Genomic DNA, 72089 nt, shown 5'->3' with positions numbered 1-72089 from the left:
ATTTCTTCGAAGCTGTGATGTGTAAACGCTCAAGATGGATGAATGATGATATAAAGTCGTATGTTGGCATTTTGAAATCCGAGAGTTTGTGGCTCTTGTCGAGCGGCGTGCAAAGCCGAGGAGCTCAAGATGGAGAAAAGAAAAGTGAAGTGGAAGCAAGAGAGTTTCAGAAGAGGTCTTGGGAAGCCCTTCCCACAATCATCAAAGAAATTTAGAGATGGCTTAGGCGGTCTAGAGACACTTCGGGCTTTTCTAGACGAGACCGCGATCGACCCCCTATGGGCACGCTGAGTCACTTGATCGCCGGTGTTGGCAATGATCGTCGAGACGAACGGAGTGCCAATATTGTGGCAAATGGCATTCGGGAGTTGTAGATTCCGTGACCGCTCTGTTACAAGTGCAGATCATCGATCATTTTATTAAGGATTGCCCGAGTTTATCCGAACAAAACGTAAATCAAAGTGGGAACCCGGGTGCTACCACAACTCGAGGTAGGCCACCTAGAAATATGGGCAATGCTAGTGGCGGTCAGAGAGGATCTAGAGATGCTACCATCAGATCCGAGGCTCGTGCTCCTGCTAGGACTTATGCCATACGCCGCACGTGAGGATGCTTCCTCGTCAGATGTTATTACCGGTACTTTTACTCTCCTTTACACTAATGTGATTGCTTTGATTGACCCTGGTCCTACTCATTCTTATATATGCGAAACCTTAGCATCCAAGAAGACTTTGCCCATTGAGTCTCTCGAGTTTGTAATTCGGTGTCAAACCCTTGGGTCATTACGTGCTTGTCAACAAAGTGTGTAAGAAAAGTCCCTAGTATTCCGAGGTTCTTATTTTCCGCGGACTTGATGCTTTTGCCGTTCGATTTAATTCGACGTTATTCTTGGTTTGGATTGGTTGACCATGCATGATGCGGTTGTAAATTGCAAAAGCAAGACTATTGATCCGAGTGCGCAAATAACGAGATAATTCGGGATGAGTCTACGGGCTTAAAGGGGTTGCCAGCTGTAATATCAGCAATGTTGGCCCGAAATACGAAGAAAGGGTGCGAAGCATACCTTGCGTATGTTCTAGATGACAAGGAGTTAGAAAAGAAACCCGAATCTGTGCGCTGGTTTGTGAATACCGGATGTTTTCCCGAAGGATTGCCGGGTTTACCACTGTTCGGGAAATAGAGTTTGGCATCGATTGGTACCGGTACCACTCCAATTTCGATAGCTCTATATCGTATGGCACCAATGTAATTAAAGGAGTTGAAAGCTCGGTTGCAAGAATTGGTGGATAAAGGTTTTGCTCGCCGAGTTTTTCACCTTGGGGTGCACGGTGTTGTTTGTGAAAAGAAGGATGGAACCATGAGGTCGCAGATCGACTATCGTCGACTAAAGCGACGATAAAGAACAAATATCCGTATCTGCGATCGATGATTTGTTCGATCAACTGAAGGAGCCTCGGTGTTCTCGAAAATAGATTTGAGATCGGGCTATTATCAGTTGCGAATTCGAGATTCGGACGTACCCAAAACGGCCTTGAGCGAGATATGGTTACTACGAGTTCCTAGTGATGCCGTTCGGCTTACTAATGCCCTGCGGTATTTATGGATTTGATGAATCGAATCTTCGACCATATTTGGATCGGTTCGTAGTCGTGTTCATTGATGACATCTTGGTCTATTCAAGAAATGAGACCGAACATCTTTGAACACCGAGGTTAGTCTTTGCGAATCTTACGGGATAAGCAATTATATGCTAAGTTCAACAAGTGTGAGTTCGGTTAAGAGAGGTTAGCTTCTTGGGGCATGTGGTATCGCATGATCGGGTATTCGAGTCGACCGAACAAAATTTCAGCCATACTTAACTGGAAGCCTCAGAAATATTACCGAGGCTCGGAGCTATTTGGGGCTTGCCGATTATTACCGACGATTTGTAAAGGTTTCTCGACGATAGCCACGCCAATGACGGCTTACTCCAAAAGGATGTTAAGTTGAATGGACGGAGAAATGTCGAAAAGTTTCGATCAACTGAAAACTTATTTGTTGAAGCCCCAATTCCATTGCAACCCGAATCGGGCAAAGAGTTTGTCATTTATAGTGACGCATCCCTACTTGGGTTGGGTTGCGTATTGATACAAGAAGGGCGAGTTGTGGCCTATGCGTTGAGACAATTAAAGCCACATGAGAAAAATTATCCGACCCATGATCTCGAATTGGCTGCCATCGTATTCGCCTTAAAGATATGGCGACATTACTTATTTGGTGAGAAGTGCCATGTGTATTCGGATCACAAAAGTCTCAAATATTTGATGACTCAAAGAGACTTAAATCTGCGACAAAGACGTTGGCTCGAGTGTTAAAGGATTATGAGCTGGTCATTGACTATCACCGGGAAAGGCAAATGTGGTTGCGGATGCCTTAAGTCGTAAATCATTATTCGCTTTATTTAGTGATGAATGTACACTTGTGCATTCTACCCGACAATGTGTTAGTAGCTGAATTGAAAGCCAAACCATTATTGATACGTCAAATTCGTGAAGCTCGTAAAGTCGACGATGAGTTGGTTGCAAAAGCGAAATGAGTGTGTTCGAACAAGGACTCGGAATTTCAAATCGATGATGACGATTGTTTGAGGTTCAAAAGTCGTCTGTGTGTTCCAAAGAATTGAACTTATTTCGATAATTCGAACGAAGCCCATTGTAGCCGAATGGCAATCCACCCGGAGTACGAAGATGTACAACGATTTGAAACGTCGGTTTTGGTGACATGGTATGAAACGAGACATCTCCGACTTTGTTTTGAGATGTTTAATATGTCAACAAGTGAAAGCGGAACATCAAGTGCCTTCGTGGATTACTTCACCGATCACGATACCCGAGTGGAAATGGGATCGAGTCACAATAGACTTTGTATCCGGACTGCCATTGTCAGCAAGTAAGAAGGATGCGATTTGGGTCGTTGTAGATAGATTGACTAAGTCGGCTCACTTTGTCCCCGTACGTACGGGTTTTTCAATGGACAAACTAGCCAAATTGTACGTTTCTCAGATTGTGAGATTACACGGGGTGCCTACTTCCATCGTGTCGGATAGAGATCCGAGATTTACCTCGCGATTTTAGAAGAAGTTGCAAGAAGCTTTGGGTACCAAGTTGCATTTCAGCACCGCCTTTCACCCCCAAACCGATGGTCAATCCGAGCAGATAATTCAGATACTTGAGGATATGTTAAGATGTTGCATCCTCGAGTTCAGTGGTTCATGGGAACTGTATTTGCCTTTGATTGAATTCGCTTACAACAATAGTTTTCAATCAAGTATTAAGATGGCACCCTACGAGGCTTTGTACGGTCGTAAATGTCGACGCCATTGTTTTGGACCGAGCTCGGTGAAAGCAAAATTTTCGGTGGATTTGATTAGAGATCTTTGAGCAGAAAGTGAAAGTAATCCGTAAAAGTTCAAGATAGCCTCCGATCGTCGAAGTCGACGCAGGTCTCGAAACGAAAAGACATTGAGTATCGTGGGAGATAAAGTGTTTCTCAAGGTTTCGCTTTGAAAAAGATACTCAGATTCGCCGTAAGGGCAAGTTGAGCCCGAGGTTCATTGGGCCATATGAGATATCCGAGCGAGTCGGTCCGATTGCATATCATTTGATTTTGCCTCCCGAACTCGAAAAGATTCACGATGTCTTTCATGTTTCGATGCTTGACGCTATAGATTTGATCCATCGCACGTGATTAGTCCATCAGAGGTTGAAATTCAAGCCAATATGAGTTATGAGGAAGAACCGATTCGTATCCTATCACGTGAAGTGAAAGAGTTGCGAAACAAGCGGGTTCCGCTAGTGAAAGTGTTATGGCTCAAACACGGGATAGAAGAAGCTACTTGGGAAACCGAGAACTCTATGAAAGAGCGATACCCAACCCTATTTACAGTAAGATTTTCGGGACGAAAATTTCTTAAGTGGGGAGAGTTGTGACACCCAAAATTGACCCTAGTCGGGATGTGGTTTCGGGACCACAAAACCGAGGCATAAAAATAATTTAAAATCTATTTTGATGCCTATGATATGTGTTAATTTGTGTGTGACATTTTGATGTTTCGATTTAGTGTTATAAATGTGAATTTCACTAGAAAGGACCTAATAGTGAACTTTGAAAGTATGATGGGGAAATGTGTGATGACTAGTTGATCATGCATGCAAAAATAAGAGATTTGCATGTCAAATTTCCCCCAACATGAAGTGGCCGGCCATGGCAAGAGAGGATGGGCAAAACATGTCATGAAACATGTTTTGTTGGTGCATTAGGGAGAAATAATAAACAAAGGTGTATGGGTAAGAAAAGAATGAAAAAAAAAATGTGTGTGAGTGTGGTATTCCCCCCCCATTGCCGTGAGTTGTAGAGAAAGAAAGAAAAAAATTTTTGTTCATCCTTTCTTTGAGCCAAAACTAAGGAAGAAGGAGGGATTTTTGCTCCATTTTTTGGTTTGGAAGAGATCTAGAAGGAGATTTTGGCTATACTTGCATCAAGATTAAGCTCAAGAGCAAAGGGGAACCAAATCCGATAAAGGGAAGGAAAAAGTAGTCGAATAGCCATCCATTCGAGGTAAGTTTTCGAGTATCGAAACTTAGATTTTGATTCGATTGGACAAAGTAATAAGCAATCGAAATTGTGCCCTTGTATGTGGCCATTGAGCCGAAATGATATTCTTGATTAAGTAAATTGTGCATAAAAGTTTGTTATGAAATTGAAACAAAGATGTGTATGGATGTGCGATTGTGATATCGGGCTAAGCCCAAGGCAATTGTGCGAGTTGTGATATCGGGCTAAGCCGAAGGTAATGGTGCGAGCTATGATATCGGGCTAAGCCCGAAGGTAATTGTGCGAGTTGTGATATCCGGGTTAAGTCCCAAGGCATTTGTGCGGGTTACCATAACCGGGCTATGTCCCGGCGTTTGAAGCAGTAGCTATATCCGGTTAAACTCGAAGGTATGTGATTTGAAAATTATAAGCTTGCTGGAAAATTTTCAGTTAATGCACTTGTGAAATTCCCAACAACAAGGTATGTGTTGTGTGTGCTTTGCACACTAGGAGTAAGTGCGTATGAATATTTGCTCCAATGATAAACGAGCTATCGGCCTTAACTAAGCCGTTATTTGTGTATGAATATAAGAGTTGGGATTGTGAAGTAAGCATGTCTTTGAGAAATTGTACATATGAATTATTGTTTAGCTACTTGAATGCTATGCTTTGGTTGTGTGTATATTATGGCTCAAACTTACTAAGCATAAATTGCTTACTCCGTTTTTTTGTTTCTCTGTTTATAGATTTTGCTCGTTAGCGATCGGATTCGGGATCATAGAAGTTGAAGTCAACCACACTATTAAAGCCCTTTTTGGTACTCCTTTAGTTGAGTTTTGGATATGTCATGTATAGGACTACCCTCGGTTGTTTTAAGTACTTTGTGATGTATATGTGTGTGCCATGCGAAAATGGTTCGTAAAAGTGGAGTATGGAATTTGACCACATGTGGTTTGTAATTATATTTGGTTTCATGATGTGATTATGGTTTGGAATGAGAGAGTTGGTCACATGATCAGCCATTGGAATGGCTAGATATGATCATATGTTGGACCTAAGTATGACTAGACTATAGTTGGTCCATGGGAACTACATTATAGGTAAAGCCTACCTTAAAAACAGATGCTGCCAGCTGCAGTGACGTGGATGTGGAAAATTACCAAAATTTGTAGGAATGGTGTTAAATAGTGAATAAATTATGCGATCGAACCTTGATGAGTCTATTTTCATATGAAAGTAATGAAACAATCATATGAACAGTATACCGAGAGATATTAAAGTTCTCGTGAGACAGGACCAGAACGGTTTCTGGGTCCCCTGTCGCAACTTTGAAAATTTACCATAAATTATCCAGAATGAATTAGAAGTCATGCCTTATATGTGCGGATTCCTTTTTGAGTCTAGTTTCATTAGAAACAAACGGTATCAGTATTGAAACCCTGTACAGAGAGATATTCAAGTTGTAACGCATGAAGGTCAGTGTAGTCGACCCCTGTAACATGGGTGACTTTAACTAATAAACTGTACCAATTGGCCCGACCAAAAATTCTAGAAATAAATCCATGGATGGATATATGAGTCTAAATTCAGGGAAAATTTACGGAATCAGTTTCCGAGTTGTGAAACTCGAGATATGCTTTTTAAGGCGATAGCGACGCAGTTTTCCAGCTTGCCTGGGAATGTCAAATTGGTCGGTGCCATAAGTGGTTTTGGCTTGTTAACCCCTCGTGTCCGACACCGGCAACGGTCTCGGGTTCGGGGTGTTACAGAAAAATATATTTGAAATCAGAGGTTTTCTAAAACTAGTCGGTTATTACAGAAAGATATGGAATTGGAATGATTTGATAGACGTTAGCAAGGTTCTGATTAGTTGAAAGCTCAGTTAACTGAAGCACTAGTTCTGGTTCAATCTGAAATCCGATAAAGAAACTTGTGATTTACAGGATAGCAGTGTTTTGATGCAAAAAAAAAAAAAGTGAAGTAATGGTTTATGTTACAAAATGTTAGAATCACATGGGAAGAATTATTTGATACCTGATTCGGAAGTGGTTGTTATTGTTCTTGCAGTAAAAGATCAAGATATGATAATTAATTATCATCCGAAAAAGACAAATGAATGTATGTATATTCAAATTGAAAGCTTTGTTTTGTGTTATGAGCTATGAACATCTGACTGTTATCATTTGAAGATGGATCAATTTTGGTAGAGATAAAAAAAAAATTAAATCGACTTCTTTACAAAGAAGTCTGCAAGCTCGGAAATGTAGTAATGAGTTATCGGTTAAATGGATATAGTATCTGATGATTTACGATTAAACATTTCGGATTGGATATGATGGTTGTTTGCTATTTAGAAATAAAAGTGAACAGAGGATTCGAACTTATACAGGAGAATTTGCATGAAATTATAGTAGTACTATATCTATGCATTCGGAAGAATAAGATGTCTGATGATTTGAGACAGATGTATTGAAGGTGGGAAAAGAAAAGTAATACTTTGAATTTGCATATAAATGTTTATATTAGGTATGATAGATATCTTGAGCTGTTACAACCAAGTGGTGATATCAAAATGGAAATGGGATATAATTTCTATGAGTTTGAATTGGAATTATCTCTATTTTTGAAAAAGAATATGCGATTTGTTTGATTCGTGAAATTGAAGAAAAGTGCAAGTAATTCAAAAGCAATTGAAAGCAACTTTTGATAGACGAAATTGTATGTAGATTTAAAATGTCGGGATTTCAAGCATTACGCGGTGATGCGGTATTTCTTAAAGTTTCACATCAGAAGAAAACTTTGAGATTGGGATGAAAAAGGGAAATTGAATTCTCGTTCTGTTGGGCCATGTAAAATTTCGAGAAAAAAAAAAGTCAGACTGGTAATATATTATTGAGTTTTACTTCCAAAATTACAAGAAATTTATGGGGATTATCAGGATTTGGTGCTCAAAAGATGTAAATCAGATCTTTTACATGTTATATCGACAAAGGATATTGAGATTTGACGCAATCTATTGTATGAGAAAGAGCCGATTGAGATACTAGCCTGAGCGGTAATGTCATAATATTGAGGAAACAATACGGGAACCGAAAGAAACAGTGAGATCACTGAACCCCCACCTCTCTTTTAGGCAAATTTCGAGGACGAAATTTCTTAAGGGGGAGAGAATTGTAATGACCCGAATTTTATTGTTACCGAAAAAGTGTATTTTCGGGTCTCCGTTTCTGAAAAATGGATTCGTAAATATTTATTAAAAATATTTACGAAGTAAAATGAGTGGTTAATTAGAGTTTAATTAAGTGAATTTAATTTAATTAAGAGTAATTAAGTAAAAATACCAAATTGAATAAAGTGTGAAAGTTAAATTATAGATTAAAAGAAAATAAAAAGGACTAAAAGGGCAATTATACAAAAAGTATAAATTGAGGCGGTTTATCGTGAAGAAAATCTAAGATTTTTTTATGTTTAGTATATTATTATATTATTATATTATATTATATTATATATATAAACTAAAGAAGCAAATGAAAGGAAATAGAAACAGAATGAAACGAAACAGAGAGCAGGGGAGAAAAAGAAAGAAAGAAGGGGAGAAAAGGGAAAATTCAAGGTTTGAAACTTTAAACTTTAATAGGTAAGTCAATCAAGCCCTTTTTACTTAATTTTGATGTTTTAGAAGTTTTAGAACAAAGTTTTGATGAAATTAAGTTGATATTTTGATAGTTATTAGATTTCTAGATATTGTCCATGTTAAATAAAATGATGAATTAAGGGCTAAATTGATAGAAATTCAAGTTAAAAATGATACAAGGATTGAATTGTAAAGTGATTCATAAGTTTTATGCTTTAAGGACTAAATTGAAAGAATTTCTAAATTATGGTTTTATGATGAAAAATAGATAATTATGTCTAAGTTTGGTTAAAAATTGAGTAGAAATAAAGTATGAATTAAGATAGAAAAGTAAGTGAATTTAGTTAGAATTAAATTGAAATTAAAGTAAATCAACATTTTGTACTAAGACTATTTTGGACAAAAAGCAGTAGTCTAAGTTTGAAAAATCACCAAAAATTGAAGAAATTGAATTAGAGGATGAATAAAATATGGAATTAAAGATTATTGAGTCTAGTTTCTTATAGAAGAAACGATATAGCAATTGAATTGTAAATTATGAGATATAATAAATTTTGTGAGACAAGGTTAGAATGAATTCGGGTTCCCCTGTTCTGACTTTGGAAAATCACTATTATTTAAATATTTTTAATAAAAATAAAATAATAATATTTTATTTAAAAATATTTTAACATAAAAATGTATTATATTTGTCAGATAAACGCGACCCAAAAAATATAATTTTCAGTATATAATTCAACAAACAAACTATTTCAGTATTTAATTTTTTTTAAAATTTATTTAGGTAAAAAACCGGCATAATAAAAAGAGAAAAACTAAAATTTAACCGCTTAAAAATTTAAAAAAGAACATAATGGCGGGATCTGATACGGACTATATACCTGGGTTTACAAAGTCGGCATAATAACGGATATGTTGATAATTCCAGTAAAAAGTTTCTATTGCAGTTTCTTTCTTGATAGAATTCTAATTCTAGTGCAATTAATATGAGCTTAATGTGCTTGAAGATGAAGCAAGATATCTGTGAAAAAGAGATCATCACTCCTAGGGATTTTCCCTCCGCTTATCCGTCGCTACTTTCGTAATCTTCATCTTTGACAGCTTCGCATCGGATTTGAACTCTCGTACAAAAGCCGAAGGACCTGTTTAATTGCAGGTCTAGCCTGCCCTTCTCTTTGGCTGCACCATCTCACGATGGGCACAACCTTCGACTAGAAAAGAGAAGTTGGTGGTGACATTTTTAACATCCTCCATCCAGGAAACCTTCCGACTCCGACTATGCCGATCAATCGCATGATCAACTCCAACTACAACAACTCTCCGTCGCGCACAATTTACTCTGATAGGTTTATCCCCAGCAGATCCGGCTCAAATTTCGCACTTTTCGACTTCTCCAATTCTCCCGCGTCAGACCAAGGAAAAGCAGATCGTTCTATTACTTATCAAAGCCTTTTACGCGCCACGTTGTTTGGGCCCGATAAGCCGGGTACTCCGGCTTCCCGCAATATTTTCCGGTACAAAACTGAAACTAAACGGTCTTTACATTCGCTTCGACCTTTAGGGTATGACGAGTCGGGCCCTGGCATTAGCCATAGTCCTGTTAAAGCTCCCAGGAAATTTCCCACCTCACCTTACAAGGTGAGGTCTTTATGCGTTTTATGGTAAACTGGGTTGAAATTAGAAAATTAGTAGGGTCTTTGTAATAAAAAAATTTTCGGGTTAACATTTATTCCTATGCGTTGTAGGTTTTGGATGCACCTGGATTGGAAGATGATTTCTATTTGAATTTGGTGGACTGGTCACCCAACAATGTCTTGGCTGTGGGGTTGGAAAGTTGTATTTATTTGTGGAATGCTTGTGGTAACAAGGTTTCCAAGTTGTGTGATTTCGGGATAAGTGATGGTATTTGTTCAGTTGGTTGGGCTCAATGTGGAACTCACCTTGCTGTTGGAACTAACAATGGCCAAGTTCAGGTTTGGTTATAGGATTTTTTTTTCTTAAAAGATTATTCTTGCTCCACTATCGCCTTTGCTTGGAGTCTTCTAACCTCTGTCTATATTTCACTTCCAGTCTTTTGCTCATAGGATAATGCAGTGAGTTAATATCTATCACTTTCTTTGTAGATATGGGATGCATCTAACTGCCGCAGGGTAAGAACAATGGAAGGGCATCGATCACGTGTTGGGGTGTTAGCTTGGAGCTCTTCTCTATTATCTTCTGGTAGTCATGACAACAGCATTCTTCAAATAGATATACGTGCTCGGGATGATTTTGCCAGTAAGCTTGTTGGACACAAGAATGAGGTGAGACTCTTACTCATCTTCAGTTTGATTTAGCATGCTCAGCAGTATATATATTTTTTACCCTGACAGTTGTGTATATATGCATTTATACAAATACATACAAATACTATTACAACTGGATATTTGTTATTTTTTCAAACGCTCAGATTTTTCTGACATGCATCTCCTTTTATTTCATAATTGCCACTTCTTTCTCTTGTTTGTCATGAATTCATCGTCCAATGTTTGTCATTAGTTATTTTGGGAATGGTAGTGCTACTTTTTTTGTGTTCATTCATTTTTATGTGCTTATTCCCGAACTCTCGAGTCTGAATCTCCGGTGGCTATTTGTAGGTTTGTGGACTGAAGTGGTCTTACGATGACCGTGAACTAGCATCAGGCGGTAATGAGAACAGAGTATGTAATACATGTTTTTTTCCCTGTCTAATTTATTCCTATATAGACTTATTATATTGTTCAATTTTTGAACTGATTGAATGGGGAATCTCTCAACCATATGCAGCTTCTTGTTTGGAATCAACATTCGGCTCAACCTGTCCTGAAACATTGTGAGCATACCGCTGCTGTAAAAGCAATTGCATGGTCTCCCCATCGGCATGGCCTTCTTGCATCTGGAGGTGGTGCAACTGATCGTTGTATTCGATTCTGGGATACAACCACTAACACACACTTGAGCTGCTTGGACACTGGCAGTCAGGTGATCATTTCTTTTTTGGTCTCTATCATTTCATGCCCCTTTAATTTGTCCTTACACGTGCATGGAATGAGAAAAAACACCGAACAGATATTCCGCTAGTTTATTTTTGTGCCTAAGTGCTTAATACTGGAGTTTACAGTTATAATGTCCATTTTATGCATGACAGATAAGCAATCTTGTGTGGTCTAAGAATATCAATGAACTTGTCAGTACTCATGGATCTTCCCAGGACCATATAATTGTTTAGAAATACCCTACCATGTCAAAGGTATGCGAAGTTTAAAAATAGTGTATATTTGATAATAGTTGCTCATCATCTACTTTTGTTCCTTTCTAAAATTTTATTGTAATGATGCAGTTGGCTACTCTCACGGGCCACACAACTCGAGTTCTTTGTCTCGCAATCTCTCCGGATGGACAGGTAGGTTGCTTTCCCACGCTTCATGGTTTCCCTCACCTTCTACTCTATAGTTGAGCTTTATTTGTGCGTACATGTTTTTCCTATGGTGAAATGACCTTCTCTTTTTTTTTTCCTTGCAGAAAATAGTTACGGGATCTGGGGATGAGACACTTTGCTTTTGGAGGTTGTTCCCTGCCTCTAAATCTCAGGTAATGGCAAACATTTTTGCTCAACAAAGCTTATTTCTATTCAGTACTGTTGAATGCTTACTTTTTTCTGTTTTGTATGCGAACTGTATGCTAGCCAAAAGTTTATAAAGCAACTAATTTATTTGTCGACATGATGTTTTTAAACAGAGCACTGATAGCAAAATAGGATCATCATCTTTTGGACGAACCACAATTCGTTGATTCTAAATCGTGCTATGAATTATCAGATTTCATGAAGAGATGGTGGAAGCATTCCTCATGCTCTGAAATACCGAACTTGTCAGCCTGAACCAACCCACAAAATGTAGTCAAGTGTAGAAATGTGGAGCAGGTTCAAGAAGTAATTTGTGGCTAGATTATGAATCCCAATATTCTTTTATTTTTGATTAAAAATAGAGAATTTTTTGGTTCAATGATTATGTGAAAAAATAAATAGAATAAAATAAATAAAAATAAAGAATACATAAATTTTACGTGGAAACCCTTTCGGGAAAAAAATCACGGGCAGAGGAGAAAAAAATTCACTATGTCGAAAATTTTTTTTACTCAAATACAAGAGGAATAGACTATGTCTATTTATAGGCTTGCAAAGCCATATTCTAGTAGGATTGAAACACCTTATCTAATCAATATAAAATAGATGGAGTTTAATAAGGTTTAAAACCTTATTCTAAAATAAAATAAAAGAAGTCTAGTTCTATATGGATTTTATTTTTATTTTATTTTCCATCGTATTTTATTTAAATAAGAATTTGGGTCACTTAATTCTAACAATCTCCACCTTGACACAAATTCTCAATGAACAAGTTCTTCATCGCGAACTTTCAATAAACAAGTTCTTCACCTCTTCCAAAAAACCCTTAAGGGTTTAACTTCAACAATGAACATCAACCAAGTCTAAGCAATGCTCAAACTTGGTTATAGGAAGTGACTTAGTCATCATATCTGCAGGATTTTCATGAGTGCTAATTTTGCTCACAACAATATCACCACGAGCAATAATATCACGAACAAAATGATACCGAATATCAATGTGTTTTGTTCTCTCATGAAACATTTGATCTTTTGTAAGAAAGATGGCACTGATTGTCACAAAATCTTGTTTGATTTGAAGGTCTTCATTGAGTTCACTAAATAGTCCCTTCAACCAAATAGCTTCTTTACAAGCCTCAAGAATCGCCATGTACTCGACTTTTGGTAGACAAAGCGATCGTAGTTTGCAAAGTGGCTTTCCAACTAATTGCACAACCTCCGATTGTAAAGACGTAACTTGTGAGAGATCTTCTTCTATCAAGGTCTCCAGCAAAATCAGCATCAACATACCCTATAACTCCATCTTTAGTTCTTCCAAAGCGTAAGCAAACATTAGTAGTGCCTCGTAAGTATCTTAAAATCCTTTGAATCGCTTTCCGGTGTTCTTTACGAGGATTCGCCATGTATCCGCTAACCGCACTAATCGCATATGATAAATCGGGACGTGAACAAACCATAGCATACATGAGAGATCCTCTCGCACTAGAGTATGGAACATGTGACATGTACTCAATCTCATTATCGATTGAGGAGATAAGGCCGATGAAAGTCGAAATGGGTCGCTAAAGGAGTACTAATGAGCTTAGCACTCTGCATATTGAACTCGCAAAGAACTTTCTCAATGTACCCTTCCGACTTAGGTACAATTTACTTGCTTTTCTATCTCGAGAATCTCCATACCAAGTATCTTCTTTTTGGTCCTAAATCTTTCATCTCAAATTCTTCACTTAGTTGGGCTTTAACCTTTCTTATCTCTCTTTATCTTTTCTTTGCTATCAACATGTCATCAACATAAAGAAGTAGATACACAAAAGAACCATCACTTTTTTCTTAAAGTAGACACAACTGTCAAAACTACTTCTTTTGAAATCATGAGAAGTCATAAAGGAATCAAACCTCTTGTACCCTTGTCTTGGTGATTGTTTCAAACCGTAAAGGGACTTTTTCACAAGCAAACATAGTCCTCTTTTTCGAGACTATAAAACCCTCTCGGTTGTTGCATGTAAATATCTTCCTCAAGTTCTCCATGCAAAATGCGCTTTTACATCTAACGCTCAAGCTCCAAATCATGCATGGCAACAATACCAAGCAAAGCTCGAATCGAACTATGCTTAACAACCTGGAGAGAACACATCTGTGAAGTCCACTCGGAATTTGATCTGTAACCCTTTGCAACAAGCCTTGCTTTATATCCGGGTTCTTCAACTCCCGAGTCCCTTCTTTCTTTTAAACACCCATTTACAACGAATGCCTTTTTATCTTTAGGAAGTTTTACAAGATCCCATGTTCTGCTTTTTGTGGAGTGATTCCATCTCCTCTTGCATAGCAAACATCCACTTTTTCGAGTCTTCACGACTAATCGCCTCGAATAATTAAATGGCTCTTGATTCGCATCTATATCTTCACCACATTTAAAGCATAAGCAACTAGATCAACCTCGGCATACTTCTTTGGAGGTTTAATTTCTCTTCTTGTCCTGTTTTTGGCGATAGAGTATTGCGGTGAAGAAGCAACTCTATTCTCAATTTTTATCTTGGCTTGAGGAGTTGATTACGTATTAATCGATGCTCCACCGCTTTTGGTTTTCTTTATTGGAAGAGTCTTTAAGAGATAAGTTAGGTAGCATAGCGGTTTCATCAAAAACAACATCTCTGCTAATCACAACTTTTCTATTTTCAGGACACCATAACTTATAGCCTTTTATACCAACTTTATAACCAAGAAAACGCATTTAATGGATCTCGATTCCAATTTTCCATTATCAACATGAGCATACGCAGGACACCCAAAAATCTTTAAATCGAATAATTAGCGGGATTACGGACCATACCTCTTGTGGAGTCTTTTTTCAATGGCAGCGGATGGAGATCCGTTGATCAAAAACATGCAGAGAGGTCGCTTCGCCCAAAATGACTTGGTAAGTTGGCATTTGACAACATACATCGAACCTTCTCCATGATCGTTCGTTCATTCGCTCGCAACGCCGTTTTCTTTGTGGAGTATGACGAATGTCAAGTGTCTCATGATCCTTCCGACTTGCACAATCTATTAAACTCATCGAGCGTAACTCTAAGCCATTGTGCAGACGGAGGTATTTTATCTGCTTTTCCGTCTGCTTTTTCAATCATAATTTTCCAAGACTTAAATGTGGAAAACACATCGCTTTTCGCTTCGGAAGAACGCCCAAACTTTTCGAAAAATCATCAATAAAGGTTAGCATATAATTAGCTCCACCTCTCGAAGGCACTCGGACGGCCCCACGATCGAATGGATATACTCTAACGTTTCCTTCGTGTTATGGATTCCTCTAGTGAATCGAACTCTCTTTGCTTCCCAAAACACAGTGCTCACAGAAATTCGGTTTGCAAATTCCTTGCCCATTAAGAAGTCCTCTTTGCTTAATTCGCCATGCCATTCTCACTCATATGCCCTAGGCGCATATGCCAAAGTTTAGTAATATCATCATCGACAAGGAAGAGGAAGCGACAATTGCATCACCGAGAATGAAGAGAACCTCAGAAACATATAACTTGGCAATCTTTCTTTGCCCTTTCATCACAACAAGGACCCTTTGAAATCTTTAAAACCCCACTTTCATTGTGTATCATGCCCTTTTGAATCAAGAGTACTCAACGAAATTAAATTTCTTTTCAATTCGGAACATGCCGACGTCACTAAGTGTTCGACAACTCCATCAAACATCTTAACTTTAATTGTTCCAACACTGCGATTTTACATGAAGCATTATTTCCCATCAAAACAACACCTTGAGACATTGTTTCATAAGTTGTAAATCAATCCCGATTGGGACTCATGTGGAAGGTGCAGCACTGAATCAAGTATCCACTCCTCGCTTACTTTAGAATCATTGATGAAGCAACTAGAAGTTCACCATCATTGTAGTCTTCTACAACATCGACTTCACCGGAATTTTTCATTTGTTTTCCTTTTGATTCGCACCCTCCTTTTAATCTTATTTTGTAGCTTATAGCACTCGATTTAATGTGCCCTTTCTTCTTGCGAAGTTGCAAGTTTTACCTCTGTTTGAAGATTTCGATCTACCCTTAGATTTACCACGAGGATTCCGTTCTCGTGTTCTACCACGATCATCATCAACATTCCGGTCTTGTCTCCCACGAACAATGAGACCCTCTCCCGAGAGTTGGGTTTAACCACAAGATGCTTCATCTTATCATACGAGGTTAAAGAATCATAAACCTCATCAACTGTGAGAGACTCGCGACTATATAAAATCGTGTCTCTAAAGGTTGAATAAGACGGGCAACGAACAAAGTAGAATCAACCCTAGATCTTCCTTATCATATGAACCTCCATGGCCTCCAAGTTTGAGAGAATTTCTTTAAACACATTAAGTGTTCGTGTACGACGCACCTTCCTCCAAACGATGAGCATAAAGACGACGCTTCATATGCAACTTGCTTGTTAGAGTTTTCGACATACATATTTGTTCTAGCCTCTTCCATAATGCGTGGCGGTTTTCTCTTTCATCACATCCTGCAAAATTTCGTTGGACAAATGCGAGATGTAATTGTGTTAATGCCTTCGATCCTTATGCTTCTTCTCTTCATCGTTAATGTCAAGGCATCTTATCTATCCTAGCAGGGCATCCTCTAGATCCATCTGCAAGAAGCGCTTGCATCTTAATTTGCCACAACGCAAATCGGTGTTGCGATCCAACAATGAATTTCATACTTTAAAGACGCCATTACCGTGATCGAGATGAATAACCCGGAAGCTCGATACCAATTTGTGAAAAATAAATAGAATAAAATAAATAAAAATAAAGAACACATAAATTTTACGTGGAAACCCTTTCGGAAAAAAACCACGAGAGAGGAGAAGAAAATTCACTATGTCGAAAAAATTTTTACTCAAATACAAGAGGAATAGACTATGTCTATTTATAGGCTTGCAAAGCCATATTCTAGTAGGATTGAAACACCTTATCTTAATCAATATAAAATAGATGGAGTTTAATAAGGTTTAAAACCTTATTCTAAAATAAAATAAAAGAAGTCTAGTTCTATATGGATTTTACTTTTATTTTATTTTCCATCGTATTTTATTTAAATAAGAATTTGGGTCACTTAATTCTAACAGATTAAAATAGAGAGTTATTGATATGTAGAGAGGGAGGTGGTATTACCTGTGCTTAGCACGATTCTTTTTGTAATTCATCTTAAGGTGCACAATTTCCATATTGTTTTTTTTTATGTAGATAATATAAAAAATTAATTACAAAAATGTGATAAGTGATAGATTAATTATAAAAATGGTATGTTCTTTCACTAATGTGTCAAACACTATCTTAACAAGCATCTTATCATTTGACAATTATTTTAGCTGAAATTTTTTTAAAGTGACGCTATCAAATAGTCAAACAACATAAAAAGATGAATATGTGTAAGAAAAAAAATATTTTTTAAAGTGGTATTATCTAACACATTGACAGCATTGGACGGGAATTTAAAAAAAAAATTGAACAGAAAAAAGAGTAAGAGAGAAAAGAATTGTTTGTGTTATTTGTGTTGAAGTTTTAGGAAAAGATTATGATAAGGTATGACTTTTTTGTTTGTAATAATAGTTTGTATATTATATGTTTATATTTTATTTTTAATATTTAAGATTATATTATTATATTTTTTATATTTTATTTGTTAGTGTTTTGTGTCAACTTGTGAAACCGTTTCTAGTTATGTGTATGATTGAAGTTATTGGTTCGTTATTATTTTTTATGTTTGTAATTTATATTTTACTAGATTAGTTATGTTTATATATATATATATATATATATATATATATATTAATAAAGATACTTATGTTTTAATGTTATTTTGCATAGAATAGAATATTTCAATTGCAAGCAATCAAGTTAAGGTAATTTATTTTAATAACTTTTTGTTTAGTTGGTGATAAATATTATTATGTGGAAACATTATTGTTTTAAAATGATATGTTTTGTAACACCCCTTAGTTCGTCAAGAAGATATGACATGTATCAAATAACCAGATAGACCCTCCAATAGACTAGGGCGTTACAAACGGATTCAAATCTTTTGGCTTAACTTAAATTTTTGAGAAAACAGTTATGAAGGTTTCCCTTTTAGTTTAAAACTATTATTCTTCTTTCGTCCAGTATCACGTCTTTAAAGAAAGTATTAAGAATTATACAAGAGAAGTCTCATTATCCAACCATTGCCCAGCTGAGGCATATGCATAAAAAAGATAAGTTCATAAAATACAAATCAAGGGAGTTTGGAATACCCTTCCATAGTGAGGAGCAATTCTCCTTTTAAGATAGAATAATACAAACGACAAAGATAATTTCAAAAGTTAGGTGCAAAACGTATGTATACATCATTCGCCAAATAGCCATACAAGATACAAAAACAAACAAGTGGCTCACTCGCAACCACAGGTCTGGCGTAATCCCCTTCAACTGATTCCTCTTCTACTAGAAATACGCTTGAAAAAAGATAAGTAACGAAGTAAGAATTAAACTTAGTGAGTTCCAAAAATAGATGCAATAATTTATAGAAATACCGTTATTCAACACGTATCAATACCCATAAGAAAAACAAACTTATACGTGAGATTCTATCGTATAGACACAATACCTCAATAATGTTATCTACAGTTTACTGGCGGAATCACTTTGTCAACACAGTACATGGACATTTACTGTTTGTCAACTCATGCGTTGTAACACCCCTAACTCGTATCCATCGCCAGAATAGGGTTTTGAAGCATTACCAAAATTTACAAATCAAAAAGAAAGAAATTTCATAACATATAATATTCAGGTTAGAAACCAGTCAAATTCATACATATTGAAACCAGTCAAATTCATACATATTGTCCCTTATTTGAGCCCTCAAGGCCCAAAGTACATGTTAGAAAAAAGTTGGGGCTAATTCGAAACTTCAGAGAATTTTTCGGAATATATTAAAAATTTTCAAATCTACAGGGTTCACATGACTGTGTGGCCAAGCTGTGTGACTCACATGGCCAAGAGACATACCTGTGTCTTAGGTCGTGTGGGCATTCGAAATAGGGACACATGGCCGTGTCCCAACCCTTGTCTATGCCTGTCTAACTCTCTGACTTGGGTTATACGGCCAAGCCACACGCCTATGTGCCAGGTCGTGTACCCTTTAGAAATGGCCTTACACGTCCGTGTGCTAGCCGTGTGTCTCACATGGTCAAGTCACATGCCCATGTGGACTTAAAATGTGTCTTAAACAATAAATTTGCCATTCCCTACATGCTTGGACATTAATCAACTCAAAAATCATTAGTTTAACCAGTTCAAAACACGATCAAATACATTCAAAACATGTCAAAACAATCATCCTAGGTGCCTAACCAATGTACCATCATTGGTACCACATTTATATCATCTATTCATATCATCAAAGCATCATTCAAATCCAATTTATAAACATACCAATTTCAATCCATTTTGCCTAGTTCATAAGCACTTAAACACCAACTTAATTTCACATGCACATATCTAGATTTGGTTCAATTTACCATGCCATAATATGGCTTCAAAACAAACACAAGGTTATATATATACCAAACCAATATTAAACTTATAACCTCATTTACAATCAATCCAAAAAATAACTATTATTTAGACACCCTAGGTACATGCCGACACAAAAGATAGACATGACCACATTTATTTAAAATCGAGATCATTGTTGGATGTTGAATCAGCGATAAAAAATTAAGTACCTAACCTGCGCACGGTAAACAAAATCGTACGCTGAGTAAAACTCAGCGGTATTTCTATAATCTGAATATTTAAAGACATAATAATATAATATACACATATAAATTATAAGCACAATTGAATATCTAAAACCAAATTTATTCATACAATGGCATTAGCCGTTTAATACTCAATTCAAAAATACCATACCCAATTCTCATCACTTGCTATACAATAGCTTTTCACATTCTATTATCAATTCACTATGTCACTTCCATTTCTTATACTATGTCATATCAATTTCAGTTATAGAATTTTATTATTTATTTACCCTTATTAACACGACTCGGACTCGGATGGATACACGGATCCAACCAACACACCAGTTTGGCACCTAGTGCCTCATCGGATAAATCCGAAGTAGTAACTGCGCCCAACGCTATATAAATTGACACCCAGTGTCTTATCGGTTAAACCGAAGTAAATTGGCACCTAGTGCCTTATCAACTCGAAGTCAAAGAAATTCGTGAACTCTTCTTATTCTATGGCATGCCAATATCCAATATTAAATTTTTATATAAACACATGAATTCAATTCAATTTACATAAATTCAATAAATTCATCACATACCGAATCAATCCATTTCAATTGTAAATCACAATAGTTCTCACCTCCAATACTTACTATATGCAAGAAATCAAAATGCAATAATTTTACAACTTAGTTCAGATTATAGAAATACAAATCAAGAATTCTGAGTTATTCGATGTTGACTTTATCTTTCCCCTTTTTAGTCAAGGATTTGGTATGACGTTAGCTACGGAATTAAAACAATTAAAATTCATCAATATAACACAATTCAATTTCATATTGAAATTTCAATTTTTACTCAATATTTGCCTAAATTTTAATTTAATCCCGAAACCGAGACTAATTTTTATTCTTCACAATTAATTTTATATTTTACACAAATTTCACTTTAAATTAAATTTAACTCCCTATTTTCACTTAAATTCTTAAATTTCAAAAATTTTACAATTTAGTCTCTATTACTCAAAATTTACAATTTATTCTACAATTTAATCCTTTTTTACTTCTAGCTTAAAAATCTATCAATACTAAAATTATTCAACATTAATAACCGATAAGCCATAAAAGTAACATGTTTTTAATCCCATTCTTGATGCGTTTTTGGATGATTTATTATATGAATTAGTGAATTTGATGCTCCTAATCTTCTAAATTCATGTTTCTATACTAAGGTGAGCATAAGGGGGCGAAAGGAGCGAAAAAAGAGCCAAAATCGGGCAAAAAGAGTTATTTCCAAGATCTACATGGCCTGGGCATTTCTACACTAGCTGGCCACACGCCCATGTGAGCCACATGGGCTGGCCACATGCCCATGTGCCAATCTGTATCGATTTCGCACCCTGCTTCCCTGTTACGTGAAAAAAACCAAATTTTTAGGGTTTTTGAGCATTCTAAAATCTATAAATACACACTAGAAGAGGACCTAAAGGGGCACGCAGAGTAGAACGCAGAAATTACTCGAATAATGTCGACGGACTCAACTCAGAAGCAGGATCTCCTTCAAGACTGAATACATCCATTCAATTTCTTTAGAAGTTTTTTGGGTTTTTTTTTTATATTTTGTTGTTTTCCTATTTTTGAGATGTTTTCCTTTCCAAGTATGAACTAAATTCCCTAAATACCTAGGGAAGATGAAACCTATGACAAATCTTATTATTTGATTTTTCTGAATTACATGATAAATATTTGTTCTTGATCTCAATTAAGTTTACTTACCTTCATGTTTAATGTTTTCAGGATATTAATATATGATTGATGTGCTTATTCAGTGGAGCAAAAGTCCATGTTTACGAGTAGATCTGGCATAATTTAGTGGAGTTGCATGCAATCCTAGAAATAAGACGACATAAATCTATCGGATTAGAGTCAAATCTAATAGGGGAATCCATAAATCGAGTTAATGTAACGATAGGGGTTTTAATTAGAAAGATATTTCAATTAATCAACCTAGAGTCGGTTTTTTTATTCTCAAATGAGATATTATTATAATTTATAGATTTCTACGGATCAAGTAAAATGACTAAATCATTTAATTCAAATGTAGAATAATAGGTGAAGTCTATGTGAATTCTTTCCTGGTATTGTCTCTCTCATAAGTTTTTCTTCGATTATTTTCTCAATTCGTTCTCTGTCACTTAGTAATTAGTTTAGTTAAAATTAGATTTTAAAACAAATCCTTTAATTTATTCGGCTAAATAATAAAAAAGATAGTAACTACTAGTACTTTTAGTCCTCATGGATACGATATTCCCGACTCACTATAGCTATACTACCATTCGATAGGTGCGCTTGCCTTTGTCATATTTTAGTTAGTTTGTGACGTCATCAAGTTTTTGGCGCCGTTACTAAAATATTAGGAACACTTAATTTTTATTACCTTAGCCATTTTTTTTATTTTTATTACACTTTATTTTTGTTTTTACTTTTATTTACTAACTTTTATTTTATTTTCTTTTGGCAGGTTCCTTTCATTTATGACTAGAAGAAACCCGTCAGGACCTCTAGTATTCGACAGTGAGATCAAAAGTACAGCTCGCAAAAATAGTAGAGAAGCGAGGCAAAGTCGACTGAGTATAATATAAGAGCAAGAGGATGTTGTTATTAATACTGAGGAGATGACAGAAAATCATAATAATCAGCTACCTCATGTGGTTGCTGTAAATCCTGTAAATCTGAATCCTGCTCATCGTACTATGTACGATTATGCCAAGCCCAATTTAACTAGGGCTGAATCGAGTATTGTTAGACCTGCTGTTGCTACAAATAATTTTGAACTGAAACCTAACACTATTCAAATGATTCAACAGTTTGTTCAGTTTGATGGTTTGCAGGACGAAGACCCAAATGCTCATTTGGCTAATTTCTTGGAATTCTGCGACACTTTTAAAATTAATGGCGTTTTTGACGATGGCATTCTATTTACCTTTTTGTTGAGGAATAAGTCTAAATAGTGGTTGAACTCCCTACCACAAGGTTCTATCACTACATGGGAACAACTGACCGAAAAATTCTTATTGAAGTACCTTCCACTGGCTAAGACAGCCAAGCTGAGGAATGATATCTCTTCCTTCGTGCAAATAGATCTAGAGACTCTATATGATGCATGAGAGAGGTATAAGAATTTATTAAGAAGGTGACCTCACCATAGGTTACCTCTATGGCTACAGGTTCAAACTTTCTACAACAGTTTGAACCCCTCAACTAGGCAATTGATCAATGCATCCGTCGGTGGGACTCTAAATGATAAAACACCTGAGGAGGCTTATGAGTTTATAGATGAGATGTCACTAAATAATTATCAGTGGTAAGTCATAAAGACAAAGTCGATGAAAGCAGCCGGTGTTTTTAACATTGATGAGGTCACCATGTTGTCAAATCAGGCAGAACTTTTGAATAAAAAGATTGATTTTTTATATGGTTCTATGCAGTTACATCTGGTGATGCAATACAACGCAAATGGATGAGGGAACCATTTAGAAAATCGATCCTACAACCTAAGCACAGAAGACGAACAAGTCAACTATATGGGTAATAATTCTAGACCTCAGAATAATCCCTATAGTAACACTTATAATGCAGGTTGGAGGAACCATCCAAACTTCTCTTGGGGTGGTCAAGGAAATCAAAGACAACAACCCCCTCCAGGCTTTCAACCACTTTACCAGCAGGAGAAGAAGCCGAACCTTGAGGAGATGTTGACGAAGTTTATTTCGTTGTCAGAAACTCGTTTCCAAAACACCGAAACATCACTCAAAAATCAATAAGCGTCGATTCAAGGGCTTGAGAATCAAATCAGTCAATTGGCAAAGATGATTTCAGAATGACCACAGGGTAACATGCCAAGAAACACCGAAACTAACCCAAGAGAATATCTTCATGCGATTACTGTTCGAGATGAAGAAGGGTTAACTAAATTTGAATCTGAACCGAGCTAAGAAACTGTGGTAAGCAATGGTAAGGTTGAGGTAAGCCAAAATAAGCAAGATTCGATCGGTAAGGAATATAAACCTCGTTTGCCATATCCAAATGCGACAAGGAAAGACCAGACAAACGAACAATTCGGTAAATTCCTTAAATTTTTGAAAAAATTACATATTAACTTACCGTTTATTAAAGCTCTTTTGCAGATGTCAAATTTTGTTAAATTTTTAAAGGAACTTTTAGCAAATAAGCAGAAGTTAGATGATTTGTCGCACGTGGAACTAAATGCAGTATGCTCAGCCATTTTGCAGAATAAACTACCCAACAAATTGAAAGATCCAGGGAGTTTTACTATTCTTTGTTTAATTGGTAGTTTAAGTGTTAATAATGCTTTGGTTGATTTAGTGGATAGTATTAATGTCATGCCCTACAAAATGTTTAAGTAACTAGGTCTTGGGAAACCTAAACAAACTAGGATGAGCATTCAATTGGCAGATAGAACAATTAGATTTCCTAGGGGTATTGTTGAAGAGGTACTCGTCAAAATTGACAAATTTTTTTTCCCATTTGATTTTGTTGTTCTAGACATGGATGAGGATAGTGACGTACCATTGATTTTAGGATGACCCTTTTTAGCAACTGCTAGAACTATCATAGATGTTGGTACAGGTGAGTTAATACTTCGTGTAGGTGATGACACGATTAAACTCCAAGCTCGTGATTTTATTAGGATATCTAATGATCGAGATGATATTTCGAGTTCTACTAATGTTAATAACCTTGTAGCTCAACATTCTTTGCAGAAAACACCTCGAAAAAACGTGACAGAGCCGCAGTCTAGTTTACATGACACAAATCGATGAACTAGATGAATGGCAGACACATGTCAGGGAGAACCTAGAATACACGATGAACCAAAGCGACTCCATGACAAGCTTAAGGATGGGACGAACCAATTTAAAATTGGCGATCAGGTATTATTGGATAAAACGGACCCTCGAATCGCCACTTCAGAGCTTAATTCAAATGGAGCAACTCCTTTTACTGTACTGAATATTTTCCCATACGATACAGTCGAGGTAAATCATTCTAAATTTGGCACTTTTAAGGTAAATATTACTCGACTAAAACCTTATGTTGATAATAGAATTGACAGTGAGAAAGAGGAGTTTCGACTCCGTGAACCACCGTAACCGTGCGAATACGAGGTTAGTCGAGCTTAGACTTTAAATAAGTACTTCTCGGGAGGCAACCCGAGTGTTAACATTGTGAATTTTTAAAATTAATTAATTTTTAAAATCTAAAAAAAATGTGTGTTTTTGACCCATACGGCCTGGTTACATGGGTGTTTGGAGCACACGGCCTGGCCACATGGGCGTGTGGGATCTCACATGGGCGTGGGAGAAGTGAAGGAAAACACACACGACCTAGCGACATGGCCATGTGACCGACAAGGCCTGGACACATGGGCGTGTCCTAGCCCGTGCCCGTGTGAAACCTGGAGCTAATATTTTTTCAAAGTTAGAGAGTTACATGGGTAAGGCACACGGCCCTGTGATCCACACAGCCTAGCCACACTGGCATGTGGGATCTCATATGGGCGTGGGAGAAGCGAAGGAAAACACACATGGCCTGGCACATGGCCGTGTGATCCACACGGCCTGGACACACTGGCATGTCCATGACCATGTGAAAACTGGGTTAATTACCTCAACTTTATTTTATTTTATTTATTATTAATTGTTATATTATTTTTTATTTTACTAATTAATTAATTTATTATTCTTATTCTTATTCTTATATTTTAATTTTTTATATTTTTATTATTTTTATTTTACTATTTCTATTTTATTTTTTCATTTTTACTATTATCATTACAATTATCTTTAAGTTTATTGATATCCTTGAGTTTATTATTATTATTATTATTATTATTATTATTATTATTATTATTATTATTATTAATATTTATCTTTCTTTTAAATTTTGTTTTAGTTGTTTTATTTTTATTTTCTTCAACTTATTTTCATTATTATCTTTTGAAATATTTATGGTTGTTTCTAATCGAGTTATAACCCTTAATCTTCCTTATTATTTGTGTTTATTTTCTTGTTAGTTTGCTCGGAATCATAAGTTACATTTAGATTTGACTGCAATTTCGCATTTCACTATTCTGAAGATTTCATCCAATATACAGGGTAGTTTCAGTTTTCTCCTTTTCTTATGATATTCTGTTTATATTGTAATTATATATGTTTGTACATTTAGGACAATGTACATCTTAAGTGTAGGAAGGTTATCTATAGAATTATTAGAAAATCCCTGAATTATGTCTTGAGTTTAAGTAATTTTCTCACATTACTATTAATTCTTATTGATTTATGATTATCATTGATGTGTTTTAGATTAAATTCATAGATAATTGTGAATTGATTATTTGAACTTTAAGACACTAGAGAATCAAGCATGATAAGTCTATTTTCAGAATTAAAAATTTTAGGTTGTTTCCCTAAATTGAAGTATTACCTTGAAGTTTGAGATTTGCAAGATTAACATCAAAAACCATAATTTTTGTGAGATTTTAAGCCTTTAGAGCATACACTTTTCTTGTTAACTCTATTATTGGTTATGAGTGTGTCAATATTGATTGGTTATTCTAGAACTTGCTTCGATTATACATGTCGAGACCACACCTTTGATTTGATATAGTGAGATGATATAGGCATCTAGGTTTTAACCCACTTATCCCATAAGCCTACCTTTATGATTAACCCTTAATAAACCCTCTTTAAGCTTAACAAGCCATTTCTTGATTTACCCATTAATATTAACCCATAACTCATTTTTGATTCATTGAGAATTGTTTCCCATTTTATTAACTCCCTTTTTGTCGAGATTTGATTTGATTAGTTGCTTAATTATGTTATTTTGTTTCAGTTGTTAAATTTCCTCTTATTATCCATTGTTCTCAAAAAAAAATGAAAAAAAAAATGAAAAAAAATAAATTTATGTTGATTATTACTAGTTCTATGTTTTTGAGCTTAAGTAGTTAATTTTATATTCTGAGAAGAAGCTCGCGTTATTCTTTAATAATTTCGATTGATGTAATTATTCAGTATTAGTTTATTTTTCTAGTTAGGGAATTTATCAATTCAATCTCGATTCTAATCTTCTTTTTTAGCCTTTATCCACACCTTTAACCCAAGCCCCGTTACAACCCTTTAAAGACCTTTTGATTTGTGTATCATATCATTTTATAGTGGTGGAGATTTGATTGTCATACAAGCCTATGGTAATGACTTTTCATAATTGACTATTGAGTGCTTAATTTTTAAACCTTAAATACTTTTAGTGATTTGAGTGAATCTTTAGTGAGGATGTAAAATCTTGTCGATTTTGAATTAAAGGTAATTACTTGGATGATTTATCATATGAATTAGTGAACTTGATGCTCCTAATCTTTTAAATTCATGTTTCTATACTTAGGTGAGCATAGGGGGCGAAAAGAGTAAAAAACGAGCTAAAATCGGGCAAAAAGAGCTGTTTCTAGGATCTACACGGCCTGGGCATTTCCATATGGGCTGACCACACGCCCATGTGCCAGTCTGTGTCGATTACGTACCCTGCTTCCCTGTTACATGGAAAAACTCAATTTTTAGGGTTTCTGAGCATTCTAAAGTCTATAAATACACACTAGAAGAGGAGCTAAAGGGGTACGCAGAGTAGAACGCAGAAATTACTCGAAGAACGTCGACGGACTCAACTTAGAAGCAGGATCTCCTTCAAGACTGAATATCTCCATTCAATTTCTTTAGAAGTTTTTGGGTTTCTTTATGTTTTGTTGTTTTCCTATTTTTGAGATGTTTTCCTTTCCAAGTATGAACTAAATTCCCTAAATACCTAGGGAAGATGAAGCCTATGACAAATCTTATTATTTGATTTTTCTGAATTACATGATAAATATTTGTTCTTGATCTCAATTATGTTTACTTACCTTCATGTTTAATGTTTTCAGGATATTAATTCATGATTGATGTGCTTATTTAGTGGAGCAAAAGTCCCTGTTTAAGAGTAGATCTGGCATAATTGAGTGGAGTTGCATGCAATCCTAGAAATAGGACGATATAAATCTATCGAATTAGAGTCAAATCTAATAGGAGAATCCATAAATCGAGTTAATGTAACGATAAGGGTTTTAATTAGAAAGAGATTTTAATTAATCAACCTAGAGTTAGTTTTTTTTTATTCTCGAAAGAGATATTAATATAATTTAGGGATTTCTACGGATTAAGTAAAATGAATAAATCGTTTAATTCAAATGTAGAATAATAAGTGAAGTTTAGGTGGATTCTTTCTTGGGTATTGTCTCTCTCATAAGTTTTTTTTCGATTATTTTCCCAATTCGCTCTCTGTCATTTTGTAATTAGTTTAGTTAAAATTAGATTTTAAAACAAATCCTTCAATTTATTCGGCTAAATAATAAAAAAAATAGTAACTACTAGTACTTTTAGTCCTTGTGGATACGATATTCTCGACTCACTATAGCTATACTACCATTTGATAGGTGCGCTTGCCATTTTCGTATTTTAGTTAGTTCGTGACGTCATCAATAACACTTAAAAAGTTAATAATTGCTAAAATTTCGATATGGGTCGGGCAATACTTAACCCCAAGGTTTCAAAAACATACAAATTACAAGAAAATGGGACTAAATTGACTAACTAATTGAACTTGGAAACTTTAAAGCCCCCAAGGCCGTGCGTGTAACACCCCTAACCCGTATCCGTCACCGGACTAGGGTTAAAGGCGTTACCTAACAAATCGGAACATTTCATAAATAATTCACAAACATCATTCACACATAATCATACATCATTACAGAGTCCCTTACATAGGTCAACAAGACCTTAAACATGCTTTAGAAAGGGGTCGGGACTGAACCGAGTTCATACAAAAGTTTTCAAAATTTAAACAATTTTCAAAGTTGTACAAGTCACATGCCCGTGTGAACAGACTGTGTGCCTTACACGGCTTTAGACACTCCCGTGTGTCTAGGTCGTGTCAAAATAGGGCCTACATACTGACTTGTCCACACGGCCACAAGACACGCCTGTGTGTCAGGCCGTGTGAAAATTAGGGAGGCTACTGACTTGGGTCACACGGCTGTGTGTCTAGGCCGTGTTAGAAACTGACTTGGCCACACGGCCTAGCACACGCCGGTGTGCACGACCTTGTGATCTGCCCAGGCTCATTTCGAAATGGCCCTCGAGCAACATGGCTGAGACACATACCCGTGTCTCTGCCCATGTGGGCAAAAAAATAGGCCATTTATAAGGCCAAAATGCCACCCATTAAGGGTCCTCCCTACAAGCATCAAAATTACAACATTTTATACCAAATTCTCAACCATTTCATAACCAAATCATAAACCAATTAAGCCATAACATTATCAACCAATTTCATGCCTAATAGCCATACCAAATTATGCCAAAACATAAGACAAAATCATATTTAAACATTTGTTTCATGAACTTATTTTACTTCATTCAATCACATGTTATAAACTTACCAATTTCTCAAATATGCACATACCAAAACTTACCAAAATTGACCATTTCATTTGGTCATTCATATACACATCAAATAAGTATATTTTGCATCATATATCATATTCCAAAATCAAACCATAAGTTCAACCATAATTATACACTTCACAAAACATATTCAACTATCTCTAGCCTATGCATGCCATACTTCAATATTTACACTTACAAAATGTACCAAAATAGAGTTTGATAGTGTGGTGATGATCCTCGACAATCCCCGAGCTCTCAGTAGTTTCGATATCTATAAAACAGTTGAAAAACACACAGAGTAAGCTTTCAAAAGCTTAGTAAGCCATATACAAATAAACTTAACATTCAAAACATGGAAGCATCATTAAATTAAATACACTCCATGGCCAAATACCATCTCAAACCATATAGTTCATATAAATTTAGCATATTCCCAATTCATTTACACATATAGCATACTTTCTCATATTTATAACATATATCATCACTTGTACATATACTTACCGTTTATTTTCAACATAGTATACATTTCGAACGTACCTGAATCGGATATACATCACATATAATCATTCGTTTCTCAGAATGTCGTTGAACTGTTCGGAATCATAAGGATACGTGGATAACTTAGAAGCTCGTACAATGCCAACGTCCCAGATGTGGTTTTACATGTAATCAAATATCGATGCCACTGTCCCAGACATGGTCTTACACGAAATCAAATATGATGCCAACGTCCTAGACATGGTCTTACACATAAATCATAAGTTGATGCCAACGTCCCAGACGTGGTCTTACACGATAACACATATCGGATCCTATGTCATGACAGATGTATCCTAAATATTCCTATGGTTCGTACGAAGCTTTTCGGACGTCAGAACTTTGTCGATACTTTCTCGGATATCTCAGATTCAATTCAATAAGCCATTTATCATTGTTCAATAGCATTTAAACATAAGTAAACCATTACAAACACATTTATTTGTATATAGACTTACCTCGTACGGATTCGGATAGATGGAATCAGCTACTCGACAATTTTCGACTTTCCCCGATCTAATTTTTTTTTTTTAATTCTTGATCTATATAAATTCAAATTTAACTCTTTTATTCACAAAATCATTCAAATCAATCCACAAACACACATTTAGGGCATTTTAAAAATTAGCCCTTATATTTTCATATTTTAACAATTTAGTCCCTAATCACAAAAATTACAAAATACACAAAATTTGCATATACTTATGCTTAGCCGAATATTCATAGCACTCATACAAGTCCACATATTTCATTTATTTCACATTTTAGTCCCTCAATTTACAAATTTCATAATTTAGTCCAAATTACTCAAATTCATCAAAAATTCAAATATAAAATATATCAACCTAACACATATCTTTCAATTTCTATCAACTAACTTCACAAAGCTCACAATTTCATCAATGGAATAATTCAAAATCATCATCAAAATCATAAATTTAGGCATGGGCTTGATAGAACACTAAGCAATGATCACAAAAATGTAAAAATTATCAAAAACTGAGTCAAAACCATACCTTAATCAAGTATTGTGAATGCCAAATGCTTGAACCATAGAAATGGTGTTCTTATTCTCTTATTTTAGGTGGAAGAAGACTTAAAATGAACTAATTTAAGCTTTTCTTTTATTTAATATATCATTTATAACTAGTTTACCATTTTGCCATTGCATCATATCATTAATAAACCATTATCTAATGCCCATTTAAGTCATTTAATGCATGCCATGGTTAAATAACCACATAAGGACCTCATATTTAAAGAGACACCTCAAATAGGCACTTGAACAAACAGCAGGCAACTTTTATGCTTTTCGCGATTAGGTCCTTTTATCAAATTGAGCACACAAATGATTAAATTTTCATACAAAACTTTCACATATGCTAATTCACATATCATAAGCACGGAAAATGATATTAAATATTTTTCTGACTCAGATTTATGGTTCCAAAACCACTATTCTGTCTAGGGTCTAAACCGGACTGTTACAGTGCACCTATTCTTTCTTCTATTCTTTCTTTTTTTCTTTCTTTTTCTTTCTTAATTTTGATTTGGCCTTCTTTTTCTTTATTTCTTTTGTTACTTATTTTTTTATTACAATTATATAATATATATACTTAATACTTAAGATTTCATATTATAATATATATATATAAAATAAATTTACAAATATCTTACCTAATACCATCCTACTAAAGAGACAATGGTATAATTGCCTCTTTAGTCCTTTTAATTATTCTTTAATCTATAATTCAACTTTCACCCGATTTATACCTAATTACTTTTAATTCAAGTAATTTCACTTAACTGAAACCTAATTAACCACACAACTAGCTTCGTAAATATTTTTATAAATATTTACGAGTCTAATTTACGGGAACGGAGTCCCGAAAATGCACTTTTTGACACCCATGACTATTGGGTCGTTACATGCGCAACTCTCACAATTATGCAAGTTTACAAATGACTCTTCCTTATGCCAGCCTCGGACCCATAATTTAGAATTCAGAATCACAATTCAGTTATATTCATATTCATATCATCCTTGTTAAGTTGAACACGTATTCTATCGCAAGGCTGAGCCATGGTCTATTGGTCTAATTTGCAATATAATTTCTTTACTCGAGGCATTACAAACAGGTTTCTATTCTATATTTTCACATATCACAATTTTTCTGGTACTGGGTTCGTGCAACAAAGAGGGTGTTCTTACCTTGAAAATGACCATACTCACACATACAACGTTGGTTTATTACACATGCGTCCAAACACAGCACAATGACTCATTTATAGTAGAGACAACTTACTGTACACAACTTACATATCATGGAAGTATCATAACCCAAAGGAAGTAAGAAGGAACTCACAAACAAACTTTAGAATAGAATCTACTCTACTTGTCTTTTGCTTCGATTGCACAGACCTTCACTAGCTTCTTGAGCTAAATAAGAAACAATTATAACTATCAGACCGTTTATCTAATTTAATCATACATACACTAATGCAAAAACATAAATCCCTTCGACAACAACCTAAGGGCTTTCCAAAAATTACTGGTAAGTTGGTACTTAAAAATGGTGTTTTGACTAACTACTGGAACCATTTTTGTCTTCTCTGATGAAGATAACTTAAAAATTTCCAGAGACTCAGAAAAAGATGTAGAGAAAAAACAAAGGTGAAACATGTTGACTATCGGCATCCATATATAGCACGAATAGCGGGGACAAAGCTTAGTGGGAGGGTCAGAAAATCCCACTATAACCTTTGAAACCCGAGAAAAGACTTGTCTAAAATTTTAAAACCTAATTATCTACCAAACGTAACTACTACCACTAATCAGCTTAGTGAGCAGTAAAACGTTGCTTGCACACTAAAATAAGTCAACTAAACAAATTATTTAGCTACCTAAACATATCAAACTGTCATCTACAGTACTCTAGTTCAATCTAACTAGGTCTCAACTAAACTCTAACGATACTCACCAAGTCATGTTTTCACACTAAAGTACAGAAAACAAAACTATCGATTCGCGAACTAATAAGTTCACCCTAAAGTATCTAGGGTTAGTTAATTGTCTCCCAAAAGAGTCCACCAAATGGCAAATTCCAGCGAGACATTTAGCAAAATAGGCGTACTATCAAACCCATGCAATTCGCCACCCAGACACTTAACAGAGAATTTACCAACCTCATCCTTTTTCTACCCTGGCTTTTTCAACTATGTGCCAAACAACATATCGATACAGTCTATGTGGGGTGGGCTGTTACATTTTTATTCAATTTTTTTGTGCAGATATTGAAATGAGTTTATTGATTAAAGCAACCAATTATACTGTCATGATGATTAATGTGTCGATAAAAAAAATTGCTATTTTCTATTCACGAGTATTTTATAAATTTGCAAGTCATTGTTTTTTTAATTGACATATTTAACTAATATGGTAATTTGTTATGGCTAGGGTGAGTACTACATCTTGAGAGTGTGTGTCCATGGTCTGAGCTACCTACTAGACGAATGTATTTTCCCATATTTGGATGCCGCAAGATTTGAAATAGTGGCATTGATTAGGACGTTTGAGCTTAAGGCTGACTTGATATCGGCCTTGGTTGAGAGGTGGCGCTTAAAAACCCACACATTTTATTTGTTATGTGGGGAGTGCACCATTTCCTTAAAATATGTTGCATTGCAACTTGGGCTCCCAGTTTACTATGCTACAACCACGGGTTCAAGTAAGGTGATCAAACCTGCGTCATTTTGCTATCAGTTACTTGGATGATCATCAGGTGATGGTGTTGCTAAATTTACCAATTTAAAATTTTCTTAACTCAATCAAAATTTCAAAACTTTACTGAGTATTGTCTCTAAGTGTGGGAAGATGTGCACTATTTGGGTGTATATAATGGAGTTGATAGGGAGTACTCACGTTAGACTCATGTAATAATAAAGTCCACATGATGTACTTGTCTATGTTGGCTGATTTTTCCAGTTGTCCGTTCGTATAGTTGGAGTTCAACAGTATTAGCAATGTTGAACTGTGAGCTTTGTCAGGCGACAAAGCACGATACACAAGATAAAGGTAAAATGACATTTTTGGCAATATTGAGTCACTAAAAATATGATTTCTCACTTGTAAATAGGTGAAAAAAAATTAAAACATTGATTAAAAATTGTTTTTCATGAAAATGTTATCTATCAATTTTGTTTTCTTTTAGATGGTGTAATTGTTCGGGGATTGGGAAGTCAAAAACCCTTGTTGTGTATAGACAAATGATTGAAGCATGTACTGGAGATGTGGTAAAATTTTTTCAAAATAAAATTACATTTATGTCATTTATTATTTTAGTTATGTTATTTTATTCATGTCATTATAATCATGATATTAATTGTGCAGTTCTTATGGATGTAATATGTTGCGAGTGTAATTGCCCAGTCGACTTACCACCATTCATATGTGTGGTGCATTAAAACACTAACCCTAAAATTTTCAATCGTTGAATGGTACAACAGAGACCGGGTTCTGCGACAATTCAGGTGTAAGCAAGATATTCTAGATGTTCTAATTAACTTTGACAATGTCCACGGCATTAATAAGAGGGGAAAAGATGTAAAGAATTGAAAATTGGAGAATCGATAATGGATTATAATATGGAATACTTGGTTGGATAGGAGGCCTCAAATAAACTCTTGTGTGGGGGATTTCACACCCTCGGTCCATTACTAACAATGGTATATGGAAAATAGGTTGTCGTATTTAATTGGTGGTTGATGATAGTTCCTGGACACATACACTGACGAGGACATCAACAAAGTGTACCGAGTCGCTCCTATCCTCACTGAAAACACTCTCCTCTTGCTCTCGGGCCTAAACCTATAGCTGTCGAAGAAAATGTAAAGGATAATGAGTATTCGGTTCATACACAAACATAATCGCAACTTGTGTATGAGTTTTTGGGTACATCAATATCCAGACTAGTTCTTACCATCTGGAGTTGCGTAGTGACAGTTTTGCGTCAGAGCTCTAAGGCTACTCATATCATACGTAGATGTTCGGTTCCAGTTCTCATTATCAACAATTGGGGTCATCAATGATGGATGATATGTTTAGCTCTGCATTCTAGTACTTCACACCTACCTGTCAAAACCTTTAGGACATCAATTTTTTGGGTTACTTTGATACACCCTAAGGTTCGTCAATGGATAATAAGAATGCAGGTTCAGGGGAGGAAAACATTAAACTCCTAATAAACCGTCACGAACAACCCAGAAGTCAACGAAGGGCACCATAATGTTTTATCCTGCAAGCAACTCCATCTAACCATCAGTTTTGATTAATGAAAATTGTTAAGTGAATTTATACAAATTCAAATAAGGTTTCATTTTTTTCCCTTTATCTTAAACATGACAACGTTGGTGTTATATCAATCAATTTTGATTAACGTTTTATTTTTCCAACTTCAACATCAGTTTCCATTATAATTATCTGTATACTGATAAACCATAATTTATACATATTTTTATCCCATGCTTAGCATATTTTTGGATGAATTATCTTTAGATTTGGTGAATTCGATACTCCTAATCCTTTAATTTCATGTTTTATACTTAGGTGAGCATAGGAGAGTAAGAAGAGCGAGAAACGGGCCAAAAACGGAGAAAATGGGTCAATGTGGGAAATCAGCACGGCCTGGACTTCCTCACACGGGTAGTTCACATGCCCGTGTAGTTTTAGCAGACTCTAACACGGCCTAGACTTCCTTACACGAGTAAACCACACGCCCGTGTCTATTCAACAAACTCGAACACGGGTTGAAGCACTTGCACACGGGCGTGTCCCTGTCGAGCCCAAGTCTAGTCCTATTCAGAAAAGGTCACTCTTGAGATTTTTGAAGCATTCAAAAGCCTATATAAACACTCCAAGAGGTACCTAAGAGACACACAGAGGGTAGGAAGCAAAGAATTACTCGAAGAAAGTCGATTGATCTATCTCAGAAGCCGCATTCTCCTTCAAGACTAAAGATCTCCCTTCAATTCCCTTCAAGAGTTTTTGGGTTTTCTTTATGTTTTGTTATCATTATTCTTTTGAGATGTTTTCCTTCACACTTATGAACTAAACCCCCTAAATACCTAAGGGGAATGAAACCTAAGATGGATCTTGTTATTATTTTCTGAATTATATGATAAATATTTGGTTTGTTCTTAACTCTTGTTTTAATATTTCAAAATATTGATTCAAGTATTGATGTGCTTATTTAGAGGAGCAAAAGTCCCTGTCTAAGAGTAGATCTAGCATAATTGAGCGGATTTGATTGCACGCCTAGACATAGGGTGACATAATTTTATCAGATTAGGGTGAAACCTAATAAAGGAATCCATAGATCGAGTTAATGCAACACTAGGGGTTTTAATTAGAAAGAGATTTCAATTAATCAACCTAGGGTTAGGCGTTATTAGTCTCGAGAGAGATAATAATATAAATTAGGAATTTCTACAGATCAAGTCAAATGAATAAATCGTCTAATTCAGAGTCAATAACAAGTGAAGTCTAGGTGGATTTTTCCCTTGGGTATTGTCCAAATCATTCAGTTTTCCCACAAGATATTTCCTCAATTTACTTTCTGTGCATTCTTAGTTAGTAATTAGTTTAGATAAAACAAACCCCTTTATTTTTAGGCTAGATAATAAAGAGAAATTTAATACTAGTACTTTTAGTTCCTTTGGGTTCGACATCCCAGTCTTGCCATAAGCTATACTACTGTTCGATAAGGTGAGCTTGCCTTTGTCGTGATAATAATTAGTTTTCAAGAACGGACATTCATAAATTATAAAACTTATCACGATTCACATCAATCAAGTTTTTGGCGCCGTTGCCGGGGAACTAATATATTAGGAACACTTACTTTTTATTACTTTAGCCATTTATTTTATTGCAATTTAAATTTTATTTTGATTTTTGTTACTAAATTTTCTTTTTCCTTCTGGAATGTTTTTATAGTTTAGAAGAAACCCGTCGGGACCATTACTTTTTGATAGTTAGATCGATCGCACAGCTCACAGAAACCGAAGAGAAATAAGACGAAGCCTAAGATACACAGAGGAAGAGCAAGAAGACGATACTTTCTCCACAACCGAGGAGATGGCTGAAAATCAGGAAAATCTGCTGCCTCCTGCAATTGCTGCTGATCAAGTAAATCAGAATCCTGCTCCGCGTACTATGTATGATTATGCTAAACCTACTTTAACAGGCACTGAATCGAGAATAGTTAGACCTACTGTTGCTGCAAATAATTTTGAACTAAAACTTAACATAATTTAAATGATACAATAGTTTGTTCAGTTTGATGGTTTGCAAGATGAGGATCCAAATACTCATTTGGCGAATTTTCTAGAGTTTTGTTACACATTTAAAATCAATGGCATTTCTGATGATGCCATTCGCCTTCGGTTATTTCCCTTTTCAATGGTTGAACTCATTACCATGAAGGTCAATCACTATTTGGGAATAAATGACGGAAAAATTCTTACTTAAATATTTTTCGCTGGCTAAAACAGCTAAGTTGAGGAATGACATCTCTTCTTTTATGCAGATGGATCTCGAAACACTCTATGATGCATGGGAGAGATACAAGGATCTTTTGAGAAGGTGCCCTCACCATGGATTACCACTCTAGCTACAAGTTCAAACTTTTCACGATGGCCTGAATCCTTTGACTAGACAGATGATTGATGCAGCTGTTGGTGGGACTATCAATAATAAGACACCTGAGGAGGCTTACGAATTTATGGAAGAGATGTCACTGAATAACTATCAGTGGCAAGTCATGAGAATAAAGTTGACAAAAGTAGTCGGTGTTTTCAACCTCGATTCGGTCACCATGCTCTCTAATCAGGTAGAACTTTTAAACAAAAAATTTGACAGTTTGTGTGGTCTTACTAAGGTAAATCTAGTGATGAGGTGCGATTCAAATAGAGGAGGAGTGCACACAGAATATGAACCCTTCAACCCCAACACCGAGGAGGAACAAATTCAATATATGTGTAACAATAATTTTAGACCTCAAAATAACCCATACAGTAACACATATAATGCAAGTTGGAGGAACCATCCCAATTTCTCGTGGGGTGGTCAAGGGAATCAGAAGCCACAACATCCTCCGGGTTTTCAATAACCACCTTACCAACAGGAAAAGAAGCCGAACCTTAAGGAGATGCTAACAAAGTTTATCTCAGTGTCAGAAACTTGCTTTCAAAATACCGAAATAGCACTTAAGAATAAACAAGCATCGATCCAAGGGCTTGAAACTCAGATAGGACAGCTCGCTAAACTAATTTCTGAACAACCACAAGGTAGCCTGCCAAGTAACACTGAATCTAACCCAAGGGAACAACTCAATGCGATTACCATTCAAGAGGAGGAAGGGTTAGTTGAACCTGAACCAGAACCGAGGCAAGAAATTGTGGTAAGTAAAGGTAAAGATGAGGTAGTCTACAGTGAGCAAAAATCAGTAAGTAAAAAGTACAAACTACGGGTACCATACCCTAGTGCGACAAGGAAAGACCACACGGATGAACAATCTGATAAATTCCTTAAATTATTAAAGAAATTACATATTAACTTACCGTTTATTGAAGCTCTTTCGCAGATGCCAAATGCAGTTAGATTTTTAAAGGAGCTTTTAGCAAATAAGTGGAAGTTGGATGAGGCGTCGCATGTGGAGATGAATGCAGTTTGCTCAGCCATTCTGCTGAATAAGCTATCCAACAAATTGAAAGATCTAGGGAGTTTTACGATTCCTTGTTTAATTGGTAGCTTAGATGTTAGTAATGCTTTGGCTGATTTAGGGGCTAGTATTAATGTCATGCCCTATAAAATGTTTAAACAACTAGGTCTTGGGAAACCTAAACAAACTAGGATGAGCATTTAGTTAGCAGATAAAACAATTAAATTTCCTAGGGGCATTATTGAAGATGTACTCGTTAAAATTGACAAATTTATATTCCCAATTGATTTTGTTGTTCTAGACATAGAAGAGGATAGTGACGTGCCTTTAATTTTAGGAAGGCCTTTATTAGCAACTGCTAGAACTATAATTGATATTGGTACAGGTGAACTCACACTTCGTGTGGGTGATGAAACAATCACTCTTCAAACTCGAAATTCTACTAATACTGATCATGTGGTGCAATCTTTTTTGTAGGAAACACGTTCGAAAAGCATACATGAGCCTTATTCAAGTAACAACAAATGACTCATCTATGAAGAACGAAGGCTACAAATCGAGAAACTAGATGAATGGCAGACACAAATCGAGAGCACACGATAGACCAAAACTGTAACGCCCCTTACCCGAGACCGTTGCCGGAGTCGAGCACAAGGCACTACTAAACTTATTTGAGCACTTAACCAAATTTAGATAATTTATATAATACTTTTCAGACAAGCTGTCCAACTGTGTCATAGTTTCTAAATAATTCATATCTCGAGTTATAAAACTAGAAATCCAAATCCGTAAATTTTCTCTGAATTTATACTCATATATCTACTTACCAATTTTTTTCTAGAATTTTTGGTCAAGCCAATTAGTACAGTTTATTATTTAAAATCTCCCCTGTTTCAGGGTTTGACTACTCTGACCTTTGTGTATTACGAATCAGTTATCTCTCTGTACAGAGCTTCAATGACTATGCCGTTTGTCTCTAATAAAACTAGACTCAATAAGGAATCTGAAAATATAAAGTATGACTTCTAATTATCTTTGTAAAATTTATGGTGAATTTCCAAAGTCAGAACAGGGGATCCAGAAATCGCTCTGGCCCTGTTTCACAAAAATTTAAACATCTCATAAAATATAGCTCATATACCTGTTTTGCTTCTTCCATATGAAAATAGACTCATCAAGATTCGATTCCATAATTTATTCATTATTTAATTCCATTTCTACTATTTTAGTGATTTTTCAAAGTCAAACTACTGCTACTTACCGAAAACTGTTTTAGTACAAATATTGTTAACTAGTTTATAACATCTTTACTTCAATTCATTCAAACTCTATACATGCCATATAAATCTTTAAACATAAAAAAAACTACCGAATTGATCTGAATAGTGTGCCCTGTTGTGTTGATCCGATCTACCCACTTCACTTCAAGTCAATCTACATAAAAATATTAAACACACACAAGTAAGCTTATTGAAGCTTAGTAAGCTCATAGGCATATAAACACAAATCATATCAAATATCGTACACAATCATATATCTATTAGTTTAACTATTTCATCCTCCAAATCACAATTTCATTAATAACTCATTGGAATAATTTCCATATGGCAACTCACAATTTAACTCCCTTAGGCCCATTTCTCATTTACTTCATTGTCAAATTAGGGAACAATAAGGAATTGAGTGCTTCATTATCACATTGCCATAGTAAACCATGGACTTTCACATTGATACGCATCACACACGAAGCCATAGCCTTGCCATGGTCTTACATGGTTCACATATCATACCGAAGCCATATCCTGCACATGGTCTTATATGGAATCACATTATCACATTATACCGATGCCATAGCCCACTATGGTCTTATCTGAGTCACATTATCACATTGCACCGATGCCATAGCCCAGCTATGGTCTTAAACTGCACACTTGTCACATATGTTTCATCAACTCATCAGGGTCACAGAATAGAAGCACTCAAATCCATTGTTCCTACTAATTTGTACTTTTAGTTACACATTATTCATTAGTTAATGCAAATTGATAGTATTCATCAACAATAAAATACTTTAACAATCATAATATTTTCATATCAAAACATTGAACTTTGCCATATGAACTTACGGACTAATTTGTAAAAGTCGTAGAAATTCAGGGACTATTCTTGAATTTTCTCCTTTCCACGATTCAGTTCGTTTTCTTGATCTATAATTATAAAATCATTCCTTCATTAGCATCCATTTCAATTCTATTTCACTTCACAATTTATGCTGTTCAAATTTCGAAATTGCACTTTTACCCCAAAATTTACAATTTTCACAATTTAGTCCTTCTTAATTCACCCATCAATTGAACTAATTTTTCTCAATTAACACTTTATTTTATCATTATAAACTATTTCAAAACCTTTTATATTCTTAATTTCAACAGAAACCTTCAATTCACAACTTTTTCACAATTAGGTCCTAAATATCATTTCCTATCAAAATCACTTAATAAAACCACCTTAATATAAAATTATAACTTAAATTTCATAATAATTCATCATAAAATTCCCTTATCCATCCAGGGTAACTTCCAATTTCACCCATAAAATCAAAAACTAATGAATTCTACAAGTGGACCTAATTGTAAAAGTCATAAAAACATAAAATTATCAAGAAAAGTAAGAATTAAACTCACATGATGTAAAATATGAAAACAAGCTTTCTCCAGACCTTCTATGGCGTTTTAGCTGAGAAAATATGAAGAAATGTCTAGATTTTTCAATTACATCATTATTTAACTATTAACTTTTATGCTATTTCCAATTTTGCCCCTTGTTCACATTGTTTTCTTGCTTATTTCATACCCAAACCGTCCAGCCATTAACCTTTGGGTCTAATTGCTCTTTAAATCCATCTTTTTAAATACTTAATCTATTTACTCACAATTTAACAAATTTTGCGCTATTTTCAATTTAGTCCTTTTAATTAATTAGCCATCCAAACGTTAAAATTTTCTAACGAAACTTTAATACTAACTCAATGACACTCCATAAATATTTATAAAAATATTTATAGCTCGATTTTCAACTTTGAGGTCTCGATACCTCATTTTTGACCCGTTTGACCTAATAAATTCTTTTAATTCACTAATTTCACCATTTCACAAATTCTTCTAAATTCTTACTTGACTCATAAATATTAAATTACTATCTTGTTCAATCTTATTTGTCGAATTTAGTGATCTCAAATCACCATTTCCGACACCACTGAAAATTAGGCCGTTACAAAAACCATGCCATAATGAGCTCAATGTTTCACCAAATCAACTTAAGGTTGGAGACAAAGTACTACTAAATGTAGTAGACCCTCGTATTGTCACTTCTAAACCTAATGGAGCAATCCCTCTTACGGTACTCAGCATTTTTCCATATGGGACAGTCGAGGTAATTCATCCTAAATTCGGCACCTTTAAGGTAAATCCTACCCTTCTAAAACCTTATTTTGAGTTTGATAGCAGGAATGAGGAGTGTAAACTCCTTGCACCACCATGACCACACAACAGAGAGGTAAGTCGAGCTTAGACTATAAATAAGCGCTCTTCGAGAGGCAACCCGAGCACTAACGGTGTTAACTTCTTTAAATTTTAGTTTTTAACATTTAAATCACTAACTGAGTACTTGAACACAGGATTTCCAAAAATTACACGGCTAGACACACGGGCGTGCCTTAGGCCGTACTCATACCACAGACGGCGACATGGCCGTGAGATACGGCCTGTGAAAACAGAGTGAAAGTTTTTCCCAACACGGGATTCGATACATTGCCATGGCAGTGCGACATGGCCATGAACGAAACTGTCAAAACAACACGAGCGTGCAACACGCCTGTGTCTAGAAACCATGGTTGAAACTGAAAAATTAACATGGGCGTGCAACACACCCATGCTCACTACCCGTGGTTGAGACTGTCAAAACAACACGGGCATGCGCATACATACACGGATGTGGGAGAAGTGAACAAAGAAGAACACGACTGTGGGACACAGCCATGTGCATCAACACGCCTAAAAAACACGGGCGTGGGCCGAATTTCAAACGAGCCCAAATTTGAAAATCATGAAACACACGGGCTAAAATAAGGGCACACGAGTGTGCCTCACGGCCATGTTCCCCAGTATCTATATAAACTCCTCACTATTCATCATCCCCTTCCTCAAAAAAACCCTAACCTTAGCAGCCAAAATCCCCTCTCCCACCACCGACCGGCCACTCCTTTCTCTTTTTTCTTCTATTTTTCTCCTCTCTCCCTCTCCTTTATCCCCTCTTCTCACCCTTGCACACCACACAGCCTCATTGCCCACGCCCGTAGCCGACTACATCACTCCTCCACCAAGTACTATTGCGTTTGTCCATTCTTTTCTCTCTATTCTCTTGTTATTTATTGTTATTTCTTGTTTATTTGAATGTTTCTGATGATAATCATGCTTATTCTCTTTATTCTTATTTAGAAACTTGTCATTTTAGTTAATGCATTATGATACATTCATCATTGTGTTTCCATAGATTTCATGCCATATTCCATATTATCATTACCATATGCACTAGGTATTTCGTTAGCACTATTCTTGTATTCTTAATGTTAATAATGAATTGATATATCTATTAAGACTTAGTTATTTTCAGTAGATTTTCCCTTTAGTCAGTAACCCCTATGAAGTATTCTTGTTTAGTTTTAACATGCCTGCATACTTTTATATGCTATTCTTTGGGATTATTCTTATAACTTCGTCTTTTCATTGCAGATACCATGACGAACCCAAAAGGCAAGAAGACTGTCATCCCCGTCTTAAAGAAATGAAAAGGAGCAGCATCCTCATCGGGTCCCACTGTCGAGATCAGGCACCCATTCCTCCAATTTCCACCGGGACCACATGAGAAACTTTTTCAGATATTACGGGCTTGACACCTAGGTGTGAGCTGTTGCATCAACTGGACTGCTTTAGAGTAGATCCAACTGGCTGACGCTGTTCGGGCTCTCCTGATGACTGACCCGTGGGGGCTTTTTTTTGAAATCATCGAGCCGACGTACCTCGAGCTCACACTCAAACTTTGTTCAACCTTCCACCTTCAAGTCATCATGATAGAGTTTGATGATCCTAGAATGGTCCAGTTCCATATTGGTAGTTTAGTCTGCTAGTTGAGCGTACCTGAGTTCGGAGTCACACTGGGACTATATACGGAGGAATTCATGGATGACGAAGACTTCGACAGCCTCCATCTCCACATCCACAACTCTCCATCAAAATGTTAGAATGCCTTAGTCCCTACCGCGGCCACCTCTAACCCCAACCGCTCCAAGGCATCAGCTCTCGCCCCATCCCTGAGATATTTACATGCCATCCTAGCCCACACCTTGACAGGGCAACGAGAGAGTATCGACGTCGTCGACATTCATGACGCCTATTTCTTATGGAGCATGGTGCATGGACACGTCTTCGACCTTGTCTATTTCATCGCCCTCGCCATTCGCCATCAGACAGAGCGGCACAAAAGGGAGTCATATCCATCGGCCCTTATGTGACTCGCTTGGCGCGGTATTTCGGTCTTCTCAATACAGCGGCATAAACATCCTCCCTCACCCTCATCGATCAGATGTCCCCACAGGGCATCTCGAGTATGCTACATATGAGGATGATCGAGCGACGACATGGATCTGATCCTCCCCAGTATCGCCTAGTCCAGTCAGCCGAGCAAGAGGACCCAGAGGACATTACTGATGATGTCCCTCCACCTTACAAGGATCCAGCCTCTCAGCCACCACCTATTCATAGTCCAGTTCATGTTGCGGCTTCACTTTCTGACATCTCTGAGCGTCTCACTCGATTCGAACAGCAGTGTTTTCAGCGCTTTGATCACATTAATGCTATCTTACATCAGATTTGTCAGCACCTTCACATCTCATCGCCATCCCCACCTCGCGAACCATTTGGCGATGAAGATTTTTAAAGACTTTTTATTTATTATTTATATTTTTACTTTTATCTTTATTTATATATTTAAAGTACTTTTTATTTTACTTCCCTTTAATACTATTTCATTTTTAGGTTTTATAATTTATATTAGATAATTTATGTTTTCGGCTATTTCTTTACGGGTAATTATGTTTCTTTATATTTCCTAAAGAGTTAGTGATTTTATCGTAGTTATAAAGAGCTCCAAAGCTCACTGTTACTTAGGAATTTACAACTCCACTGAAAAAAGTTCTCCACGACTGCTATGTCCTGCCCTACCACCACGATAACCTCTTCGCTGGACACTGTGGTTGTGTTGATAACCCAACCTCTACCACCACCGGAGTATCCTCCTCCACTCTCATCATTGCCTTGGTCGATTATTCTCCATAACTATAAGGAATTCATCCACAAATTTAGGAAGTTTCACTTCTCTTCCTCTCTTATTTCTATATTTTTCAGTAAATCTATCTTTGTACATTGAGGACAATGTACATCTTAAGTGTGGGGGGTTATTCATATCATCATCAGAAAAAATCCCTGAAATTTGTCTTGTTCTCAAATAATCTTCTCATATCATTTTTAGAATAAATTTTGATTAATTTGTGATTTTTATTGATATGTCTTGAATTAAAACATAGGCATTTATGCATTGATTGTTTAAACTTTAAGGAATTAAGGAATCAAGCATGAAAAGTTGATTTTTGAGAATTAAAAATTATTTAGGTTGTTTCCCCAAGTTTAGGTATTATCTTGAGTTGAAATTAACAGGTTTGACATCAAAAAGCCATAATTTTTGTGAGATTTTGAGCCTTTAGAGTATATATTATTTCCTTCATGCTCACTTTTATTGTTGCTATGAGTGCGTCAATATTGAATTGTTATTTTAGAACTTGCTTGATTATACATGTCAAGACCACACCTTTGATTTGATATGTCAAGATGATAAAGGCACTTAGGTTTAACCCACTTACTCTATAAAAGTCTACCCTCATAATTAACCCTTAGTGAACCCCATTGAGCCTAACAAGCTATTCATTGACTTACCCTCAATATTAACCCATAACCCATTATTGTTGAAATCCCCTCATTTGATCCCTATTTTTGTCGAGATTTGATTTGAATAAATTACTTAGCTATGTTTCATTTTTGATAGTCAGCAAAGTTTTATGTTATTTTGACTTGTTCTTAAAAAAAAACATGCATATTAGTAGTAACTTTTTGTTTTTGAGCTTAAGTATTTAATTCCATATCCCATGAAGAAAAGCTCAATTCTAGGATCTTCTAATTAGGAATGTAATGTATCAAGTTTTAGTATTTTTCTAGTTAGGTAATTTTTCAATTCAATATCGATTCTAACCTTCTTTTTTAGCTTGTAACCACACCCCCTAACCAAAGCCACGTTACAACCCTCTAAAGACCTTTTAATTGATGTATCATCTCAATATATAGTGGTGGAGATTTGATTTTCATGCAAGCCTATGGTAATAACTTTTCATATTGACTATTAAGTGCTAAATTTCTTGTCCTTAAACACCTCGAGTGATTTGAGTGAATCTTCAGTGAGGATGTGAAACTCTGTGATATTTTGAATCAAAGGTGATTACTTAGAAGATGGGAGACACTTATGTTTTTGTGATAAAATGCTCAACTTGGAATGTTTGAAACTTTGATGTTCTTCGTGTTGAATTTTCAATGTATGATTACTTATGGATTATTTTGAGACACTATTGATGAGAATTATAAGTTGAGAAGAATTTATTTTGATTGTGAGTTGAGGATTTTTCTTGAGGACAAGTAAACACTTAAGTATGGGGTTATTTGATAAACCGTAATTTATACATATTTTTATCTCATGCTTAGCACATTTTTGGATGAATTATCCTTAGATTTGGTGAATTTGATGCTCCCAATTCTTTAATTTCATGTTTTATACTTAGGTGAGCATAGGAGAGTAAAAAGAGCGAGAAACGGGCCAAAAACGGAGAAAATGGGTCAGCGTGGGAAATCAACACGGCCTGGGCTCCCTCACATGGGTAGTTCACACGCCCGTGTAGTTTTAGCAAACTCTAACATGGCCTAGACTTCCTTACACGAGCAGACCACACGCCCGTGTAGTTTTAGCAGACTCTAACACGGCCTAGACTTCCTTACACGGGTAGACCACACGCCCGTGTCTATTTAACAAACTCGAACACGGGTTGAAGCACTTGCACACGGACGTGTCCCTGTCGAGCCCAAGTCTAGTCCTATTCAGAAAAGGCCACTCTTGAGGGTTTTGAAGGATTCAAAAGCCTATATAAACACCCCAGGAGGTACCTAAGAGACACACAGAGGGTAGGAAGCAAGGAATTACACAAAGAAAGCTGATTGATCCATCTCAGAAGCCGGATTCTTCTTCAAGACTAAAGATTTCCCTTCAATTCCCTTCAAGAGTTTTTGGGTTTTCTTTATGTTTTGTTATCATTATTCTTTTGAGATGTTTTCCTTCACACTTATGAACTAAACCCCCCAAATACCTAAGGGGAATGAAACCTAAGATGGATCTTGTTATTATTTTCTAAATTATATGATAAATATTTGGTTTGTTCTTAATTCTTATTTTAATATTTCAGAATATTGATTCAAGTATTGATGTGTTTATTTAGAGGAGCAAAAGTCCCTGTCTAAGAGTAGATCTAGCATAATTGAACAGAGTTGATTGCACGCCTAGACATAGGGTGACATAATTTTGCCGGATTAGGGTGAAACCTAATAAAGGAATCTATAAATCGAGTTAATACAACACTAGGGGTTTTAATTAGAAAGATATTTCAATTAATCAACCTAGGGTTAGACATTGTTAGTCTCGAGAGAGATAATAATATAAATTAGGGATTTCTACGGATCAAGTCAAATGAATAAATCGTCTAATTTAGAGTCAATAACAAGTGAAGTCTAAGTGGATTTTTCGCTTGGTTATTGTCCAAATCATTCAGTTTTCCTACAAGATATTTCCCCAATTTACTTTCTGTGCATTCTTAGTTTAGTAATTAGTTTAGATAAAACAAACCCCTTTATTTTTAGGCTAGATAATAAAAAGAAAGTTAATACTAGTACTTTTAGTTCCTTTGGGTTCGACATCTGGGTCTTGCCATAAGCTATACTACTGTTTGATAAGGTGCGCTTGCCTTTGTCATGATAATAGTTAGTTTTCAAGAACGGACATTCATAAATTATAAAACTTATTACGATTCACATCAATCATATACAATTACTATGATAAAATATATAAATAATTCAAAATCAAATTATTATGGATCATAAACACAAAAACACAATTTTCTCTAAATTGAATTATGGTAACAAATTATGCACAATATTGAATAAATTAACATGACATAAACACAATAAAAAATAATCTAAAAATAAAAGGACCAAAACTAAAACTTCACTATTTTATTAATAATATAAGTAATGGAAAAACATCCCTTGAAAATGAAAGAAAAGCCAAGTCCAAATAACACGCATCAAAAGGAGAAAGCTTTTCTTTTACATTACTTTTATATATAGTTTATAGATATATACTGATATTGATATATTTTAATGTATCATTTTAACTGTATTGATATTTTAAATAGGTTTAAATATGACTAAAGTCCCTAAGCTTCAGTCCTCAACTTTTATTTCCTATGCTTCCAAGAAATATTTTAAGATAAAAAACATTTGTAAAAAAGAGATGATTGTACTGAAACAAATATATTATTTCTTTTTAATAATTTAATACCACATCAACAATTTAATTTTAAATTTCAAAATTTTCAATTAGATTTAATTTTTTCAAGTTAAAATATTAAAATTTAAGATAAATATGTTAATATTAAAAAATAAAATTATGTGGCCTCCATATTGCATGCAATCCTTCATTTTTCAAATAAAAAAAGCTAAAATTTTACTTTAAAGTATCTTATTTAATATGTTTAGCATTGCTAAACTAAACATTAATCTCTCTATTCATCTAATTTAAAATTACAATTCCTTTAATAACATTGTTAATGCAATTTTACGATATAATAAAATTTAATTAATAATTTTATGAATGAAAAACTTAGGGTACATTTACACAAAATCGTTCATAAAAATAATAAAATATAAAAGCCAAATATTCGTTAAAAGTAAACACAAGTATAAGAGAGGAAAAAGTTATAGGCACATTGAGACGTAAGGTGTAGCTGGTCCCCTAAAAGCAAGCGTATGGATGGTAATTAAACACATCCCCTTGAAAAAGATCTATTACTTGAAGTGAAGTATTTTAAGAAAATTGACTTTTGTATATTTACATCTTGACTACACACATGTTTACTCTAAATGAATGGTAAGCAATGTTGAAATTAAATATCAAGTTTCCAGATTAGTAGACGCAACCGCTGCAGTTGACTGGGACCCATGATGTTTTTCATTTTGGTGGGGAAGCTCTTGTGACCATGGGATCAAACTCATCGGTGGAAAACAACAGTCACAGTTGTCTGGACATGGACGAGGCAGTTCCCAGTTACTTGCCAATATTTCTTGCTTTGTCCCTCCTTGTTGGGACCCAGCTTCCACTAGTGGACCCCAACACTCTACTTTGTTGAATTCCGGAATGTTTGAGTGAAAATAAACCCATACCAATGCTTCCTGTAATTCTGGGTAGTTCTTTAGCAAATTCCCGTCTCCATGGACAAACGCCTTCAGTACCTTTTTTTTTTTAATTTCCAGAAATTAAATACAGAGAAATGATAATAAAGAATATCAACAAAAAATGAATGATCAAAAAACGTACCACGGGTAGTTCATTGCAGAAGATGAAGTATCTAAGTCTAGCACACAAGTCCAAGAGGAAATGGCCCCCGCTTATGTGACAATGGACGTGTAGTGACATTTTTCCCTTCACTTTCTTCCATTCAGCCACTACTTCGTCCCTGTATAATTTGTTCGCCCAACCCTGCAACTGTAATCAAACCCCAAATCCCCTGTTTTTTTATTCTAAATAATAAAAAAACAAAAAACTCAAAAGAAATATGAGATAAAAAGATTTACCTGAGAGTTGTTAATTGTTTGTGAGATCGCTAAGGTAAGTTTCGATGTTATATCACTATGTGTAAGTGTATAAGTTCTGGGAAGCTTCCCTGGGTGCTTCTTCTCATCCACTCCTAAAAACAGAACTTTTAGCTTTGATGCCTCGAATATAGCTGGCCCAAACAACCTTGCTACCTGTTTCAATCCATTCCAACACGTCAAACCAATATATAATCTCCCAAGTCCACCCCCCCACCCACAAAGAAAAAAAGGAGGAAAGATTACAGGAACAATAGGTAGATTCTTCTTCTTGGATCTTCTTCTTGAAACAAAAGGAGACTGGTTTTGTTCAAAGACTGAAGGTCTTGGCTTTGTAGGCAGAATCGGAGCAAAACTCAAAGTTCCCATGTTAATCTTGAAGCTCCAACTTTGATGGAGAGAAGCAGCACCCCCCAACCAAAAAAAAAACTATTCAACAATGAAATACTACTAAACGGCTAAACCCCAAAACAATAAACCAAGATAAGTAGGTATTAGATAGAGTATTATTAGCCAAAAAGAAAGAGAGGAACAAAGAAAAAGGAGAGTGAGACTTGGAAACTTTGGCTACTTTTGTTTGCTTTCAGCTTTTGATTTTGCTTGTATGGTAAGCCAACTTGAAGATCCCATTGATTGGAATTGCGTTTGGGGAAGGGTTTTGAGATTAAATATGATGTTTATTTTTCAAGTAAAAAAAAACGAACACATGAATAACATAATCAAATTGTAGTCAGTTGGCTACAAATTTTAAAAAAAAAAGACCAGAGAGGTGTTTGACAATGACACATGGATTGGTTTGTGTAACGTGTTGAGTGCGGGTGTCACCCTGATGTTATTAGTGACACTTATTTCATTAGTTTTATATTTAGCATTTGGGAGCTATCATATTTCAATTGCCGTGTAAGGTTAGCTGGGAAATGTGATTTTGGGGGTCTCATTAATATTATTATTGTAGTTTTTATTGTCGTATAAAATTAATATAAATTATTTACTTTAATATATGTAAACCTATAAGTTTTTCAAATATCATTATAATATATAATAAAAATAAGTAATTAAATAATTAACGTGAGTATATGGAATATTTTAATTTTAGCCTAAAAATATAACGATGGCATATATTTAAGAGAACGGAGCAATTCTTATATTCTAGATTAAATTGCATTTTAGTTTTCCTACCAAAATAATAAGCACAACTTGATTAGGTGGATAAGTAGCTCATAAAAGAAAGTAAATATGAGGGATAATTATTTTTATCTTAATGTGCCTATAGTAAGTATATCTGAAAAATAAATTTTAGTTTAGAAAAGATAAGAGAGAGAAAATGATAGAGATGTATATGTTAATTCAAAATTATACATTTTTTAATGTTTTATTTTTTTTCTTTTTCAACTATACCAAGTAATCAATGAAAAGAAAATTATATGTTCTTTCTATTTTTTATCTCTCCTACTAAGCACATTTACAAAAAAAAATATGCTTTTTATCTTTCCACTCACCTAAGCAAAGCCTAAATGGAGATAAATAATTCCTCATTAAAATTGTGTCATTCAATACTCTTGATGTATAAGTAAGTTGTCTATTTTTAATAAAAAGATTAATATGCAGTCTAAAATATAATATAAGGATTGTTATGAAAATTTTATCAAAAACACTATCCTTCTTCTTTGTACTAGTGTAGGCCATTTTGCAATGATTCTAGCGCATCGTTCTAACAATAAATTTGTGTAATCAATTCTTTTTTTTGTATTGGAACATTTTTAAATATTTATAGTGTTCCAATAACTATAAATGAATGAGTGTAATTAATCAAAAATTATATTATTTAATTTTTAAAAAGAATTATAACTATTTAAATAATATTATTTGAATAGTATTAAATGAATAATTATGTGTTTATTTTAAAGACATTATTATTCGAAAGACACCTATTAATGAAAGATGTCTTTATAAAGAGACATGAAAATTCCTATAAATAGGAATGGGATTTCATTTGGAAATCATATTAACAAATTCTCATATTCTTTCTTTCCTTCCTTATTTTTCTAATATTTTTAGATTATTCTATAAAGTATTATTGTAGAAATCCTTTATAGAAATTGAGTTTCTTGTCATACATTGCTCAGTGTGTAGTGGGCTATTCTCATCAATGCAAAACGCAAATAGTCATTGGCTTCATTGTATCCTCGAGGTTAATTTGCTTGAAACTCATTTGCACACCGAAGATAGGTGAGGGCGAATATAACCTTAAAGATAGTGACTTGATACACGCCTTGAAGCCTTGTCCTATTTCTTCTTATGTTCGAGTTTCATTAGTGTGTTCGAGATTTTCCTCACCGGAGATTTGTACTAACAATTTTAAGGTTATATTTCATGATGACTACTACAACACATGAAAGTGGAACACTAAGGGAGCTGGCTTCCAATTTTGTTGAACTTGATCGATTTGATGGTGGCAATTTTTGATGATGGCAGAAAAAGATGCACTTCTTATTATCAACTTTGAAGATTGCTTATGTTTTGGATACTCTAAGACCTGAAGAGACTGAAAATGAATCTGTTGCTACAACCCGAGAAAGACAAAAATGGGACAATACTGATTACATGTGCATGGGCCACATATTGAATGGTTTATCTGATGGTTTGTTCGACACCTACCAAAACGAGGACATTGCTAAAGAATTATGGGGCAAATTGGAGACAAGATACATGACCGAAGATGTTACAAGTAAGAAATTTCTTACCAGTCATTTCAATAATTATCAAATGGTTGATGGTCATTCTGTTATGGAACAATTCCATGATATTGAAAAGATGCTGAATCAATTCAAGCAATATGATATGAAAATGGATGAAATGATTGTTGTATCCTTCATAATAGACAAACTTCCTCCATCTTGGAAAGACTTTAAAAGAAGTCTAAAACATAAGAAAGAGGAAATATCTCTTGAGGCTTTGGCAAATCATCTTCGTATTGAAGAAGAATATCGAAAGCAGATCAGAATATAAATTCTAAAAATGCCAAAGTGCATGTTACGGAGGAACTACATACTACTAAACCATTCAAGAGAAAGTTCAAACAGACTGATAGAGCACATAAGTTCAAAAAGAAATAAAAGGGCTAATGCTATCATTGTGGTAAACAGGGACATTTCAAGAATAAATATCAATTTTTAAAGAAGAAATCATCTTCTAAAGCTGATAATAACGAAAAGTTTGTTGCAATGACATCTGAAATTAATATGGCACAAGATGACAATATATGGTGGATTGATACCGGAGCAACCAAACATGTGTGCAAAGACAAAAGCATGTTCACAAAGTTCTCACAATGTGCAAATGACAATGTCTTGTACATGGGAAATTTTTCCACCACGGCAATCAAAGGCAAAGGGTCTGTTGAACTATAATTCACTTCTGAAAAGGTTTTAACCTTAAATGATGTATATTATTTACTAGAAGTTAGAAAGAATTTAGTGTCTGGCAGTCTGTTGAATAAGTTTGGTTTCAAACTTGTTTTTGAGGCAGATAAGTTTATATTGTCTAAGGGAGGAATTTTTGTAGGGAAAGGGTATATGTATAAGAGTATGTTCAAACTGAATATTATTAAGAAGAATAAAAATATTATTTTTGCTTATATGGTTGAATCTTTTTGTTTATGGCATTATAGGTTAGGTCATTTGAATTATAGAAAATTGAATGACATGTATAAGTTAGATTTAATTCTTGTTTTTAATAATGATATTGAAAAGTGCAATACATGTATGTTGACTAAAATTACAAGAAACCATTTCCCTAAGGTTAAAAGAAAAACAAAATTGCTTGATTTGATACATAGTGATTTATGTGACATGCATAATACTCCTACATTAGGTGGAAAGAAATATTTTGTTACTTTTATTGATGATTGTTCTAGATATTGTTATGTATATTTATTGCATTCAAAAGATGAAGCACTTGATAAATTTAAAGTTTATAAATCTGAAGTTGAACTTCAGTGTGAATCATTTATCAAGTACTTAAGATCAGATAGAGATGGAGAATATTATAATCCAAGTTATTTTGGATCCACTAGGATTGTCCATCAAGTTTCAACCCCTTACACACCACAACAAAATGGTGTAGCTGAAAGGAAAAATAGGGTCTTGACTGAAATGGTAAATTCAATGTTATCATATTCAGGTCTTGGACAAGGTTTTTGGGGAGAAGCTATTCTAACAGCTTGTCATATATTGAATAGAGTTCTTAATAAGGAAACTAAAATAACCCCTTATGAACAATAGAAGAAAAGGAAATCAAACCTTAATTATTTGAAGGTTTGGGGTTGTAGAGCTATTGTCAAAGTTCCAACACCTAAATGTAAAAAGTTATGTGAAAGAGGAATTGAATGCATATTTATAGGATATGCACATAATAGCAAGGCATATAAGTTCATTCATATAGGTTCATGGTAATTGAACCAAACGATTCAATTTCAATTAATACTGTTATTGAATCAAGAGATGCTATTTTTGATGAAAATAGATTTAATTCTATATCAAGACAATTACAGCCACAACAGTTGATTCATTCTTCAAATGAGAATGAGATTCCATTGGAACAAATTGATAATAATGATGAATCTTGTTAAGAATTAAGAAGAAGTAAGAGGTTTAAAAAGGTCAAAGATTTTGGACCAGATTTCACTATGTTTCTTGTAGAAGGACAAAGTGAAAGTATAAGCAATAAGATACCTTATTGTTATAATATAGAATCTGATCTTAGGAAGAGGCAATAAAATCTCAAGACTCTGCTTTTTGGAAAGAAGCAATAAATGATGAGATTGATTCAATAATGGGAAATCAAACTTGGATCTTAGTTGATCTTCCACCGGGTTCCAAACCAATAGGTTGTAAATGGATCTTCAACAAAAAAAATGAAGGTCGATGGAACCATTGATAAGTTTAAAACAAGGTTGGTAGCCAAAGGTTTTACACAAAAACAACGTATTGATTACTTTGATACCTATGCTCTAGTAGTAAGAATTGCTACAATTAAACTCTTAATATCACTTACCTCTATATAGAATTTGGTTGTTTACCAAATGGATGTTAAAACTGTATTTTTAAATGGTGAATTGGAAGAGGAAGTGTTCATGGAACAACCGGAAGGATTTGTTGTTCCAGGACAAAAGCATAAGGTTTGTAAGCTTGTTAAATCTTTATATGGGCTTAAACAAGCACCAAAACAATGGCACCAAAAGTTTGACAATGTTGTTTCAGCTAATGGCTATAAAATAAATGAATTCGATAAGTGTATATATAGCAAATTTGAAATGGAAAAGGTGTCATAATTTGTTTATATGTAGATGACATGCTCATTTTTGGCACGGATTTGGAACAAATAGAAAACAAAAAGAAATTCTTGTCAAACAACTTTGCTATGAAGGATATGGGTGTAGCAGATGTTATTCTTGGGATTAAAATAACCCGAGATGAAAGCACTATAGCTTTATCACAATCACATTACATTGAAAAGGTGCTTACAAAGTTTGATCTTTTGAACTGCATACCAGCATCTGCACCCATGGATCCTCAAATAAAATTAGTATCTAATGCTGGTAGGAAAATTGATCAATTGAAATATGCAAGTCTAATTGGTTGTCTTATGTACATAATGACTTGTACAAGACCAGATATTGCATATGTTGTTGGGAAATTAAGTAGGTACACAAGTAATCCAAGTAGTTTGCATTGGCAAGCTTTGAATAGAGCACTTAGGTACTTAAAGAAAACTATTAATTATGGATTGTGTTATAATGGATATCCTCCAGTTTTAGAAGGGTATTCAGATGCTAGTTGGATTACCAGTTTGAAAGATCATGCATCTACTAGTGGATGGATCTTCATTCTTGGTGAATGAGTCATTTCTTAGGGTTCCAAGAAACAAACATGTATTATTGATTCCACCATGGCAGCAGAATTTATTGCATTAGCCACTGCATCTAAAGAAGCAGAATGGTTAAGAAATTTACTTTATGATGTACCTTTATGGCCTAAGCCAATTTCACATATTTCTATTCGTTGTGATAGTGAGGCTACTCTAGCAAAGGTATATAGCCAAGTATATAATGGAAAGTCTAGACACATTGGATTAAGACATAGTTATGTCCGACAATTAATCTCTGATGGAGTGATCACTATTAATTATGTGAGGTCAAGTGAAAATTTGACGGATCCTTTGACAAAAAATCTTGCTAGAGATGCAATAAAAAGGACCTCAAAAGGGATGAGACTCAAGCCTATTAATTGGAGTCACCCATGATGGAAACTCAACTCAATGCTTGGTATAACGTCAAGTATTGAGTTCAATGAGACAAAGTACATCATTAGTATGTGACTGTTAGCACTATATATAAATCCATCCTAAGATTAAAGTGCTAGGTACCCGTAATGATAAGGAAATGATGAGTAATGTACTCTTAATGGACCCATAACATAAATATGTTAAAGTGTTATAATTACGGGAACACTCTTGATGGGATCTACCTATGTGAATGAAAGTGTGGCCGCTTCTAGGAGCTCAAGGGCTTGGCTCCGACAGCACTCATGAAAAGATGACATAAACACATGGCCATAATAGTGTCCCTAGATACTATGTATTGACCGATGTTGAAATCATTATGTAAGATGTGTTCAGTTAATCAAATGAAATAGTTGGTTCAAAGCTTAGTCTACCATGCGATTTCGATTAACTTTAACATGTTTTCACTAAGTGAATGTTCAATCGTAAGATACCTTCATTTATGCAAATTGATTTCCAAGAATATCAAAATCTAAAATATTTTGACAATAGGGGGAGATTGCTAGAACATTTTCAAATATTTATAGTGTTCCAATAATTATAAATGAATGGGTGTAATTAATCAAAAATTATATTTGATTTTTAAAAAAAGAATTATAACTATTTAAATAATATTATTTGAATAGTTATAATTAAATGAATAATTATGTGTTTATTTTAAAGACATTATTATTCGAAAGACACCTATTGATGAAAGATGTCTCTATGAAGAGATATGAAAATTCCTATAAATAGGAATGAGATTTTATTTGGAAATCGTACCAACAAATTCTAATATTTTTTCTTTCCTTCATTTTCTAATATTTTTAGATTATTCTATAAAGTATTACTGTAGAAATCTTTTATAGAAATTGAGTTTCTTGTCATTCATTGCTCAATGTGTAGTGGGCTATTCTCGTCAGTGCAAAACACAAATAGTCATTGGCTTCATTGTATCCTCGAGGTTAATTTACTTGGAACTCGTTTGCACACCAAAAATAGGTGGGGGCAAATATAACATTAAAGATAGTGGTTTGATACGCGCCTTGGAACCTTGTCCTATTTCTTTTTTTGTTTGAGTTCCGTTCGTGTGTTCGAAATTTTTCAAACATCAGATTTGTACTAACATTTTGCACAAATTAAAATTCAGCTTTATAACAATCACATTACTTGTTTCGTACAATTTTGACCTCAACATTATGCATAGTTGGTGCGTGAATATTTTATAATTTATTTAATACTATTTATTTAATATTTAGTACTTAAAGAATCGGATACCGGTATCCACCAATTTCAATAAAAACCCAAACATCCACTTATGCGGTATTGCCTTGTTTTATATCGAAGAGATTAAATGAAAGTGTGTACCATTTTCTCCACGTTGCTCATATTCGTTTTTATAAAAAGAATAAAAAAATCTCTATCACGAAATAAAAACATTTAAAAAAAAAGAAAAGAAAAGAGAATATCCATATTTTTATTGTGTGGATGGCCCAAATCTCGACTGTTATTTGCTAGGTAGTCAGACCAGAAGCTGGGCTTCAAATAGCTGTGAAAAGGGCCTCAGTTTGGCTGAGGCCTGAGGCTTGATGGAGTACTGCCGCAAACTGTCTAACGCAAAGCTTAAAAGAAAAATCATTCTATTTAGATTGTTTATTTAACTAAAAATGATTTGGTAATTTTTTTAAAAATAATTTTTCAAAGAAGTTTTAAGTAAGACGTATAATATGAATTGTATGAGATTAAGGGTGTTTGTTTTATTGGTGTGTGCAAATTGTTTTAATAATTTACTTTATAACTAAGTTTTCTAAAAATATATTTTAGTAGAAAAAATATCTATTTAATAAATAAAAGTAAAGTTATAATTGTGGCAATGAATTACGCCTTGAAGACGTAAACAGTGGCCGGCGTAGTGTAAGTAATGAATGGTATAAATATAGGTGCCTAGATTAAAAGATTACCACGTAAATAAACTGCTTCACATATTTATAAAGATATGTCAACATTTGGTGATAAGCCAAGACCTGAAAACAATGATTGGTTGCTGGCTCTGCCTTTGAGAGGTCCATCACCAAAACTCATATCCCGTTTGGTTATTATGTGATTTATTGGTTTGGTTAGCAGGGTGGAATTTGGAAAGGCCGAATCAAAGACGAAAACCTAAGCTTTATTCGGGATAATGGGTCTTCAAAGTCAAAAACCAACCAACATCAGCTACCGAAATAAGAAAGCCGGAAATGGTAAATTCCCCTTTCAACTAAATTATTATTTATCACATAATTACATAATTTAGTTTTATTTTTTAAAACAATCTAGTTATTTTTATACAAAGCTTAGTATTAACTATAATTTTACCTCAACATTTAAATAAAAGAATAAATCTGCTTAAGTGTGTTTGAACTCATATTTTTTTACATTGATAATAATATTAATATCAACTAAATGAAGATTTTATACACAACAACAATCTAATTTTTAAATTTTCTTGTAATAATATTTAAAGTGCATTTAATATTACTTCTAAAAACATTTTGAAATAAAAACATTACTAAATAAAATACTTTTAAATTTTTAAAAGTATTTTTAAGATAAAAAAGTTTTACAAAATTTCTTTTTAACTAAAACGAAAACATAAAATTTTAACTTTTACTCAAAATTTTTTTATCTAATAGATGTGGCCTCAAAATCGGGGAAAAAAACCTAATTATGTGACTAATATTAACCGTTACTAATTTGACCATTTTTCCTTTTCTTGGTTGCTAAGGTATATACATATCATGAACTTGAAACGCATTATTATATATATATATATGTATAAATAAATTAAATTCTCAAAGTCAACACCATAACATGTTACATGATTGACATGAAATTGAAATTTACCTATGAATTTTTGTCCAAAATCATTTTTCAATTTAATAAATTTTTTAAGTATAGGTAAAAATTTGAGTTTGAACAAATATCTCCTTGGTTACTTTTGTATAAAAATAAATGCAATTCTCATTTTCTTTGTTGCAGACACTAATAAAAATATTTATACTTCAAACGAGTTTAAAATACTATTAAATATTTTTGTTTACTTTTAGTATATCATGAATATATTTTGTAACCTCCTAAATCATCTTATACAATTTTGTTATTTTACTTGTAAGAGAGTGAATAATAATCTTATATTTAATAAAAAATATATGAAAATTTTTTTTATAATATACATGTTCGGGTTTATTATTATCTCTATTAATAATATTGTCTTTAAAATTTGTACTTATATTTTTTTAAATGTGTAATATACTTTATTATTAGATGCAACCATTTAATGAGATTTTAATAAAGTAGGAAAATTTAAAGTTTGAATTCTAAAGTATATAAATATGTATAATTCATTAAATATCCAAATTAAAAAGAAAAAAGAAAATGAAAACATTGGTTTTGCCGTCAAAAATAGAAGAACCTTATAATGGTTCACTTTCTTTTCGTTGAATCGCCTTGCTTTTTGTAATTGTCACTACATAGGGCATTAAGCTTATAAAACACTCTTAGAAAGAGAAACTCGTGTAAATAAACACTTTATATTTTTCGTTCTTGTTTCATCCGGTAGTAATATTTCTCCGTGATCAAATTGTTTCAAACCAAAAGTAAAAAAGAAAAAAGAAAAATGGCCGCAGCTGCTACACCTCCTCCTGTTGCTGCTGATGCTTCCTCTTCTTCTTCTCCTTTGACTTTGGCTTCTTCGGCATGTGAATCGGAGGAAGTAGCAGTGAACGAAGGACAGAATCAGGAACAACAAAAGCAAGACGGAATTAAAGAGTGCTTGCACAAGACTAAGCCAATCCAGTTCTTAGGTCGTACTACGCCTATTATTCTCCAAAACGACAATGGACCTTGCCCTCTCCTTGCCATCTGTAAGTCCTTTTTCTTTCCATTTCTAGGGTTTTAGATTTTGATTGTTTTCTAATTGTATTGCTTAGGTGATCCGGATTGGAATTTCTTTAGATTTTTTTTTTTTTAGTTTAATCTTTGGTTGACTTCTCAGGTTTGTAGTTTTAGTGAAAAGGAAGTTGGAGAATTTCGATTTGCGTATTGATTGTTGCCGGAGCGATTTATAATCGATCTTTTTGATCATTTGGAATGTTCTGATAATCTTTTAATTATTTACCGTTCCTCCTGTTGTTTGTGGAAAACCTTAGACCGTGAATTGAAGTAGAAAAAGGAAGATTTTGGGAATGACATTTTCTGTCAGTAAATTGGATTTGAAACATGATCAAAAGTCTAATTGCGCTATATTGTTAATTTTATGCAAATTACAGTTGGAGGTAATTAAGTTTTGAAAATGAACACTTGTTGGGGGCTGTGACAGGTAATATTCTCCTTTTAAGGAACAATTTGAGCCTGAGTGCTGATATAGCTGAAGTTTCACAGGAGAAATTGCTCTCACTGGTAGCTGAGCGCCTGATTGATTCTAACAGTAATGTCAATGTAATTTCTTTCCTTTATTATGCTCAGCTCATTAAAAAGCTTGTTGCTGCTACAGTAGGATGATACTTATATATCCTTTTGGCATATAGAATAAAGATGCAGGGTATGTAGAAAACCAACAGCAGAATATTGCAGATGCTATTGATTTACTTCCGCGCCTTGCTACAGGGATTGATGTGAATATTAAATTCAGGAGGTTAGTCTTTTCATCTCTCTCTCCCTCATTTTTTTTCTATAAATGGCCTCTTTCTTCAGTTCTTATTGAATTATGTGTACAACTTGCAGAATTGATGATTTTGAGTTCACTCCAGAGTGTGCCATATTTGATCTGCTTGATATTCCCCTTTATCATGGCTGGATAGTTGATCCCCAGGTATGCTTAATGCATAGCAAGTATTCTCAAGCTAATAAGAATCGTGTATTCCAAAAGAAAGAATTGCATTTATATGTTGTTACTGCCTTTGTTGATTATATAACTGTTGTCTGCATCTACATCATTTCATATCAATAATCCTGCCACGCTCCTCATGTTACTCAAGGAAGCTTGTTATGTGCCTAGTACATAGGTTAAATAAGATTCTCAGTATTCTTGGTCCCCATGAATACTGCCAACAGACTAAAATGTTCCCTTTCTGACCGATTATATGCCTTTTGGGTATTTACTTCATTATAGTATGAACTATTATTTTACTATTTGTAATAACGGCGCTTTAATGGCTTTAGATATAGCAGCTGTAAATATGATTGTGTAGAAAATTGCAGCTGGACAAAGGAGCATTTGCTAGTGCACCATAAAGCATATTGAATTCTGTTATTCTATCTAATTTTCCAAGCTGGGGCACCAATAGTTGAAAAAATGTGCCAAAGAATGTATAGTTTCTTGTATGATCTTGACTATGGCTCTGCTGTATGGTCAGTGGTACATAACATCCATATTTTTAACGATCAAGACAAATATGAGTAACCCTTGTACACAAAATCATGTTTTCAATTGTCCGAGCAGCTTACCTCCAGATGAATGAGCTAGGTAGTTGGGCTCTTGATGGACTGATTTGTACTTCATTGTTAACAAGGGTTCATATAGGTTTTATGACCACAAACCATTTCAAGTTGAGTCTGTAGCTTGTTTGGCTAGACTTTTGTGTTATGGTTCAAGTTATATTAGACATTAAATTTTTTTGTGTATCAAATTTCTAATGTTTGAGATAGATTAAGTCCCGTTATGGATATGTTACATGCATTGCTTTATGGGTTTTCTGATTATGCATGCTTGTATGTTCATTTATAATCAGATTGTATTGCTTGCTTTTCTAGATTATTATATATATTTTTTTTCTTTTCGTATTATACATCTCATTTCTTATAGCCATTTATATCACTGTTCTGTTATTTTCTGAGACGTCCATCCTGCTTAGATCTGGCTTACAAGGTTTGGACCTGCACATCTTGATTTTCGATTAATCGCACATTATGTAGTACAAATTATTTGGTCTAGTATTTGATGGTTTATTGTCATGGTACACATGTGCCAGGACTATGAAACTGCTAGTGCCATTGGGTCAAAATCCTATAATGCTATTATGGGGGAGCTTGTCGCATTGGAAACTCGAAATATGGAGATTTCACCCAAAAACAACTCTGAAGATTGTGTGGATTTTGCTGCTGCAACAACTGCCACTCTAGGTGTTCCCTCTCCCTGCCTGTCAAAAACGAGATCTTTTGATGATTCTCCTCATTCTGTTTCTGACCAGCAAAGCTTAAGAAAAGGGGATCTTGAGGAGGAAGCAGAGCTAATGAAAGCCTTGAAATTATCAGAGGCTGAATTGCCAACCTCAAATGGTGATCCTGGCAGTTTAGATATAAGATCGTGTTCAAACAACCCTGTTTCTGTAGATTCTGTAGATAAACAAGAGGGGGACAGAAGTGCCGAACATCAGAACTTGCACCAGCATGAACCATCCTTTTCAGATAATTGCATTTCCTTGAGCAATAATAGTGTTGGTAAGACGTGTTTTCAGACCGTGTCAAAAGAAGAGTTGCTAAAGACTGATGATATTAATCAGGATCAGTCATTTTATGTTAAATCTGGGGATATTACCCTTTCTAATGATGTGGTCGAGGAGAATAATGTTGAAACAATGGTTGTTAAGGGGAGTAGTGCTGATGAATTGCTCCAGATTGAAAATGCAGTTACTATTTCTCTTGCAAAAAATACTGCTTCTGCAGATGGAAAAAATACTGAAATTTCACAAGGGGGTGGAAATATTGAGATACAATCCACATCTGCAACTGATGCTCTTGACATTCCAGATAATGTGAATGGTTGTGACACGACTGAAGAATCATCTGTGTCTTTACAGAATGCTGGTTCAGATTCATCTAGTGGCAGAATACATCATTTAGATGTGCCTGAAGTGTTCACTTCTAGTCTTGATGGAAGTGAACCTATATATGAAGGTGAAGACTGCATATTAGATTCAATAACAACAACATATCAAGACCGGGAGCCTATATATGAAGGTGAGGTAATTCTTGCAAAACAAGCTGGCAAAACAGCTGTGGAGGACTCCAATATGAGGTCTAAAGATGAAATCAATCTGCAGCAAGGTTAGTAGGTGTACCTTATCAAAAATGTAAATCTAAAGTGTGGTTATCTTTCTTTCATCAATTTTAGCTTCTTTCTTTGTTGTGTTTGCTATTTACCTTTTGCTCGTTGCTTGTTGCTTCCTCAAAAATTGTTATAAGGGAAAACTAATGTACTTGCTTGTTCATTTCAGTTTTTTTAAATTGTTAAAAGTACTTTTTTATCCAAATGGACTTTTTTGTTTAGATATTTTCATGTGTTTTATGTGAGATGACCTAGTATTAACTTCCTTAGTGCTATACAGGGGAGTTGATTGGAAACTTCTTGAAGAACAATGCCAGTCAGTTGACCTTTTATGGGTATGTTGAGTAGCTTTTTATCGGTTTAAAAATCTTATTTACTTTTGAGTACATTATAGTTTTATGGCATGAGGAAGCTTGCCATTCAGTGACTATTAATATATTTTGCAGGCTTTTTTGCTTACAAGATGGTCTTAAAGAACGAGAGCTTTGTGTTTTCTTTCGTAATAATCATTTCAGCACCATGTTTAAGGTTACGAACTGGAGTGACTTTTTCTGTGACTTATTGCTTATAGCTGTCTATGAATTGCTAATTATGCTTGTAACTCTTGAACAAATTTACTAAATTAATAGGCCAATTTTTCTACCAGTTTCTTTATTGCTCTATTTTAATTATTTCTTGGTTTGATGAAACTCATGCAGTATGACGGTGAACTTTATCTTTTAGCTACTGACCAAGGCTATCTAAATCAGCCTGATTTGGTGTGGGAGAAACTAAATGAGGTAAAATTATTATCTTGAGACCTTAACCAAGAATCATTTCTTTGAGTTTTGGGTGTCATTTATGTTGTACTCAAACTTGGTAAAGTTGGAATATTTATATGGTTGCTTATTTGAAGTCTCAAAGTATATTGTTTTTCTTGAAGTTTGTCATGATGTTTAACCGGTCTTTTTTGCTTTAGCATTATAAAGTAATGGAAAACATAATAAATGAGCGAGAACAAAAATCTTTGCCCGTCAGTGGTTTTAGTCTTTGGAAAGGAAGTTCTAGCTATAGCTATGGTCTGTGGATTTTCCTATTTGTCGATTGTAACAACTATAATATGAACAGAGGGAAGAATATTACCCCTGAATTTACATATTGTGCTTTGAGAAAAAACTAGATCTTTCTCCATGCTGTGCGGTAAACAAGTTCATATGTAAACAACCATACCTTAAGTAACAAGAAATAGAAAACTGCTTTTCAGATATAGATTTTTCCTTGTTTATCCATACTCCACAGTACTAATAACTTTAAATGCTCTTTCATTAGATGATGCATTTTCTCCATTCTTTTATATTTTTTGCCCTTTTCAACTTCCTAATATGATAAAAAAACTTTTGAAATTTTTTTGCTAAATATATTAAATTTTAAATTCGTACCTTCTTACTGTTGTAAATCTATTTCATTTCTGTTCTTGGTTCTTTTGAGTTTGGTATCCAAAACTTTACCCGTGCTTTCAGGTCAATGGAGACACACTATTTATGACTGGCAACTTCAAAGAATTCAAGGTGGATAGTCATACCAATGGTGCTTGGGATCAACAAAATGCTATGGCTAGTACGGCTGTATGTATATCCCTTTGGCAAGAGTATTATGAATGTCTATTTAATGAATTTAGTGAAACTTACATACGAATTACCTTCTGCAGGACTATATTGCCAGCATTGATAATGCAGCACAAGGTGGATTGGATATAACGTAATTATACTAACTTTTGGTTATGTGTATTTGCATTATTTTCTTTTTCAATTGTTTCTCTTGATGCCAGTACTTTCTAGTTAGCCTCAGTGATTAATCTTTTTTACATATTGGAAGTCATTCTTTTGTGGATATTAGACGTTTGATAATATTTCTGAAATGTTGTATCCCGTATTTATCATTTGGAAAGCCAGTTGTGTTAAAATATCTTTTTTAATATTTCTTGCATGAATTAAAATTTCTATAAACATATTTAGTGGTTATTGATTCTACGATGATATCACCACAGCTCAGATTTACAGCTCGCAATAGCTTTACAACAACAGGAGTTTGAACAACAGCCACAGCGTCAAAATGTGCAGCAACCTCCGGTTGTTGGTGGTTCAAGATTAGTAACAGGTCCCCAGGTATCTTATTCTCTTTTCCTTCTAGATATCATGAAATAAGTATCATATTAGTTTCTGATCTCCAATTCCTGGCCCCTGCATCTGGAATGTTTGCATTGATTTGTGGTGTGATGGGCTTTCTTTTCTCAAACTCAGCTGGACTGACCTGGGCCTCTAAGGCTTTGCTTAGCGTGAAGGATAGGAAAGTGGTTATGAATTTTAATAGTTTTTTTGGGGTACAAGAATTTTCCATCCTCAATTCTTTCCAACTTTTATACAAGGCAAAACGTAACTGACATGAAAACTATTGTTGTATAATAATATTATTTGTTCAGAAAGGAAACCGTTTTGATGGAAGAGATATGCCTATAGTAAGTATATCTGAAAGAGTTGAATAATAATTGGGACTAAATTGGGCTTTCCGTTAGTACCCTAAATGCTAGTCTGACTTGTATATAATCTAAACAGTTGCCTGAAATATGGAGAGTAGATGGTATGACTTTAATAGGCTTGTTATGACTTATAGGATGTGTTTAACAACTATTATGAATGAATCCTTTACTATTATTATGCACTTCTACATTAGATAGAGCGACTTCAATTCATAGATCAACTTTGTTTATGGAACATTAAATTCTGAATAAAAGAAGTGGCGTCTTGCAGGTGCCAAGAAACAGCGGAAGGAACCCGTCATCTTCAATGCCAAGGCAAGATGCAAAATCAAAAGAAAAGTGTATTGTGATGTGAGGTTGGTTGGTTTTTAAAGCATCATTCAGGAAGAGTCTTGGAACTGTAAATGATTTGTGTCTTGTGGTTCAATTGGTATTTCAACACTACTAATAAAACCCTTGATTAACCGCATACATACTGTGATTTTAGTATGAGGGAAGTAATTTACTGTAAAAAGGGGGGAAGTACGGGGGGGCAAAATTATATCATCAGTCCACGGCTGCATCATCTATAGATGATTGATAAATCAAATGGAAGTTGGGTGGTCCCAATTATAAGGCAGGCAGGTTGAGCATGGTTATTGGTATTTATGTGATTGGAATAGGTGTGTGTGGAAACAGGAGAAGCCATGGGGAACAATAAATTGAGATGAGGGATTTGGGACAGGATGGGGGAGTGATGGTGATGTAGCGTAAAACAATTTGACAGACAGCATTAGGGATTTAAGTTTTGAAAGAAAAGAGTGGGATGGATGGGATGATGATTATATATAAATGCAGGTGTAGGGTGGTTTGATCTCTTTCTCTCTCTGTGCCTCTGGTCAAAACTCGATTTTCATCTTCCAACTGGTCAAACATAAATTGGCTTGTTGTAGTGTCAGGGTCGACCATTGGTTTTGGGCCTTATCTTCTTAAAATTGACTTATCACTGGACGCCATGAGCGACCACAATATATACATATCATAAGAGACTGTTCAATTTAAATGTTTCTAATTTTATATATTACTATTTATATCTTGAGAAATTATCGTGGCGTTTCTTAACATTTTCAAGTAAACTAAAAGCAAAAATGGTGCATTTTTTTTATGCGAAACCTAAAACTATTCGGAACTTCATTTTAATATTTGAATTAGAGGATAAAAACGTTTGAATTCATGTTGTTTTACATTGAAAATAATTTGGATTTCAATTGAGTTGAAATAATATTTTATATTTATTACTATCATTGTTGTTTGCTGAGTTTCTAGTTCTATTTATCTCTCACTGTATATGTATAATTTAGAGAAACATTATTTTATGTATTTAGTGCTTGAGAATTTTAGATCAAACAAATAATTAGATATTTTTAATATATTTAAATTTTGTTATTCCACAATGATTCGATTAAACCAAAGTGCACCATATTCTAAACTCAATACGTGTAAATTGCTTTTGTTTTTTTTTCATAAAAAACTTTTATTTATTTTTTTTTTTTTTAAAAATAGGTGAATACAAATTTGGTGAATACAAATAAAATTTACCATTTATGATGAAAATGCCTTTCGTACTTGTGTTTCTAACTTGAGAAACAAATTTGAAAAACAATTGGTAGTTGGATCAATTTTTGTTGAAATGTCGGTTCCATAATTATAAAATAAATCTATAAATTTGAAGATAGAAAAAGCAAACATAAATTTATTTTATAAATTATAACAATAAAATTAAATATTTAAATTAATTTAAACTCAGTTTAGACAATTTTTAATGGAACAAGTTTTTATATGTTTAGTCTTGCCCTAATTTTGGAATACTATTTGGACTATCAATTTTAGTTCAATCGTTTCATCTAATTCGTTTATGACAAATCATGATATGAATTAAAGTGAATTCTTTAATTAAATTTAAAGTTCAAACCCTTGTTTAGAAAGTTTTTAGTTTTACAAAACATTTTTAGTGAAAATAGTATTTTTATTTTCATATATTTTCATTTTCATTTAGAAAAATCATTTTTAAAGTTTTCAATCAAATGTTTGCTTTAGTATTTTATTAATTATCAAATGTTTTTTTCAAAGCCGACACTTCGAAGATTTTTCTCAAAAGATCCGAGCGTGTTTTTATTCTTGAAGGACAATTTGATTGTACGTGGGTGTATGACCATTCACCAAGAAGCGACATAAGTATCTAAACCCTTGATGTGATTCGAACTCTTAACCCTATTAGGGTGTATCATACCACTTGGGCTATGTAGTTCAAGTGGTACCATATACCCCAAAGTGACCGATATTTCAAAACCAATGGTGATATGCCCCCTTCGTGAATCGTTCACGGGGAGACAAAATCCTCTGTTAGGGGACAATACCTTCTATTGTTGAGGGAACGGGTTGACATTCCCCTAGACAACACTTTAAAGGCTTCTCTTAGAGGAGTTGATCTTCCCTCAACAAAAATGATTTCTATTTCCTAGAACCAAATAGGGTTACATTAGATTTGAGACTAAACCCTTTAGAGTCAAGAGCATTAAAGATAAGATCCTTCCAGCAAGTGTGCTTCTCCATATTCAAACTTGTGTTTTCACCCTTATGAGGTGATGCTACTAACACTTCAATTAAAAAATTATTAGTTAATAAATTTTTATTCACATGCATAGTTAGATAATTCTTTTATATGCTATTGAATTTTATACTTTAAAATGTTTATTTTCTCTCTATTTTAATTTAGTTTACTAATATAAAACTTTACAAATAAATTTGTATAATTTCCACACATATGTAACAATTACATAGTAATTTTTTAAAAATACATCTACATAGACTAAGTTAATTTTAAAATGCAAATATAAATAATAGCAACTGATGTAAAAAAAAAATCAGACAATTAGAGGACATTATTATATTATAATTTAATAGGGTAGTTGGATAACAATAATAATTATATAAAACCATACCCTTTTTTGTCCTATCCCGGAAATCATGAGTAATTGATTATTGACTTTAAAGGATAAAATAAAAAAAACCATATGAAAGGATATATTGCAGGGTAGATGATTTTGACAACACCCACACATTAATCTAAAATATTAGGAAAAATACTTGTAATTTTCTCTCCTTTTTTTTTCCATGTATATAGAATTAAATAGATTAATACATGCTACTTTTTTTACAACAAATTCATACTAATTTATTTAATGTATATAAGTTGGGATATTTTCTTTATAGAGTGGAGGAGGGGACCACTGTTTGGTTTAGTTAGGTATAAATAACTTTTTTTTAAAAAAAAAAACCGAGGGGAAAAAATAAAAATAGGGTGGTCCCTTGAGGCTGAGGTTGTCGCAATCTTAGGTTCGGGAATAGGACAAAGCTACAGCTGTGACGGTGACCCTTCTTCTACTTCCACCACCCCTCCCAACGCCGATGCTTCACCTTTTCTCACTTCTTTCTTTGGAATTTACGTCATTTACTCTTCCAAACCAAAAACTTCATAAACTAAAATGTGCTTCTTTTTTATATACAATTAACCTAAAAAATTAATTAATTAACAAAATGATTTAGACAAAATTTATTTAAAAGAATAACTCGATTTTTATAGTGACAATTGGTGCCGATATTATTCACTTTTCTCTTAAATCATAATTCAATCATCATATTTTTTTTAAAAAAAAAGATTTTTTTGGTATCATTATTGCGTCAGCCGACACCTATATATATATTTTAAAATACTTCTAAAAATACGAGTATTCATGGTGGAGAAAGAAAAGAAAAAATATTTTTATATCTTTTACTGGTATTTTGAAAAATACCCGTATTTTTTTCTCCACACCTACAACACCTATTAAAAATATTATTTTTTTCTCCACCTTGAATATCTGTATTTTTTCTCTATCTTGAATATTATTTTAAAAATACATAATAATATCATCTGACACAGTGGAGACATCAATTTTTTTTTTTAAAAAACTATGATAATTAAGTAATGATTGAGGGAAAAAGTGAGTAGTGTCGTCGATTAGTAAAGCAACAATGATTGCCATTATAGAAATCAAAGTCATTTTCTTAAATAATTTTTAGTCCATATTATTTTGTTAATTAATTAATTTTTTAGGTTATTTGTACGAAAAAGCCACTAAAATTTGTTTTGTTCAAATTGTCTTATATTTTCAGTGATAATCTTGCCTTTTAACATAATATTTTGTTTGATTCATAAAGATTAACTTGAGCAGATGATATTATTTCCAATAGTGCTAAGATCATAGAGACAATCCTAATATCTAACTCTTTCTTAAATAATGTAAGATTTTAGGGTAATATTCTTTTATGACATTTTATCCTTTAATAATTTTGGGTAATTAATTTTTATCCTTCTATTTTATAAAATTTTTTATATATTAAATATATTATGAATATACTTTTAAAAATTATTAAAATTTATTTATAAAAAATAGATAAAATTATCGCTTATCATTGTAAGCATAAATTATGGTTTAAACGTTAAAGTACAACCGAAAAGATTGGACATAAATACCTCCGGCTATTGTCTCAATCAAATGTCAAAATCCAGACGTTGTAACACCACTGTCGAGTGCGTCAAACAATTGACGAGGATGTCGAATTTAGCTATATGAAAACACAAAAATCGCTAAAGTCTTTTAAGCACTCGAAAACCTCACTAGATGGAATTTTTTTTTATGTGCTTAGGGACCTTATGCTTAAGGTATTTATGGTGGTGGTTCCCTATCAAAAACCACCAAAACATGTCCCACTATCACACATACAAGATGTGGAAGTTAGGCAGCAAAAGTGAGGAGCATTCCTACAAAACAAATGCATGCCCTACATTTTCCCACTTGGTTCGTATTGCCCATGAATACTTAAAGTGGAAACATAATGCATGAATCATGGCAATATTTTCTCTTAGAATTTGAGTAGTATCTTCCATGTATCACAATACATCATGTCTCAAGCTTTAGCCCAAATTTCTAAATGAATAAACCCAATGTTTATTCCAAGTTCAAACTTTAGTGATATTTCTCGAAATAATCAAATTAATATGCATACAAACTATGAGAAACAACAAACTTAACAGAGTTTTTATTTATAACCGTTCTTATAACAAAAATTTATAAGGTGGAAACAAGTCTCATAGTGACAATATGATCCTTAAATTTGTGTGGTGGCATACCTTTAGTTAAAGGATCAACTAACATCTGCTCAGTGTTAATATGCTCAATAACCACTTTGTTTCTTTAACATGTTCCCTTATGGCTAAATACTTAATGTCGATATGTTTATTTCGACTTTCACTTTTTTTGTTCTTAGCCATAAAGATAGCAATTGAATTATCACAATATATCATCAACGACCTAGAAATTGAATCCACAAATCTAAACCCAGATATGAAACTCTTCAGCCATATTCCATCTGAGGTAGCCTTAAAACATGAAACAAACTCAGCCTCTATAGTGGAAGTAGCAGTTAAGGATTGCTTGACACTCCTCCAAGATATAGCTCCGCTAGCAAACATAAATATGTAATCTGATATTAATTTTTGTGAATTAACACAGCCGACAAAGTTTGAATCAGAGTAGCCAATCACTTCTAAATTGTCTGATCGTTTGTATGTAAGCATATAGTCTTTTGTACCTTTAAGATATCTCAAAAATTTCTTTGCAACTCTCTAATGGTCAATACCTAGATTACTCTAATATCTTCCCAATATTCCAACTGCAAATACAATGTCAGGTCTTGTGCAGACTTGAGCATACACTAGGCTTCCAACAACAGAAGCATATGAAATGTTTTTCATTTGCTCCCTCTCAAATTCGTTCTTCGAGCACTGGTTCAAATTGAATTTATCACCCTTCATGACAGGAGCAACATTTGGTGAAAAATCCTTCATCCAAAATCTTTCTAAAACTTTGTTGATATAGGTTTCTTGAGATAGACCTAAGATATTGCGATGTCTATCACGATGAATCTTAATGCCAATAACATAAGACGCATCACCCATATATTTCATATTAAAATTTTTAAAAAGAAATTATTTCACCTTATGTAGCATAACCTTGTCATTTGTTGCAAGTAAAATTATGTCTACATATAGAATAAGAAAACATATTTTACTCCCACTGACCTTCTGGTATATGCATTGATACATGATATTCTCAACAAAACCATACGAAGAGATAACTTCATGGAATTTTAAATACCACTATCAGGTGGCTTGTTTCAATCCATATATGTACTTCTCTAGCTTGCATACCAAGTGTTCATCGTCACTAAAGGAGAATCCTTCAGGTTGTTTCATGTATACCTCTTCCTCTAGGTCAACATTGAGAAAGGCAATTTTTATATCCATTTGTTGCAACTCAAGGTCAAAATGAGCTACTAATGCTAACACAATGCATAAGGAATCTTTCTTAGATACAGGATTGAAAGTCTTAGTATAATTGAGTCTAGCTTTATAGTTAGACTCTTACAGATACATAATATAGTCACTAGAAATTGCTGATTTCTTTTCTCTAGTCGATTTCCTCAATGTTGAACCAACAATTTCTTGTGGATCATGTTGTTCAACTGGTTGTTCAATAATTTCTAGATTTTCTTGAACAACTTGATCAACTAGAGTGTTTT

At 34.2% G+C, this 72089-nt stretch overlaps 4 protein-coding genes and 2 non-coding genes across 6 annotated transcripts; 3 read left to right on the top strand and 3 right to left on the bottom strand.

Annotated features, from left to right (window-relative positions):
- The first annotated feature begins 9064 nt into the window (after nt 1-9064).
- On the top strand, nt 9065-12228 carry LOC108469285 (protein FIZZY-RELATED 2-like). The gene is made up of 9 exons (XM_017770180.2): nt 9065-9844; nt 9952-10179; nt 10330-10509; nt 10843-10905; nt 11012-11206; nt 11373-11474; nt 11565-11627; nt 11747-11815; nt 11963-12228. The coding sequence occupies exons 1-6, from the start codon at nt 9485-9487 to the stop codon at nt 11451-11453; spliced, it is 1107 nt and encodes a 368-aa protein (XP_017625669.1). The 5' UTR covers nt 9065-9484; the 3' UTR covers nt 11454-11474; nt 11565-11627; nt 11747-11815; nt 11963-12228.
- Nucleotides 12229-22721: 10493 nt separating this feature from the next.
- On the bottom strand, nt 22722-22828 carry LOC128280091 (small nucleolar RNA R71). Its single transcript, XR_008270272.1, has one exon. It is a non-coding gene; the product is annotated as a small nucleolar RNA R71 (small nucleolar RNA).
- A 14436-nt stretch (nt 22829-37264) lies between these two features.
- On the bottom strand, nt 37265-37371 carry LOC128279816 (small nucleolar RNA R71). The gene has a single exon (XR_008270011.1). It is a non-coding gene; the product is annotated as a small nucleolar RNA R71 (small nucleolar RNA).
- An 11152-nt stretch (nt 37372-48523) lies between these two features.
- LOC108468973 (protein STAY-GREEN homolog, chloroplastic-like) lies at nt 48524-50218 on the bottom strand. Its single transcript, XM_017769843.2, has 4 exons — nt 49753-50218; nt 49489-49662; nt 49232-49399; nt 48524-49146 (listed from the first exon to the last, which is right to left on the bottom strand). Exons 1-4 carry the CDS (start codon nt 49873-49875, stop codon nt 48808-48810), a joined length of 804 nt encoding a protein of 267 aa, XP_017625332.1. The 5' UTR covers nt 49876-50218; the 3' UTR covers nt 48524-48807.
- Nucleotides 50219-51987: 1769 nt separating this feature from the next.
- On the top strand, nt 51988-52515 carry LOC128296584 (uncharacterized). Its single transcript, XM_053032011.1, has one exon. It carries the CDS (start codon nt 51988-51990, stop codon nt 52513-52515), a length of 528 nt encoding a protein of 175 aa, XP_052887971.1.
- Nucleotides 52516-59214: 6699 nt separating this feature from the next.
- LOC108469802 (uncharacterized) lies at nt 59215-66468 on the top strand. Its single transcript, XM_017770848.2, has 12 exons — nt 59215-59729; nt 60185-60303; nt 60393-60499; nt 60589-60676; nt 61836-62910; nt 63192-63246; nt 63358-63439; nt 63610-63690; nt 64411-64515; nt 64599-64648; nt 64938-65055; nt 65698-66468. Exons 1-12 carry the CDS (start codon nt 59483-59485, stop codon nt 65779-65781), a joined length of 2211 nt encoding a protein of 736 aa, XP_017626337.1. The 5' UTR covers nt 59215-59482; the 3' UTR covers nt 65782-66468.
- The last annotated feature ends 5621 nt before the right edge of the window (nt 66469-72089 follow it).

This window comes from Gossypium arboreum, chromosome 8 (genome assembly GCF_025698485.1).
Source record: "Gossypium arboreum isolate Shixiya-1 chromosome 8, ASM2569848v2, whole genome shotgun sequence".
NCBI classification, from domain to species: Eukaryota; Viridiplantae; Streptophyta; class Magnoliopsida; order Malvales; family Malvaceae; genus Gossypium; species Gossypium arboreum.
This window is presented reverse-complemented; position numbering and strand designations above follow the sequence as displayed.

Excerpts from the sequence above, each read along its gene's own strand:
- LOC108469802 (XM_017770848.2), top strand. The coding sequence starts at position 59,483 with ATGGCCGCAGCTGCTACACCTCCTCCTGTTGCTGCTGATGCTTCCTCT. Across the intron at positions 60,304-60,392 it reads ATTCTAACAGTAATGTCAAT|AATAAAGATGCAGGGTATGT; the intron begins GTAATTTCTTTC and ends TTTGGCATATAG. Across the intron at positions 63,691-64,410 it reads TGTGGGAGAAACTAAATGAG|GTCAATGGAGACACACTATT; the intron begins GTAAAATTATTA and ends CCGTGCTTTCAG.
- LOC128296584 (XM_053032011.1), top strand. The coding sequence starts at position 51,988 with ATGCACTTCTTATTATCAACTTTGAAGATTGCTTATGTTTTGGATACT.
- LOC108469285 (XM_017770180.2), top strand. The coding sequence starts at position 9,485 with ATGCCGATCAATCGCATGATCAACTCCAACTACAACAACTCTCCGTCG. Across the intron at positions 10,180-10,329 it reads CTAACAATGGCCAAGTTCAG|ATATGGGATGCATCTAACTG; the intron begins GTTTGGTTATAG and ends CTTTCTTTGTAG. Across the intron at positions 10,906-11,011 it reads CAGGCGGTAATGAGAACAGA|CTTCTTGTTTGGAATCAACA; the intron begins GTATGTAATACA and ends AACCATATGCAG.
- LOC108468973 (XM_017769843.2), bottom strand. The coding sequence starts at position 49,875 with ATGGGAACTTTGAGTTTTGCTCCGATTCTGCCTACAAAGCCAAGACCT. Across the intron at positions 49,663-49,752 it reads AGAATCTACCTATTGTTCCT|GTAGCAAGGTTGTTTGGGCC; the intron begins GTAATCTTTCCT and ends GGATTGAAACAG. Across the intron at positions 49,147-49,231 it reads TCTGCAATGAACTACCCGTG|GTACTGAAGGCGTTTGTCCA; the intron begins GTACGTTTTTTG and ends AAAAAAAAAAAG.